Genomic DNA, 71,663 nt, shown 5'->3' with positions numbered 1-71,663 from the left:
TGCTTTAAAGAGATGCATACTAACTTAACCATTATTAAACAAACAAAATAGGTTTTTCGTTAACGTGTGTCATACAAGAATGCCGGAATTAATAAACTTAATATGAACAGATGAACTTCGACAAACATCACACCCGTTGCCATGCCCTCAACAACTGATTAGTTGGTTGCCGGTCACAATTAACGATAAACTTATGTTGGGTCGCGAACCTGTGAAAATCAGTCCACACAAGTTGGCGTTTAACAATACAGTCATCAGTTTATCCGTCCGCCATACGTAGACAATGCGTGTTATTTTCAAGGTGGCGGTCGGTATGTAAACAAAAACAGTTGCTATGATCTAAATGGAATGCTACCATGGAGGTTCGTCGAAAGCGGTGTTTTCTTCGATAGACTAAAATCCGCATAAATTTATCTCTGTGAATTTAGAGAGGTGGGATGTATTTAATTTGATCATCAACCCGTAAATTCTGGATTTGGCGTTCAAACATGTGACATGGTCTCAAATAAAACTGATGAGAGTCACTTCGGCCGGCACAGAGGCTAATAAATATAATAAAATGTAACATGTACATGTACTTGGTTTAAAACAAAATAATTCCCGGACCCTCACCTGCCCTGCCTTATGGGATGTGCGTCTGGAAAAAAACATTTTTTCACGTTTTTTTCTTTTCTTTGTTCTGCTGTGCAGTGTGCCATATTTATACAGCCTACATTTTCTGCTGGATCTATCCTGCAATGTACTCGTCAGGAATGCCTGTACATTCGTTAGCCAGCAGGGTACTGCCGCAGCCTGGGTGCTAAGGCCGTGTCCGAAGTGCCGACTTCGGCTACAGCTACGGCTAGGGCGCGCGCGTCTGCTATTCCTCAACACTGACAGACGCGCTGATTTAGCCGTAGCTGTAGCCAAAGTCGCCAATTCGGACACGGCCTTATAATACAAATTTATCTTCAAGTACGCGGTAATACTCCAATCAGATTCGCAGAATGGAGTGGTGATAAAAACCTATATTGGACGGCTAATATCACTACCATGCGTCTTGTGTGTTCTATGTCACGCGTCAAGTTTGCTTGAAGATAAAATACGTTATCACACGCGCGCTCGTAGAAAAAAGAAAAATATAGCGCGTCTGCGTCCCATATATCCAACTCGGCATGTACATGTACCATGACATGCTGGCCGATATATTGCACAGGGTACCCCCCCCCCCCCCCCCCCAAAAAAGGGGGAAATATTCCCATAGTTCAATAGTACATGTACAATTGAAGGAAATACATGTACATGTAGTTCGTTCCCACACTAACTCTTATCATCTTGAACAGAAGTCTCCCCCCCCCCCCACAAAAATAATAATCACAATCCCCACAATTGATATTACCAGAATAGACATTGAGGGGGGGGGGTGCACAGAGCCAAAGACAATTGGCAGGTCTGCTCCATTGTCGCAAGCTTGATTATCCCAATGTTTATAATGTATATACATGTACAAGTATGTTTAAACTAAACGAGTATTACAAAAAGCATCAACAAGACTTTCTGAAGTTATCCGTCAGTTTCATGCATTATTTTCCAAATAGAAATGCTGAAACCTTGTATAAATTTACATACATAAGGAAACAAAATGACAAAATAAAATTCAAAATATGCGTATTTCAATTTGTTGGATTGTTATTTATTTTTCCAATTTGTAATACAAAATAGACATCTTTAATAGACTTGTCTTTCGTTAAGATTAATTACAATGAAGTTTTATGTTCACTTTCCGGATCATCATGCAAATCGTTTATTTCATAACTAAAGAAGCTTCAACATGAGAAAATGTTTTCAAAAGTGTACCAGTAAACTGGTAAAAAAGTCACCAACTGCTGTTGGAACAAATATTTAAACTTGAATAATTTTGATGTTGTAACAAACGGCTTATTGCAGGGTTAAAATAACAAATTGGCCGGTTTCCTTTTCGGAACCATGCCAAATAACTTTGTTAAAACTTCAACGTTTAACTTCCAAAGTATTAAGAAATACATGATGATGAAAATGAGTGCTGCATTTATTTAGTTGTGGAATGCAATTGCTGCACATAGATCTGTTGAAAATTCCTCTGAAAGATTTGCTAGTTTGGCAAAACCCGGTTGTAAAATATTTCTATGAGACATTAATTTGATGAATGTTCAGTGACTGAGTGTTTGTTTAAGCCTCCTCTTGCTCATCCTCCTCCTCATCGAACTCTCCCTCCTCCTCAGCGGTGGCATCCTGGTACTGCTGGTACTCAGACACCAAGTCGTTCATGTTGCTCTCAGCCTCAGTGAACTCCATCTCGTCCATACCCTCACCAGTGTACCAATGCAAGAAAGCCTTACGCCTGAACATAGCAGTGAATTGCTCAGAGATGCGCTTGAACAGCTCCTGGATGGCAGTGCTGTTACCGATGAAGGTACCAGACATCTTAAGACCACGTGGTGGGATGTCACAGACGGCGGTCTTCACGTTGTTTGGGATCCATTCAACAAAGTAGCTGCTGTTCTTGTTCTGGACATTCAGCATCTGCTCATCAACCTCCTTCATGGACATGCGGCCACGGAAGATGGCAGCTACTGTGAGGTAGCGACCATGACGAGGATCGCATGCAGCCATCATGTTCTTGGCATCAAACATCTGCTGGGTCAGCTCTGGGACGGTCAAGGCACGGTACTGCTGGCTGCCTCTGCTGGTCAAGGGAGCAAAGCCAGGCATAAAGAAGTGGAGACGGGGGAAGGGGACCATGTTGACAGCCAACTTGCGGAGATCAGCATTGAGCTGGCCAGGGAACCTGAGGCAAGTGGTTACACCACTCATGGTAGCAGACACGAGATGGTTGAGATCACCGTATGTTGGGGTGGTCAGCTTCAGGGTACGGAAGCAAATGTCATAAAGGGCCTCGTTGTCGATGCAGTATGTCTCATCTGTGTTTTCTACGAGCTGATGGACAGAGAGTGTGGCATTGTACGGCTCTACAACAGTGTCAGATACTTTGGGTGATGGTACAACACTGAATGTGTTCATGATGCGGTCTGGGTACTCTTCACGGATCTTGCTGATGAGGAGTGTTCCCATGCCGGAGCCGGTGCCGCCACCAAGGGAATGTGTAAGTTGGAAACCCTGAAAATATAAAAAAAATGCATTCATTAATACTAGTACTCTTATTTGATGCAAAATTTAAGTCTTGAGGCTTAAGTGAACACTTTAAATTGCACTCTTTTTTGTATAAATAATTGATAGATGTACATGGTACGCAATTATTGTACCAAGGAAAATAATAAAAAATATTATTTACCTGCAGACAATCACAGCCCTCAGCCTCCTTGCGTACTACATCAAGAACGGAGTCGACAAGCTCAGCTCCCTCTGTGTAGTGACCCTTTGCCCAGTTGTTTCCAGCTCCGCTCTGTCCGAAAACGAAGTTGTCTGGTCTGAAGATCTGTCCGAATGGTCCAGATCGGACAGAGTCCATGGTGCCTGGCTCCAAGTCAACGAGTACTGCTCTTGGTACATATTTGCCACCTGTGGCCTCATTGTAGTACACGTTGATTCTCTCCAACTGCAAGTCAGAGTCTCCATGGTATGTGCCGGTGGGGTCAATGCCGTGTTCATCAGAGATTACCTCCCAGAACTGGTGGTGAAAAAAACGAGTACAATGTAAGACAACTTGATTTTATTTGGAGAAAAGTAAAAACATTAAAAATATATATACACAATATGCTGTATATGAATATAACTTTCAAAACTAAAATGATTAAATTTGCTCAAATGCAAAATCACTAAAAACACTAATCGGTAAAAATATCCAACTGTCAGTCATAATCTATTTAACCTCGAGTCCACAGTTAATGTAAATGCCACAACAATAGGGTCATCCTACATTATACATAACTGTACTGAACAGCTGCAAGCTAAGTAGAGGTTTGCCTTGAAAAGAACCATTGTCTACTCATGACAGTTATTCAAATTACCCGCACTGACTGCTTGACATAGCCATAAAGAGCTTATCAAATTACCAGAGTGACCTTTGGTTGGTTGGGCAGCTTGTGTAGTCGTTGTGTATTGTCCATGCACTAGGTTACGGTATTTAAGGTACATACACCACTACCTCCATATGCATACACTACACACACAGGGGAGTGGTGTCAGTCCAGCAAAATGGCTTTTCAACTTAATTTCTATTCTAGGATTTTTCTTATTCTACTACTATCTAGCTAGCTCATTCAACTTGCTTTTAAATTTAAGTTGACATGGTTGAACATAATTGAACCAACAATCAAGTAAGCTGCTAAAGGCTTCACAGAACAGATTCGAGAACAACCAAACAAATTCTTAAACTCATAAAGCATTCCTGAATAAATAGCAACTTTTCAATTTTGAATCGGCAACAAATGACAATACAAATTTGAAGGCCATTAATTAACAGTACAGAGTGGATCGAAACCGTATCTGTATCTGTATCCGTTAGCTACTGTGCAAACTCCAATATTAAGACTGGATATCTCGCACACCGTGGTGTACATCATAAATAAAAACAAGCAATGACGCGAAAATGACTAAGATTATTATGAGAACAATTTACACTACAATATAAATGCAATACATATGGTATTTTGGAGTTAAAATCAATCTAGCAATCCACTTTTGACATGACACGTATGTTGCTTTCCGCGCCTTTTTTCGAAGCGCCTGATGATCACAATCTCTTTCTTTTTAAAATTTTAGCTTTCTGCAGTAGCCAGAAAATTATGCTCGCTGATTTACTCAAATAATAAAAGCTTACCTTGGCACCGATCTGGTTGCCGCACTGACCAGCTTGGAGATGGACGATTTCACGCATATTGTTTTAGGAAGATTTTCGGTTAAATTAAAATAAATAAAGTTGATCAACCACGGTTTCGTCGTCTTGTGGAGTCAGGATTCGATTGCCGAAATCCGGCCGTTGGAGCTTCTTTTAAAGAATTTTTAGGTCAGTCGTCCGCGTGGAATAAAGTAGGACGGAATGGAATTTTACGTTTATGTCATTCTAAAACTTGTTTTCAGATAGTATAAAACCTGAAAATTATTTAAAAATTATTAATAACAAACTATTTGCATTCAACTTTGAATTTTTTTAACGAAAAACACTGAAATCTCATAAAAAATTGCTTAAAAAACAAGAATATTCTTCCGCATTGTCATAACGACTGAATCAGTGGTTCCCGAACTGTCATATCAATGCGTGGAGTTTAGTCGCGTACCAATGATGCCGCGCCACTGGCAACGTGGCGGTAAACAGGTACCAGGCCGGCTAGTTACCGTATTGCATACATTTAAAAACACCTTATCATCACCAGAGAGACGGTTGTTCGGGATTAATTTTGTACAAACAAAATGAGCAGGTTATTGACACGTCTTGAGCTTAGCAACATGACGTATGCAACCTGAAATAGCTTACATTATAAGTGTATACTTATATCTTTCCTTCACAACGATAAACTTATAAATTATTGAGAATGATCATAATGAATTATTTTTCAAGATTCGAGCCTGATATAAATGATTTTGTTGCTGATTGTTAGCAGGCAATTTTCTCCAGTGTCGCTGCTAAAAAAATTTAAAAAGAAACTTTTAAAAAGAAACCTTGAGATATGAAATGATTTTTAAAAACCTTATAAAAAATATATGTCATTCCTTGAATTAATATGTTTGTCTCTGCTATTCATTTGATTAATATTAACAGGTAATAGGTTATAGTTCCTTGGAAAAATAGCGTAGTTTTTTACACCACGGTTCGCCTGTGTGCGTCGGACCAAGAGGAAGGAGAGGGTGGTCGGACTATTTTTGCGTGCCCTGCTATCATTGCGATTCGTATAGTATATAAAATTTCATTTGGTTTTCTTTTTGGTTATATTCGGCTTGTCTGCGATGTGGTAGTTGTTGTTGTTGACCTCGTCAGCAATTGTTTTATTGTTGGTGTGAGGAGGGTGCTATGCTAGGCATGTGTGGGCCCGATATCTCGAGCTTTTTGCTTCACAAGTTGCACAGTGAACATTTCATCTTTACATTCTGCGAAATTCAACTCGCTTAATGCAAGTGCAAACCAGTGTAAAAATCATTGGCACTTTTTATTGGATTATATGGGGGGGGGGGGGGTTAGCCTTTAAAATTTTTGTTTTGCATCATATAGGGCCTTAGGTTGGTAAGAAGTTTGCAACCTAGGCCTAGTTATATTATTTTTTTGCTCATCAATTTTGAGAAGCAGAATTAGTACTGTGTCGGTTGCTGCAGATCAGAAGTGACAATGGTTTTAAATAGAGTTTAAATATTACAAACCTATATAAATTTCTCAATAAATAACAACGTAATGTGACCATGTTTACAAAACAATATAATAGGCCTATGCTTCAATATTTTTATTTTTTGGGGGTGGAATATATTTTCAACACGCAACCTATTATCTTTACAGAAAATTCCTCGAAGCTATTAAATGACTAAGCAGCATTGTTGATGTGGTTTTTTAAATGCCATACACCTGTGCATTGACAACATTCCAGGCAAGTGGAACCTCTTTGGCAGCAATCAATATTATTGATCTCTCGACGACCCAGCTGATCACGTGGCTTGTTGCTAGGCTAGCCATAAACAAAATGGGGGCTGCCATTACGCGAGCAAGAGCTCATGGACGCCGCGTACTAGACCTAATTACACCTATACATGTAAATAGTAACCGGAGAGAACCATAACAAAAAATACTGTTCATGTACATGTAGTAACAAAGCGAACCGTGATCTGATGAACTTAACTGCATGAAGATATGCAGAATTTTAACTTTAAATTTAAGTTGTTGCCATCGTAGGTTTTCCTGTGAGGCTCAGAAGACCAATTTGTGACAATACTGAAGTGCTCGAGTCGTCCGTTTCCACGTCAGTCCATATGACTGGTATTACTAGTGGGATTTGTTTAAAGCTGAGACTGTGTATGAAAATGCTTTTAGGAGGGGGTCAGAGAAGGAGTGGGCCCTATAGGCCTAATCCAAGCTGGAATGTGTACAAAAAATAAAATCAGGCGCGCGGATGTTATGTTTGAGTGTGCTGTGTAATAATTATTTTTGCCATTTTAATCTGTTGTAAACTATATAATTGTTTTATTCTATGTGCCAATGGAAACTAAATTTCCTCTATATGAAGCGGACAATAAAATGTATAATTTTTATTCTAGGTCTAATTCTACTAAAGCTGCATGGGTGAACTTCTTCCGCTGCTGAAATCATAAACGTTGTGATTTGTCATACCCGCAAACTCAGTCAACTCATCTCCATAAAATAAAAAAGTGTGCATGATAGTAACACTGACTGCTTTTCGGAACACATGGAAATATTTCTCAAGTTCCATATTATTCACATCATAGATGGCAGTATAGAAATTGAAGGCCTATCCATATTGGTCGATTTCTCCCGATCTGGATACGGTGTGGATGGGGGTGGGGGAGGGGGGTGGGTGTGTATAACTGTTGACTGGTTACACTAATAACAAGCATCAAAGCTTGTTGCCATTGCATGCCACCTGTAACACGATGGTCGATGTTTACATGCACCGGTGTTGCTATGCAGCTAATTAGAGGCAGAGTATGCTGCTAGGTTCTCTGGTACCCGTGTCGTTCAAGCGTTTGTACACTTGGACTACTCAGAGGACCAGTGTCAACTACACACTGTGGGTTTTCTCGTGGATGATTTTCCCATTCGGCAAACCCCCTCAACGGTACATAAACATCAAGTTGGCATCATGAGAGGATTGGCTGTTGGCATCAGCCAATCCTCTCATTACAAACGTTGTGTTCTTCAGCTAACTGACATGGATTTTAGGCCTACTCTCTAAATGTAAAGAGTGAAAATTTCACGTCCGAGTGGTGGCATTTTCGCTCTTTTAAATGTTAAAGTCAATCTGTATCACTCTTTCTGTGAAATTGGCACAAACTCTAAATCAAGTTGAAAATACCCGTCTATTCGCTCTTAAAAGAGTTGTCCGCAATGGCTCTTTGAAAGAGCGGTGTAGCGGACAAAGTGTGTAGTTTCACTATTTTACATTTAGAGAGTACGCCCACCAATAATGTATATTTAAAAAGAAATTAACACTCTTTGACTTGTCAGCAGAATATTCAGGAGAGATTAATTTATTGTTAAGGCTAGGGTTCATTAGTTATGTTTTCACACAATTTTACAAGGAAGAAATTGACCAAGTAAGTGAAATGCCGAACTTTTATTGACCAAGAAAATAATGAGCGCAGTTTAAGAAGAAGTTTGAATTTATGCTTTCGTTAAAATGTCATTCGTTTGCACAACAAAAACGTTGTTATTCCCTCGATGCTTTCCATTGTTTTCTGGCTCGTATATACAGAACAAAAAATACAGAAAATTCATGTAGAGTCATAGAAGAGGAAAGGGGCACTTGTCCTCGGATTTGGTGCTTTGAGCAATAACGGCGATGAAATGTGGCAGTGGAAAGGCTGCTTGAAAAGTATAATGATTCACACAAAATAACGTTGAATGTGTATGTTTTGAATTATATGAATATGGTTGGAAAGGTGTTTGAAAAGTAGAATTATATAATGTTTCACACAAAATACTCGAATGTGTTTTGTTTTCCATTTACTTCGTGACCTAACAAGTTCCGTAATTTTGCGGGAGTCAAACAACTTTTTGGCAGACCGTGTATAGTTCACTTAGTGCAAGGAAAACCAAAACAATTCGAGGAATATTTTTTATGAATCATGTTAGGCTTTATTCAACTTTTAAAAAATCTTCTCAATAATCTTCATTTTATGACAATAGCGCAAAGCACCCATCCCAAAGGCAACGTTGCGAGTTTATACACAAAGAAGAGCTTTTCTTCGATAGTTAATTAAGCACAACACAAGTTTAACATGGAACACACTTTAAAATAAGATTAGATTGCTATTCACAATGCCATCCGGTTTTCTTTATCAACACTTATAAATTTCGCCACAATAATTTAGAAGATCAGAATATTAATTTCTCTCTTAATTATTCTCCGTTTGAGAAGGGATCAGTGTATAGGCCTACGTTTGGTAATCGGAACACACTGTTCGTTACAATCATTATTTCTGTATATAAAAAATAATACCATAACACTAACCTGTGAAAAATACATTTTAGAAATGTGGTATCGTTTTTAAGATCATTGCCGAAATTCTGAAGTGGCTATGTTGGAATACACACTCTGGGAAACGTTATTGTCAGTAACGCTATTCAGATTCTAAAGTAATATATTTTTCTATAACTGCTACCTCGAAGTGAACAGTGTTTATCAGAACACTATCCAAGTTTTTATTGCCATTCTTTTGCAGAGTCATTACCAAACGTTTAAATACAGGCCCTTTAAATGGGAAGGTACAATTGAGTTTTATGGTGGTTTTGTGTTGACAATACTAGCTTTTTGCACCTCCCTCGTTAATATTAGTATTTTGAGAAAAACGACTGCACAAACATTGTATATTACATTGAGTACTGACGGACATCAATCGACCGAGCACAAATAAATAATATACATTTGTAAAAAATAAAAATAAAAATATGGGTGGGGTAGGTGTCGAATTGTCTTTCTGGCATGCAATTACATGGATGCCACGGTGGTCAGTGCCTCCGTTTGGTCTGGCCTTGGTGCCCCTTCGAACGATTCCCATTCGGACTTGAATATTTTCAGTGTGTGGGGTGGTGGTCGAACTGTATTCCAGGCATGCAATTACATGGATGCCACAGTGGTCAGTGCCTCCGTTTGGTCTGGCCTTGGTGCCAATTCGAACGATTCCCATTCGGACTTGAATATTTTCGAAACCGAAAATGGCCTTGGTCCCTCAAAGATGAAATTCTAAAGGCCTACTGTCAATTTCACCTAACTTTTTCTAGCTTGGATTTATCTTAGGACTAGGACTTAAGACGAGTTAAGTTTCGTATTCATAGACGTTTATCCAAGTAAGGACGACTTACTCGTCCTAACTCGAGAAAGGATTTCGTGAAATCGGCTGTTGGCCTCTCCCGCCGAAATTCTCCACACACCTTGTCGTTAAACACATATCTGAATCAGATTTTTATTCAGTGCGATCTTGAAACACTCCTCTCAGGCGAGTTCGATATTTGGCGAGGATCTATACGGATGATGACATTTTCGTAGTGATTCGATTTCTCAACCTTTGGTCCAAAGTCTTTGTGTGGTATAGGAACTAACTCTTAAAGGCAATGAACAGCAATAGCAACATGTTAGGACACTTTGTGAAACAGTCTTCGATCTTAATATGCAAATAATATAATAACCCATCTGAATTTGCAAACTAAAAACCAGTCTTGTGCCATGAAAGAGTTCACTCAATACTTTATTTAGTCCATTCGGGCCTAACAATCCAACTTGAGTGCAGACTTTAAAACCCTACGATGCGAGGGGAGCAGCCACGCCCCATAAGAGGAATATCATACAAGACGAGCAATTATTAACGCAAATGTTTGAAGGTGAACATCTGGCAAAATTTGCTTAACATGTTCGTTATAGTCACAAGGGGCAATTTACAGGCAACCAGTTCCAGGAAATCTCCAAGAAGAGAATCCATTCTCATTTTTGAAGGTTCACTAAAAATTCTTTGGAAACGCAAGATTTTGTAAAGAAGTGAAACATGTGCTACCAAAGTGGTCCTGTATATATGCATGCACTGCAGTTGGTTGCCTCCAAGTTGCCTGTAAAAGTTGCCTCGTGTGACCAAAGCCATAATATTTCCATCATTTGAGAATTAAGACTTTCTAAGCATCAGCGTCTCCTTCTTCCTCCTCCTCGTCGAACTCTCCCTCCTCCTCAGCGGTGGCATCCTGGTACTGCTGGTACTCAGACACCAAGTCGTTCATGTTGCTCTCAGCCTCAGTGAACTCCATCTCGTCCATACCCTCACCAGTGTACCAATGCAGAAAAGCCTTACGCCTGAACATAGCGGTGAACTGCTCAGAGATGCGCTTGAACAGCTCCTGGATGGCAGTGCTGTTGCCGATAAAGGTGACGGACATCTTAAGACCACGTGGTGGGATGTCACAGACAGCAGTCTTCACATTGTTTGGGATCCATTCAACGAAGTAGCTGCTGTTCTTGTTCTGGACATTCAGCATCTGCTCATCAACCTCCTTCATGGACATGCGACCACGGAAAATGGCAGCTACTGTGAGGTAGCGACCATGACGAGGATCGCAGGCGGCCATCATATTCTTGGAATCGAACATCTGTTGGGTCAGCTCTGGAACGGTCAAGGCACGGTATTGTTGGCTGCCTCTGCTGGTCAAAGGAGCAAAGCCAGGCATGAAGAAATGAAGACGAGGAAAGGGGACCATGTTGACAGCCAACTTGCGGAGATCGGCATTGAGTTGGCCAGGGAACCTGAGACAAGTGGTAACACCACTCATGGTAGCAGACACAAGATGGTTGAGATCACCGTATGTTGGGGTGGTCAGCTTCAGGGTACGGAAGCAAATGTCATACAGTGCCTCATTGTCGATGCAGTATGTCTCATCTGTGTTTTCTACAAGCTGATGGACAGAGAGAGTGGCATTGTACGGCTCTACAACAGTATCAGATACTTTGGGTGATGGCACAACACTGAAGGTGTTCATGATGCGGTCTGGGTACTCTTCACGGATCTTGCTGATGAGGAGTGTTCCCATGCCGGAGCCGGTGCCGCCACCAAGGGAATGTGTTAGTTGGAAACCCTGTTGAGCAATAACAAAGGAGAGAGGGAAAACATTACGATACAACTTAAACTTAAAGAGGTGGTATTCAAAGTGCAACATCGTGCCCTTGTGAGAAGGTACGAAGTGAGAAGGTACGTGAGTGAGAAGGTACGAAGGGTCCAAGGTACGAGGGTCCAAGGTACGAGGTGTCCTAGTTACGAAGTGTCCAGGGTACGAAGGGTCCAGGCTACCAAGTGTCCAGGGTACGAAGTGTCCAATGTACGAAGTGTCCAAGGTACGAAGGGTCAAAGGTACGAGGTGTCCTTGTTACGAAGTGTTCAGGGTACGAAGTATTGTGAGAAGGTACGAAGTGTCCAAAGTCACTTCGTACCCTGCAAAAGTTACAAATTCTCAAGGGTGACACCTGGTACTCTAGGAATATTGTTCAAAACAAGAAAAAGCCCACGAAGGGCGAAACAAAAGACTTGTATACGGTGAAGTGGAATAGACAAGTCTGAAAGAATATTGTTGTGTTTTACCTGTAGGCAATCGCAGCTCTCTGCCTCCTTGCGTACTACATCAAGGACAGCGTCAACAAGCTCAGCGCCCTCTGTGTAGTGACCCTTTGCCCAGTTGTTTCCAGCTCCACTCTGTCCGAAAACGAAGTTGTCTGGTCTGAAGATCTGTCCAAATGGTCCAGATCGGACAGAGTCCATGGTGCCTGGCTCCAAGTCAACGAGTACTGCTCTTGGTACATATTTGCCACCTGTGGCCTCATTGTAGTACACGTTGATTCTCTCCAACTGCAAGTCGGAGTCTCCATGGTATGTGCCGGTGGGGTCAATGCCATGTTCATCAGAGATCACTTCCCAAAACTGTTAAAAAAGCAAAATAAAGATGGTCCAGTTAAAATCACAATATTTTGTATGGGTTTTGGGCATTCAAAATTTTCAAATTTCGGGCATAGCAAATAAAAGTCTTTTGGTTAGGAGTTTAACAAAATTCACCGGTATCAGAAATTGGTGTGCCGCCACAATTATTCGTCGTACATTTTCTTTTAATTTACTTAAATAAAACATCAATTATTCACTTGGATATAAACTTCCATCGCTAATTTATATATCTTTGCTACAAAACAATTTGCAACTTTTTCTGTATATTTTTGTTCTATGTAATACTATAGCTCAGGTACTTGTTGAATTCCAATTAATTTCTTTTTCAATATAGTAGAGAAATGTTTTCAAAATGACTGAACACCTCATCCTCACCATTATCCCCTCTCATCAGTTTAAAACAAAATAAGCACTCTCCATATTTTGCACTAAAGCGATGACACAAATCTGTCATACTGGTAACTCATTGCCGAAATCCGACACTTTTAATAAACCCGATCATACGTCCATTCGCCTTGCACTTTACCGCACTATAAATCTCAGGTTTCTAAACGCCGATACGAGGTTCACATTGGAGCGATATTTTCATTATGTGTGAGTAGAAGCCCTTTGTGCGTGCGCGTCACAATCCGTCATGATCAACAACGGGCCGGGTCTGCCAGTGAAAGGTCCGGCAGACATTAAATCCATGTTTGCATAATGCTAGACGGTGCTGTAAATGGTTATGTTAATGAGCTCTTACTCCAACTGTTGACATTATTAACATCCTGTTAAGTATTAAATTGGAGAGTCAAGAAGTGAGAACAAAGAAATATATCGTTGCTTGAAAAATATTGTAGATTTCAAGAGTTATTTGAGTGTTTGTTTTCGTCACAACAACGGCACAAAAGAAGGTCACATAATGTCTTTGGAGTTGAGAAATTGCTCTCAATGTTGACATACAAATATTATTTGGAGAGTCAATAGATGAGAACAGTTGTTCAAAATCGCTTTCTTAAATAAGGTATATGGGCCGGGTCTGCCAGTGAAAGGTCCGACAGACACTATCCATGTTGGCATAATGCTAGACGGTGCAGTAAATGGTTATTATGTTAATAAGCTCTCACTCTAACTGTTGAATTGGAGAGTCAAGAAGTGAGAACATAGAAATATATCGTTGGGTCGTCTCTTAATAAGAGATTCGTTGCTTGAAAAATATTGTAGATTTGAAGAGATTTGAGGGGTTTTCTCGTCACAACAACGGCACAAAAATAATTTCTTTGACATTATTAACATTCTGTCAAGTATTAACTGGAGAGTCAATAGATGAAAACAAAGGGAAATATCTGCCTCTGAAAGATCGTTGGTCGTCTCTTAATAAGAGATTTGTTGTATATTTCAAGAGACTTTAATTGGTTTTCGTCACAGAAACGGCACATAGGAAAAGTCACATAATTTATTTGGAATTGAGAAATATCTCTCACTGTTGAATTTTTTTACATTCTGTCAAATATAAATTGAAGAGTCAAGAGGTGGAAACAAAGGGAAATATCTACCGTTGGAAGATTTTCCAGTGATTCTTCAATGAATCCATTAAGAATGATCAACAAATATTTTTGAAAATAAACCAAAAACAGTGCTAGCAATTTTTTTTACAAATTTTCATAAAAATCATAAATAAACTATAAACTTGTTTTATGAACGCATATTCACCAAACAAAGACAAATGTACAAGTAACAGTGAGTCACATTGAATCGACTATGATAACAAAATCTATTACCAATGTGGAATTATAATCATTTTCTTTTTGTAAATCCCTTGTTTTTTCATTCCTGAAACTACTTCAGTAAAGTCATCCAAGCCAGAGTTTGTATGCTTGAAGAGAAATGCAAGAAATAACTCGGAAATAAATTCCCCTATAGCATGAATTAAAGGGCAATTTTGTGTCAAACCAAATTAAATTCGTAATCATCAGGCACGTTGGGTGCGGTATCCAGCCGAATAAATAATGCCGAATTGTTCCTCCGTCTAAGCTGTACATAACAAAATGTATCACCTTCACAAATATTTATTACCTAAAAACTACTTTTAATTGCAATAATGAGAGAAACTACGTACCTTGGCACCGATTTGGTTGCCGCACTGCCCAGCTTGAATGTGTACAATTTCACGCATGTTGACTGGAAAAAAATATGGAGTTTTAAAAAGTACTCAGGGTTAGACAAATTTGTCGTGATGTTCTCTCCTCCTTCGCGGCTGGTGAGCTTTGACAGAATGCACCCCCTTATTCGTTGACAGCTCTCGGCATGACTTGGCTGTCACTCGGCTCGAAGACTTGGCGGTGTATACCTACGCGCATATGCTTATTATAACAACGAGAACTATTTTGTCTTGGCGGGAAAGTAGTAATTAACGGCATGCAGATTTCTTTGCTTGTCTTATTTATTGATCGTGAATATCCTACAACGTGTTCTGTGATTTAAGGAAGACCTCCAGTTGCTTGATCATGCTTGACTGAAGTCGCCACAGGAGGAAACAATTTTTTGGATTGGGTTCAATATCTCACATTGGACTCAGTTGATTAATAATATGTGAATTTTTTATGTTAAACAAAATCCCAACGCGTTAAAATGTCCACTGCGCCGGCACTGCACATTGTTGCCCGTCCCACACGAGTCATCATCAAAATGAACGTCTCAAAACATCAGTGATGTAAACACATAAACGTTCCCGAAATTCACATCAGGGGCCTGTATGTCTCATAGTTGATGTTTCAAGCAAGTATTCGTTGAAATATTCCCTTATTTCTGTCTTATACCTGCTTTAACGAGACATTTAAATCGGGCCAGGGAGGGGGGGGGGGGTGGCGAGCGGGCGGGCGGTAATGAGCAAAGCGAGGGGGATTCGAAATATCGAAACAGGATTTTATTTCATGGATTTTGGGGATCGCATTTGTGCTGGCGGGGATGGTGGGGCAAGAGTTATGAGCGAGGGGTTCGTCCCTCCCCTGCAAGCCCCCCCCCCCCCACCGCTTGTGTCATATGTGATCTGATCATGTTGGGACGTGATTACCTGCCATACTAAATTAATTTTATTGTAGCTTAGTCTTTCACTTTACGTGGTGACTGGTGGGAGTGGTAAATTTAAAGAGCTGTTCACAGGCATGACAACTTTACTTAGCATTGCTGATGAAAAATTGGTACAACATTCCATATTAATGAAGTTCAGTTTGGGACTGGTTCCCCGCTAGAAGCAGCTCTCTGAAATGAGCCCGTGTGCAAAAATCATGTTTTTCCAAGAGTTTACTTTATCAGACCAGTGATCAGACCAATCGTTGATGAACAATTTCCTTCCAAGAAACGCCGTTCACTTCAAGGTCAGGCAATTCCATAAGTATTGCCCACAAGACTTTGGAAGCATGGACCAATGATGTAAAAAAAAATAACCACAATCTCTTTCCATGCGTTCAGATGAAAGGAAAAACGCATTAGATGGTTTTTATTATTTTAACTTGAACCGAAGCACAGATAGCACAACTTTAATATCCATGTTCGCTTGTTACCTTTTTAACGATCAAATAGTTTTCACGATCTTTGTATATCCAAATTGTTAACATTATAAACACAATTTAGTTTCACTGTGATGGTAAGGGGAATGGCAATCTAAGAGCCTGGATTGGCTCAGTCGAGTTTTCAACTGCACTTAAAACTTGAAATTCACAGCAATATGGGGGCGTGTGTATTTGATACTTTTATATCCCCCCCCCCCCACAAAATGAACCGAAGCGCAGATATCAACAAATTTCCACGAATTTAGGCCTAGAACTACACTTAAGTCTCATTGTGGCGAGGGGTAAGGCAATATATGAGCCTATGTTGGCTCAATCGTTTTATTTATTTATAACTTTACTTGAAACTTGGAATTCGCCGCATAAATGAGCTGGGCTGCTATTTGTTATTGTTGGGTTTTTTTTTACAAAAAAAGGCAACCGATGCACATCAATACTTAATACCAGGCGCGCTCACCCTTGCAACAGTCAAAAGCTTTTCACGAACTTTTCCCCACTCTTTCATGTTAATAACAAAGATTAATCCAAACATGCAACAGTCCAAAGCTTTTCACGGACTTTTCCCCACTCTGTTATGTTAATAACAAAGATTAATCCAAACCTGTTTGATTATTATTTAAAAACAAGTTGTCACCGTTTAAGTACATTGGTTGTGTTGGAAGTTAGAACCCACAATCAAGTATCCTGTGCATACAAGAAAACCTCAGGTGACTCATGCTGGTATTGTACACGTGGATTCGAACACGTTTTCGTGTCGACACTTTGTCACCACACTGATGAGATCATTTGGGGCAGCAGATAAAAGGCCATCAAGTTCGTTCAACATAGATCTTTTGATTTTCATTTTCTTGGCACCCAGAGGTGTTGCATGAACTTCCAAAGGCTATTATCACTTATGGAGGCTAGGAAGAAAAGCCCTTACACTGTTCACATTGAACCCAACCTAAAGTCTAGGCTAAAAAAACCTTTTGAGAAAACTACAAAAGATCTCAGTTCCTGCCGCGGCCTAAATCAACGCTTCCCCGACCCCCGACCCAGAGGTGACATTTAACTCTTAAAAAAAACCTTACTGAGCAGAGTGATCGAAGGCTATTGAATGATCTTACTGGTTTTTAAAGGCAAACCAGTTGGAAATAAACGAAGAACGTTTTCTCAGTTTGATTGTGAATAATGTTCTTTTTAATACAGTATTTGTATTGGGCGCTTGGAGTTAACTACATAGTCTAGCAGGTCCTTGGGAAAAGTAGGAAAACCTTTCTGAGTAGGCCTACAAGGGCCATCCTACTTGTACAAAATGGTAGAGGCTTTGATATAAAGTTCTGGCTACTTAACAACAATTTTGTTGATTTTTCTGACGGTAAAACAAAAAATCGGAAATCTGACTAAAGCAGAAAGAATATCATGACTGGTTTACCCTCAATAAAGAAGACACAATTACCAGCGCCTTTAATTTTTTTACAGGAAGATGCACCCTTTTTCAAATTACATCTGTGATATGGTGCATTCGTTGGAAGCAGCAAGCCGGCCGATGCATTTGAAGAAGACGTTATTTGCAGAAAGTACACAATACATTTCATCTTATCTTCCTCTCTTCATATTACACAAAAGGGTGGTAATTACCTTTTCAAATTGAGAGCATTATTCTAAACAAGACCAGAAACTCATTGGAATGGCTTTGACGAAATAAAATGTTGCTTCATCAACTCAGTACAACAACCAAGATTCAAATAAAGTGAACAGAACAGAAACTGTACACATAACTTTACTTCTTATGAACTGTTTTATTTTTGCTTTGGAATGATCAAGTACAAGCATCAGTAAAAGTTGTCTTTGGAAAAGAAAATCCAGTAGAGGAAGCCTCAGTTAAAGGAACACGTTGCCTTGGATCGGTCGAGTTGGTCTTTGTAGAGCGTTTGTAACTGTTTGTTATAAAATGCATATGGGTAGAAATATGTTGTAAAAGTAGAATACAATGATCCACACAAACATGCCTCGAAATTGCACGGTTTTCCTTTTACCTCGTCGACTAACACGGTTGGCCATTTATGGGAGTCAAATTATTGACTCCCATAAATGGCCGACCGTGTTAGTTCGCACAGTTAAAGGAAAACCACGCAATTTCGAGGCAAACTTGTGTGGATCATTGTATTCTACTTTTAAAACATCTTTCCAACCATATGCATTTTATAAAAAAGGGTTACAAACGCTTTTTATAGACCAACTCGTCCGATCCAAGGCAACGTGTTCCTTTAAGGAAGCTCCAGTAAAGGAAGCTCCAGTTGAGAAATCTCAAGAAAAGGAAGCTCAAGTAAAGGAAGTTTTAGTTATGACGCTTCAGTAAAGGAAGTCCCTGTAAAGGGAGCTCCAATTAAGGAAACTCCAGTAAAGAAAGTCGAAGTTAATTAAGCGCAAGTTAATTAAGCTCCAGTAAAGTAAGCTCCAGTTGAGGAAGCTCCAGTTAAGGAAGCTCCAGTAAAGGAAGCTCCAGTTAAGGAAGCTCCAGTAAAGGGAAGCTCCAGCAAAGGAAGCTCCAGTAAAGGAAGTTTCAGTAAAGGAAGTTTCAGTAAAGGAAGCTCCAGTTCAGTTCATGAAGCTACAGTAAAGGATCAAACTCCAGGAAAAGCTCCAGCAAAGGAAGCTCCAGTAAAGGAAGTTTCAGTAAAGGAAGTTTCAGTAAAGGAGGCTCCAGTTCAGTTCATGAAGCTACAGTAAAGGATCAAACTCCAGGAAAAGCTCCAGTAAAGGGAGCTCCAGTAAAGGAAGTTCCCTAAGGAAGCGATAGTAAATGAAGCCCCTGTTGAGGAAGCTCAAATAAAGGGAGCCACAGAAGGAAACTTCAGCAAAGGAGGCCACTGTAAAAGAGCCCTTCACGATTAAAAATAATCTGGAAAATGGATTTGAAGTCATGTAAAACTTTAAACAAATTGCTTACATTTAAGTTTAATTGTGGCAAGGGGGACTGCAATATATGAGCCTGGGCTGGCTCAGTCAGGTTTTTTACTTTACTTGAAACTTGGAGTTCGCAGCATTTTTTTGAGCTGGGCCCAGTTTCACAAAGCTGCATAAGCCAATAATTATACTAAGCACCTTTCTGCTAAGCAAAACTAAGGAGGATACCAGCCAGATTGTAAAGGCTGATACAAAAGGCTGGTAATAAAAATTTGGTTTTGTGCTTAAGTAGCTCTTTGAATTAGGGTTCAGGTTTCTTAGGGCTATTTAGTATTAATTGTTACTTCTTTCATAGAGCTGTTTAAGCGGAAAAATTGCTCTCAAGAAGTTCCTGCCTAGCAGAAATGAGCAAGATACCAGTCACAAATTGTACAGGTGACGTGTCATTTTGGCTGGTAACCATAATCTGGTAAGCATAATTTGGTTGTGCTAATGAAATTTGGCTAAGCGGAGATTGGAATGCTTAAGCCAAATCTTCATTTTCATCCTCTTCTTCCTCCTCCTCATCATAATCTCCTTCGTCATCTGCGGTTGCATCCTGGTACTGCTGGTACTCAGACACCAAGTCGTTCATGTTGCTCTCAGCCTCAGTGAACTCCATCTCGTCCATACCCTCACCAGTGTACCAATGCAAGAAAGCCTTACGCCTGAACATAGCGGTGAACTGCTCAGAGATGCGCTTGAACAGCTCCTGGATGGCGGTGCTGTTGCCGATAAAGGTGGCAGACATCTTCAGACCACGTGGTGGGATGTCACAGACAGCTGTCTTCACGTTGTTGGGGATCCATTCCACGAAGTAGCTGCTGTTCTTGTTCTGGACATTCAGCATCTGCTCATCAACCTCCTTCATGGACATGCGACCACGGAAGATGGCAGCTACTGTGAGGTAGCGACCATGACGAGGATCGCAGGCGGCCATCATGTTCTTGGAATCAAACATCTGCTGGGTCAGCTCTGGGACAGTCAAGGCACGGTACTGTGCACTACCTCTGCTGGTCAGGGGTGCAAAGCCAGGCATGAAGAAGTGGAGACGGGGAAAGGGGACCATGTTGACAGCCAACTTGCGGAGATCAGCATTGAGCTGGCCAGGGAACCTGAGACAAGTGGTTACACCACTCATGGTAGCAGACACGAGATGGTTGAGATCACCGTATGTTGGGGTGGTCAGCTTCAGGGTACGGAAGCAAATGTCATAAAGTGCCTCGTTGTCGATGCAGTAGGTCTCATCTGTGTTTTCTACAAGCTGATGGACAGAGAGAGTGGCATTGTACGGCTCTACAACAGTATCAGATACTTTGGGTGATGGTACAACACTGAAGGTGTTCATGATGCGGTCTGGGTACTCTTCACGGATCTTGCTGATGAGGAGTGTTCCCATCCCAGAGCCAGTGCCGCCACCAAGGGAATGTGTAAGTTGGAAACCCTAGTAGAAATGACAAAAAAACACAAGTTTCTGAAAAGGTATCAAAAAATGATCTCTTTTTTAGAAGAAACATAGGAACGAAGGCCATTCCAGTCAACATAACTGTTTACTCTTACTTATAAGTTTCATCAAAGAGATGGTGGAGTTGTTAATACTCAAAACAATACACATTTACAGTTACAGAATATATACATAAATGTCCCGGATGAACAGACATCGCGCTACAAAATGGCCGCGCGCATAACGATAGGAACTTTTTCTTAAAATCGTATTTTTTTTATGATTGCAATAACCGATATTGAAAAAATAAAAACCAAATCGCCATTCAATAATATTCACTCAACCAATGTCACATGTACAAACTGTTACTGGTTAACCAGCTCATTTTTGCTAAGCAGAAAATAGTTAACCATGAGTTTTTCCTGCTTAATAGAGCTACTTAAAAGTAGCTATAAGAAAGTGGACCCTGGGCTGTGTCTTAACAGACATCTTTACTCATTCAACACATTTTACATAAATGCACTTTACAGTGTAATAAATCAAGGCATAAGTGGCTCTGGGCTCTGGAATTTGGAATGCACCAACAAAATTAATATTTTATTTTCAACTGTCAAATAAAGACTGTCCATATTTAGTAGGGGTCATCAAAGGTGTATAATAGTCACATGCAAGAATGAAGAACGTTTCAGATGAGACATCGTCCCCTCACAAGACAAATATTTTGTTTTGAGGGGAATTTTGACAGATTTTCTTAAAGGGTTTACAGAGCAATGTATCAGCAAAATGTTGGGAGTGAGGAGCTTGTGTTTTTGAAAGACCTTTTCACACCGCAAACCCAGGATTTCTTTTCTTTAGAAACCAGGGTAGCTAATTCCTGGGAGTTTGCAAGGGTTAGTAACTACAGTGTGAATAGGTCAACAAATTTGCCTTGGAATGTCCATCGAAATTTGGGAATGTCCCAGGAAATTTCTCTTGTGTAAAAGAGACTAAGCTTTTGAGGAAACAGAGGAAGAAGTTTTCAACAGATGAGCAAAATACCGTGTCGAAAATTGTACATGTGACATGGTAGTTTGGCTGGTAACCTTATTTAGGTAACCATAATTTGTTTGTGCTTAAAAGGCAGTGGACACTATTGGTAATTACTCAAAATAATTACTATCATAAAACCTTTCTTGATTACGAGTAATTGGGAGAGGTTGATAGTATACAAAATTGTGAGAATCAGCTTCATCTGAAGTAACATAGTTTTCGAGAAAGAAATAATTTTTCACGAATTTGATTTCAAGACCTCAGATTTAGAATTTGAGATCACAAAATCAACCATCTGAAAGCACATAACTTCGTGTGACCATGGTGTTTTTTTCTTTCATTGATATCTCGCAACTTCGGCGACCGATTGAGCTCAAAGGTTTGTTATTTAATGAATATGTTGAGATACACCAACTGTGAAGACTAGTCTTTGACAAAATTCCCAAAAGTGTCCGATGTCTTTAAAGCAGCTCTATGAAATTTGGCTCAGGTTAGTCATAACTGCACTTTACACTGAGATTGTTTCTAAGTCCTCCTTTAAAGCCATTATACACTTTCGGTACAGAAAACAAAATAAAAGTTCACAGATTTACAAATAATTTACAGGTTTTACAGAAGGTGATGGTGAAAGACTTCTCTTGAAATATTGTTCCATGAAATGCTTTACTTTTTGAGAAAACATTAAAACAATATCAATTCTCGATAGCGAGAATTACGGATTTATTTTAAACACATGCCATGAAACGGCGAAATGCGCAGAAACAAGCGTGGGTTTTCCCGTTATTTTCTCCCGACTCCGATGACCGATTGAGCCTAAATTTTCACAGGTTTGTTATTTTATGTATAAGTTGTGATACACGAAGTGTGGGACTTGAACAATACTGTTTACCGAAAGTGTGTAATGGCTTTAAAGAAGAATTTCAACAATTTCCTGCAGTAGTTCTTATCCCTGATGAGTGGGGAGTGGAAACATCTGATTCATGTCAGGGAATGAATGATCAACTGCATGTGACTATATTCTGTCTCCTGGTGGGATACTACCAGACCCATTCTCACCAGCAGTGAGAAATATGACAAGCCAGGAAGTGAATGTATTCAGTGTAAGTTGATCTTATCTACATATAATAATATTACAGACTGGAAAAATAGTCTGGGTCCCAAAACACACAAGGACAGAAATTTATCGTTACAAAAAGATCCCAGACTAAATGTTCTCTTTGGTCAAGTTTAAATATGAAAAGAGAAAAAGAAAGTGAACAAAAACACCCCAAAACATCAAGACTCTATGTGTTTGTTCTTCTCATTTTGTAAATTGGTTGTCATTTCCCATGACGACTTTAGTTGAAGAACTGAAGGCCACATGTTTTTATTTGTAACCGTATCACATCGATTTTTTTATTTCTATTCCAAGATAAAAAGAGACAACGATTTTGGGATAAAGAAATTGCTATTGCAAACTCATAACCAACCAAAAGGACCTATGGTAATGCAGAAAATACTTCATGGAATGACATTTGACCGTAGCAGAGTGTAGACTCTCTTCGAGAGGGTCGAAACGTCAAATTAACATTTTGAGAAAACACAACCAACCTAACCAGGACAAAAAATTAAACTGTAAATGACTTTGAAAATAGAAGCTTTCCTTATATATAGAAAATAACAAGGTCAACAGATTTCACAGGCACTTGTTCATATAGAACTCATAGTGACAATGTCTCTTATTGTTAAAACAGGAAACAAAGGGAAGTCTATTACGAGGGACAGACACGTATAGAAATCAATTCATCATTTAGGTCATCGATTATCTCCTAAACACAGCAGATGCAGCTCCCAGGATTTTACCAATCAAGATCAATAAAACAAGGTCGCACTAAAAGGTTTTATTTTTCACAATAATGCATGAACAATGAGAGCGAGAAGAAAAACCTTGTTATTACCAATTAATAATAGCGTCTGGTATTGCTATGAATTGGGAATCTGACAGATTGCTGGTTGGATTCGCTGACCGCAAACAGCTTTTGGTGTTGTCCATTGTTTGATAAATGTCTAGTCTTCGATTCTATTGTGTCTATCCCCACCCAGGGTCCTACATCATAAAGCTGTTAAAAATTAAATTAAATAAATTGCAGAAACGGGTTACCAGCCAAAATATTGTTGAATATACCCCGTGACTGGTTCCCTGATAATTGTTGCTTAGCAAACAATATTGCTAAATTATTATTTTTTTGCTAAGCAACATTTCAATACAAAGAAAGTGTAATTAATGTTAAAAAAAACAAAACCAAAAACCCAGTGAGCACCAACCTGCAAACAATCGCATCCTTCAGCCTCCTTGCGTACAACGTCCAAGACAGTATCCACAAGCTCAGCGCCCTCTGTGTAGTGACCCTTTGCCCAGTTGTTTCCAGCTCCACTCTGTCCGAAAACGAAGTTGTCTGGTCTGAAGATCTGTCCGAATGGTCCAGATCGGACAGAGTCCATGGTGCCTGGCTCCAAGTCGACGAGTACTGCACGAGGTACATATTTGCCACCTGAAATGGAAAATAACAGTTTTTAGTACGCTATGCAAGTGATCTTTGCCTAAACTCATTTAAAATATTTTCAATCAATAAGGAGATTGGGTTAAAAAATGATTTAACAAATTTGAATTGTGTCACAGAATACTCAAGTATCAGGGCCTGGAAAATTCCTCATGGGCAAGATAATACCAACAAAACTCTATACAGAACAAAAAAAAAACTCTAGCCGGGAATGGAGCAAGGGCGAAGTGGTAAAAGGCGAGCACTTTAAGCACTAGCTGCCCCTTTGGTTGGGAGGGGGAGGAAAGATCAAAATATTTCATGGACCTCAGGCCTGGAATTCCTAGGAGGCTATGGCCTCTGTTGCCCCTGGTCTTGTACTCGGTGCCCCTTTTAAAGTCCCACAGACTTTATAACATATTCCAATGGAAGTGCCCTTTGCAAAATGAAAATTTTCGTGCCTTTTCAAGATGGAATTCCAGGCCTTAGACCCAACCGGTGAGATTCAACAGACCCCCTTCTAAAGTAATAACTATCCTCACATCATAAACAGGGATCGTCCACAACAACGCAGGGCGAGTGGCTCAACATTTTTTCCTGGACCTTAAAACTCAAGCCCTGACAATCCAAACCTCATCTGCCAGAAGCACAAAATCTTGCTCAGCACAGAAAACTCCTTCTTAGCAAAAATAAGTTACCAGCCAAAATACCATACATTTAACATTGCTGTGACTGGTACATGTATGCCACAAATTTCTTGATTTGCTAACCAGAAATTTCTGCTAATTATCTTGACGAGTTTGTTGGCCCTATGGTCATCCGTTATTACAGGCACATTTAATCAACTGAGTCATCTCATTCTCTGCATTGTTTATTTTACCATTTTCTTTTTACACTTTCCTCTTATGCCAAGCGTCCCTATATCATTACTCATTGTTGTTTTAAGTTATGAGTGAACACAACTGTACAATTGATTTCAAAGTTTGGGTAGAAAACTGCTCTACCAAACCAGTTTTTCCCCAAATGTTTTATCCCATTTATCAAGTTTATCAGATATCTTCTCTGGGTATTTTTCTTTTCACAGACTCGGAACACCTTGGGTATACCATACTTTTTATTGAAATATTTTAGTATTTAAAAAAAAAAAATCTTCAAATTTTATTTTAAAGAAAAACCTCTTCGAGTGTTCCCCTTGAACGTCTGTTCATGTGTACACATTGTTAACAATTATTGAACAGAAACAGGGTTATCAAACAATGTGAAGTAGGAACTCGGCATATAATGTATGACTAATTGGTGACTCTCTTTTCAGAATACACCCGTGTGTATAAAATGTCTATATTTTGATGTTGGTATCTATGTATACATTACCCAAGTAATATGCCTGTGATTTTTTTTTTCCCACAGAGCTCGGGAAAGTACCGAGTGTAATGTGCTTAAAAATACGTATCATGTATAATGGGTAAAACCCATTCTTTATCCCTGATATCTATTAAATGTATAGGTCTACTGTACTGTGTAAATGTAATTTAATATCTTGTCCAACATCCATTACATTGAATTGATCTGAACGAAATCTTTGAAAAAAAAACCAGTCTTGCTGACCCCTCGAGCCCAAAATCAATCTTGCCACTACTAGACGTTGCACACACACCTCCCTGATATGGTGACCATGCAAACACCTCAGCCCTGATACGGTGACCATTCAAACACCTCAGCCCTGCTTAACATTTTCCTTCCTATTCAAATTAGGCGGCAAATGAGAGAACGCCAGGGAGAGGACAATTTGGACTGTCATTGATGCCCAGGCGGAGTAATTCTCTCCATCTTTAGTGATGGGGCAAACTTATTATCATCGATGAGTCATTCCGTGTCTGAGCTTGGTACACTTGCGGGGCTAATTATGTTTCTCACCCTGTGCATATGGGACCCTTGTTGATGCTTTTTGCTTAAAGGCACCTAACACCTTTGGTAATTGTCAAAGATCAGTCTTCTCACTTGGTGTATCCCAACATACGCATACAATAACAAATCTGTTAAAAATTTGACTCAATTTGTCAAAGAAAAAACACCATTGTTGCACAATTTTGTGTCAGATGCCTAATCATACCCAGGCCGGAAGTCTCTTAATATTAATTTTGAGTGAAAAATTACCTCTTTCACAAATAAGTTACTTCAAGGGAGTCGTTTCTCACAAGTTTTAACTTTCAACACCCCTCCATTGCATGTCTGATTTTATAACTCCAACAATTATATTGAGTAGTGTTCAGTGCCTTTAAATAAAGAAAAACTCATTATCATACATGAGTCATTCATGTTTCATTAATGTAAAGTGAAACAGCATCAGGCTTCTTATCCATACTTTGATAGGTGCATGTGGTGTACACAATATTTTGGGTACATGTTTATGTACGAAGCCACAGTGCCACACCACTGTTGCTCTTGCTATACATGTGGGGGGTATTTCTAGGGGACAATTTCATAATTAAAGCTGATATTTTTATAAGCAGAAAATTCTAAATTCTACCGAGCAAATTTCTTTGCGAAGAAAGAATTAAGTGGGGGTATCAGTCGTAGCAATGGTTAACTATATGTTATTCTGGGTGGTAACCTATTTTTGCTAAGCAAGATTTGTTTGTGCTTACAGCTATATGAAATTGGGCCCTGGAGTCCTCTTGCTTATACTGCACTCAGAAATCATCCAAAAACCATTGTTCAAAGTTTAAAATAATTTATACCTTTTTTCTTGGGTGTTTGTTTAAACATTATTCCATCATGTGTTTTTAACTGGAAAACTGAAAAGACCAATCAAAAACAACAAAAGGCCATCTGCCTCAAAAATAATCTTGAAAATTGTCTAGTCTACAAAAAGGTAATGATTGACAACACTCCAATGCACACTCATTACGAGTCTTTATTTGTTTTCTTAATTCAAGCAGAAAATATGGTTAATTAAATTTTTAGTGATTGATATTTGTTGGCTCGGCTTTCATTACAATTTTGATTACTTGGCAGATGTTTTCTGATCATCCTCCAATTCGCAGTATTTTTGACGGCTTGAGGACATTTATGGTATGAACTTATATGGGGGAGATTTGTATTGGCCGAGCATTTGACCAGACCTAGCTAAGCTCTTGTGTTGTCAGCAGCAGCGTGTGGGTTTGCTACCAGGGCCCAATTTCATAGAGCCGCTAAGCACCAAAATTTGCTTAGCATGAAATTTCTTCCTTCATAAAAACAGGATTATCGACTATTTGTTGCATATTGCTTGTTACTGGGATTCAGCTGTAGTGCTTGCTTATCCTGAAAATCATGTGGAAAATTGGTTGGTTATCCTGTTTTTATCAAGGCAAACATTTCATGCTAAGCAAACTTTTTTGGCCCCTGGTCTTTATTTCTTCTGTTTTTCACTGTCAAATACAGTTAGATGTAGTAAATAATGTGTACATGTGACTGAATCGTACGATTTGAACATTGCAGACATCCTGTGTGTGATCTGCAATATTTTGCATCTAGTTGTAGTATGCACTTTGTTCTATGAGTCAAGGGGCTGATCACTGTTTGCACAAGATTCATGTCAACCAATACAGTCAGTATACAGGACATGGATCTGGACAAAGCAAGTCTGCCCAATGTTGGATTCAAATTTTTAGTCATGAATCTTTCAGTACAAAGGTATAAATTGTCAAAGCTAGCTCAATTTTCTATACTTCGACCCAACTCACTGTGTGGCAAAATTAAGATCACTTTACATTATTATTATGTTTTTTTTTTTAAGTGCTTCAGGAAAACCGATTGTTATGAACCAGTGTACATTACATAGCAAATTGGCTTGTAAACCTGATGCTTAAAGGCAAAGTATACCTTTGCTATTTTTTTATTGTTTATAATCATCATGTGGTACTTTAAAAACATGGTTGCCTTTTTGAGATATCACCATAGAGTTATATATAAGAAGTAGAGGGCGCACAGGCGGCCTATTTCTAAGTTGACAAAACAGCCATATCACAGTGTGTGTTTGTGCGGCCATTTTGTAATTTGAACAAACAGCATCGCAGAGCGTTCAATAAAAAAAACTCAAACGTGTATTTCATATTCAACGCGCGTACTGAATGGCGCGCTTGTCATCTTGCGGTCCCGCCGCGTTTGTGCAAGCAGTATCATCAGTGCGCCCTCCGCAGGAAGAATAGGAAAATACACAATCTGAGAAGCGTTACTGCTCAGTTACTGATAAAATCTAATATAATTTTCCATAACCACATTTACTTTAAAGTGGCGAATGATTCTCGAAATTAATTTACTATCGAAAGCTGCTGTACTTCTATTACAAGTAATCTTTACCGCATTTCGAGTGGTTGCCAAACATATGCCTTCCCTTTAAATCATTCTTTGTTCATCAAACTAAGAAGAAGTATATGAAAAAAGGCTATGTCATTACAATAAGTGAACAGCAAATGCAACAATAAAATTCACACTTTAAAATCAAATTAGTGGCACCCGGCAGTAAGCCATGATTTACAATAGACTTCAGTTGTTAAAATTGATGACTTGAATTAAAAGTACACCTGACCCGACGGCTGCAATAAATTATGCCATTATCCTCTGATGAAATTGAAAGCAAACTCGAAGGTCACTGCCATTAATAGCTCATTGCCAAACTCCTCATCAATTTTTTTAATGCGATTAATATTTTATACTCCACATACTTATGAAACACTGTAAATATTTCTCAATTTATAACAACTAAAGTATCAACAGATCTTGTGCACACAACACTTTGATTTTAAAGGTAACTGAACAATACAGGATTTTTAAAATTTGCTTCAGGCATGCAATTACACTGAGGCCACTGAAGCCGTGGCATCGGTTGACCCTGGTCTTGGCCTTGTTGCCCCTTCAAAAGTTACCTTTAATTCAAATTTTGAGTGCCCTTTGCAAACTGAAAATGTCCTTACCCTCTCATTCAAAGATGAAATTCCAGGAATGATACATGTATGTCCCAGTATAGTTATATTGTGGAGCTTTTCATACTTTTTTTTTTAACAAGTTGTTTTCTATTGCTTTTCCCCCTCTTATTTTTTCTTCTCATAATGTATTATTGTCAAAAAGAAAATGCTGTCAGATATGAGAGGTTTTATACCCCCCCCCCCTCCCCCTCAAAAAAGGGACGCCATATTTCCAGTCAACAGTACAAACACATGCAAGGAATCCAGTGGATTGTATATGTACATGTACACCTGCATGTCAACTGTGTTAAAATACACCTGTAATGCATCTTGTTTCTGACCACCCCAAGCAAGATGACTCATTCTGTGACCTGTACATTAACTGTTATGATAATTTGAACATGTACATATAATGTACATGTACCCTAGGTAGCCCAGGTAGCGTCTAGAAAGCCCAGACATGTCAACCATGGAGGAAGGAAATACTGGAGTCGCTGTGTGCTGAACATGTGTGCTGTTCCAATTATTCACTGAATGAAGGCCTGTCTGACAATAGCTGAACATTTTTTGCATAGGTCCAAAGTACATACATTTTGTTAAATACAATTTTGAACACACACAAGCAGTAGTTTTTTGAGTTCTCAGTTCTCAGGAAATACTGATCAGTATTGTGTAAATTCAGTACAGTGGGAAACCATTAAACAACCAGCTGTCCACCATTATTCAATCGCTGCTAAACAGTATATAAAGCTGCTGTTCTCTGAGTTCGCAACCTCTACTGTCTAATCTCCACTCAAATTTCTTTCATGGATCTTACATGCATGCATGTAGTTTGATCCTTTTTTGAAGAAAGAAACCAACAAAGCTGTTTTGAGTGCATGTCTATAGAAGACAAAACATTTGAACCCAAAATTGTCTCTCTTTTTGAATGTTATTTCTATTAGTTGGCAATAAAAAGCTCATCCCTCAAATTTATGAAAAATATCTTCCTGAATTTGTTGAGGGTAGTGTTGAACAACAACAGGATTTACTCTGTTACTTAACTTCTTGATCTCCCTGCTAGCAGTGGCTGTATAGATAGTAAAGTGTTGGCTGTATTAGAGTGTTTGAATGGCCAAACTACCACTGTACACTGGTATGGGATTAGCATACGTTGAATAAGACTCCCTACTGATACTAACACAACCAGGCAGTGGCTGTGTTTAGTCATGCAATAACAACTGACATGACATGAATGAAACCATGGAGGTAGACCAGCCTCCATGATGAAACTGACCATAAGCAACAATGAACAGAATACCAGTCATAGGTTGTGACATGGTATTTTGCCTGGTGGCCTTATTCTGGTAAGCACAATTTTGTCGTACACAAATAATACGAGGGTAAGGGGGAAGATTGGAGGAGGACTTTCGCTTGTGCACATGCATTTCTCGTTATTAGACATTCTTCTTGGTTACACAGCTAGCGCTGAAATTAGGCACAAACAGAGTAAGTCGAGAATGGTGATCCTAAGCGAGAATTTGGCGGTTAGCAGAGCCATGACATTTTGCCCTGATTTCAATTCACTCATTTAAAAAAAAAAAAAAAAAAACATCATTTTCCCATACCCCCCTATATGTGTGTATTTGTTACAAATATTGCCTCTGCTCAAAATCTTGTATATATATACACTGCGAAGAAAGGTAACCCGAAATGTTAGTTACTAACTGAACCATACTACAAAAAACCTAGTACATGTAACAGCATCCGCAATCCACACAGCTCACATACCCAATTTTACTTTTTCTTTTCTTTTCTCCTTTTATTTGCACATGCATTCTCTACTTAAGCTGAACATTTCACAAGTTTACGGTGTCAATAGGAATGCATTTAAAGGTCCAAATGGTGTCAAAATTGTATCACAAATCCTTTGCAGACAGTGAAAAAAAAAAAAAAAAAAAAATCACCCCCAGGTAACCTGTGGCTGGGCCTGCTGGAAACCATTGAGACACGTCATCAATGCAGTAATACATGTATTGTATAGTTTAAAATTTCTATTCAGACGTAGTCTTTGGTGTAAAGAATGAATGAGAGCTGTGGGAATATGAATTTCTGATTCACACAATGGTTTACTCATATTCAAACTAAGCCCTGTGTATGGGTGTGGAATACATCATGGAACTAGACACATTTCAAGGTCGAATTCCTGAGGGGTGAACTCGGGTATGAATATACTAGATATAAATTCAGGTCTTACTTTTTTGTGACTAAAAACCAGCAGGATTAGTGATGTTGACATTTTAATGGTCATCAAGTTTTGACTGGTCCTTACTTTTATTTTTCATAAGGGGTTATTTTCTCTACTTATATTTGCATGAACCAATCAGTGTAGTCAGTGGTCTACATGTACACCCATGTACATGTACAGAGTTTTGAAGCGATGGAAGTTTTCCACTTGGACAGAATACTGGACTGGTTTAAATTCAGAATATTTTTAGTGACTAAAGCCAGAAGGACTTAGTTAGCTTATAAATATAGTCCTCCAGCTTTTTCACTGGTTCTTACCTGATTTAAAAAAAGGTTTTCTTTCAACTTATTTTTGTATACAACAATCAGTGCAGGTAGTGGTTTACATTATGTGGAATTTTGAAGCAATGAACTAGTTTTAATAGCCAGAAACCAACAGGACCACTTAGACTATATAGCTGCGATAACGTAACCCTCCTGCACCATATCATTTAACCAGTGAGTATGGCCATGAATAAAGGAAATAAATTTCCTTTCTCCGTGGTACAATGTATGGCCAATTGTGTTACGTGGTATAGCCTACTTCTATATAAAATCTCATGTCCCAACATCAGTTTTGTGGCTGTGCATTTCATTAGCAGGGGCTCAATTTTTATTATTTTTTAAATGTAAAAACAAAAATAATGGGGGGATACATGTTTTTAAAATAACCTATACACAATAATCGATCGTCCAACAAATGCATAAAGACATTCTCTTCACCTGCTTTGAGCATGGGACCTAATTTCATAGTTGCTTCATAAGCAAATAATATTACGTCACAGATGTCTGTAGTCACTTTAGGAAATGTCATATAAACGATTCTGGTTGACATACGTTTGTTTTGTTAAACTAATTTTTAAGCTAAAAGCAGCTATGACATTGGGCCCCTTCAGATAAATTCACTTTTCTATCATAAAACCTTTCCAGCTGATATAGACTCTTCCACATTATTCCCATATAGACTATGCCAGTTCCAACAGGTTTCTATCTCAAGGGGTAAACAAATTTTCCCACCACAGACCTGACCCTTTTATTGTACCCCATTCCAATACCATTTCAGAGTTATCAAGTTTCATCTCATGACTCATTCCAGACAAAAAAACATTCCAGATAAATCTACTCCATGCCTTTATTGATAAACTGATAACATGATGACATCATCAGCAGCACCTGTGTTTCAAAATGGAGCAAGGTCAACAAACTTTCACCAACAGAGGGCGCTATGCCACTTAGCAGGTCAACAGACCTCCACCAACAGAGGGCGCTATGCCACTTTTCCCAACATACACTTGTTGTGTTGCTGGCTCACTTTTTGTGAAGTTGCAATGTCCATGGAGTTATTGCAGGGCAACATTACAGGTCCAAATTGTGAAGCCCAGACAGTCCACAAGAAAGTTAAAAATTATATCCTAATCTCTTCAGTGTGACGGGAGTCAGATGCAATTGTGTCCGCCATGCAATACTGTCCGCTCCAGACACTTTTGCATATGCAATCGTGTCCGGAGCTATGCAAAAACCGTCTATCTGTACAAGTATGTGCTTGTAAGCGAGCGTGCATGCACTGAACCTACGTATGCAGCATGAATATTCACCTCTTTTATGATTGCAGGGAATACCCAACGGCCGAACATTTCCCATGTCATACATGACATGCACTTACCTTGTATAAAAATGGCGAACGTGTTCCGCCGACCAAGGGCGTTTAATCGCCGACCAAGGGCGTTTTATTTACTGCAAGGACGGTTTTGCACGGGGGCGAACACAACTGCATATGCAAATGTGTCCGGGCAGACACAATTGCATGATGCAGCAGCGTCCGGGCGGACACGATTGCATATGCAAAACCGTCCGGCAAACAATGCAATTATGTTCTCCGGATAGTATTGCTTAGAGGACATAATTGCATGCGACACGGGCATTGGGGATCTCATGTTAAGTCTAAACTAATCACGACACCTACAATGTATAATTTATTTGATTTTACACTGCTCTTTTAGCCATTTCAACATTGTGTGACAGGTGAAAAGCACTTTTTCATTGACACTCAGGTTTTCTCCAAATCCTCAGAAAAACTTTAACATCCATGGAGAAGCGGACCTGGAATTTTGTCTTTGAGAGGGCTAGGCCATTCCCACTCTCCTTAAAGGCAGTGGACACTATTGGTAATTGTCAAAGACTAGCCTTCACAGTTGGTGTATCTCAACATATGCATAAAATAACTAACCTGTGAAAATTTGAGCTCAATCGGTCATCAAAGTTGCGAGATAATAATCATAGAAGAAAACACCCTAGTCACACGAAGTTGTGTGCGTTTAGATGGTTGATTTCGAGACCTTAAGTTCTAAACTTGAGGTCTCGAAATCAAATTCGTGGAAAATTACTTCTATCTCGAAAACTACTCCACTTCAGAGGGAGCCGTTTCTCACAATGTTTTATACTGCCAACCTATCCCCATTACTCTTTACCAAGTGAGGTTTAATGCTAATAATTATTTTGAGTAATTACCAATAGTGTCCACTGCCTTTAAGGGGCTACAAGAAAACATTTAAGATGAAAACAACTCGGGGAGCTTAAGGTAGAAATTGACATTCCTGTTCAAACAATCTACAATCCCGGCCAAAATGCTTGGGCCACCCATTCCCAATGTTACATAAAACCATTTCCTGTACACTTCCCCCTGACAAGAAACATTCTCTACCCCGAACCCCCACTCAATGTTGACTGGGACGCAGAAGACCATGCAATCTGAATCAACATTGAAAGGGGGCATGGTGGCCCAACGAGATATGGCCGGGATTGTAGATTATAGGATGGAGGGAAACATGCACCAAGGCAAGGAGTTCCAAACACCACTTTGACCTACCTGAAGCCTGGTTGTAATACACATTGATTCGTTCAAGCTGCAGCTCAGAGTCTCCATTATAAGAACCAGTTGGGTCAATCCCATGCTCATCAGATATCACCTCCCAGAACTGCAAAAATACATTAGATACAAACATTTATTTCAAACACTGTTCATTCTTAAATCTTGGTACTTGGTACCTTTCATAAATACCCAACGGTAACTGTTGAATGACTAGGTGCACGCACACGTACCGGGTATTTTGTGATAAGGTCAATGGAAGCTCTGTTTTTGGCAAGGGATAACTATGTGCAGATGAGTGCAAATAGTTTTCTGCCCCTCAAAATATTGATCTCTGATACCTGACACCCCCCTTTTAGACTTCATAATATTAATGAATATTACTCCCCAAAGGTCATTTCACTTCAGAGAAATGGCCTACACCCGTTTCAGACAGGCGCGCCAGAGTCGCACCGAACAAAATAGATTAGGAGCGACCCTCCATCGACCCAAATAATTTTTTGTTTCAGACAGGCGAACTTAACATTACATTTACATTTGCTCGGCTCATGGCAAGTTTGGCGATCCAGAGTCGTTTCGATCTTTTGACTTATTGTGCTTCCAGCTGCTCCTAACTATTTCAGACGTCAAACTTTTCATGTACTTAATTCAGAATTTGGTTCGGCGTGACTTTGGAATGCCTGTCTGAACCGGGTGTTAATAAGTTATTGGAAGATTGATTGTTGGTACTGTATCTCCGGGGTCCCAACCAACCCACTCTTATAGCAGGTACATGTAGGTGGTGGGGATGTTCCTTTGGTGACACAAGCAAGGAGTTTGGCACAGTCAGAGTATTGTATGTAGTGAGAAAGAAGTTTGGCTTTCCTGTTTGCAGCAAAGGGAAAATTATCCATTCACTCTTGAAATTGTATCCTCTGCTCAATTTGATATATTGGGATTCTCAATGCCCATCGAGTTGTTCTCCCTCCAAATAAAAACACCCCCTAATTTTCCGAGCATCAATCTTGAAAAATACGAGCATCAATCTTGAAAGATGTCCTCAAACAGACCTCCCGGCAACCATTTTTTTCAGGACCCATGTCATCCAAAACACCTCAAGTTGGAAGTCAACAGACTCCGGGCCCAGTTTCATAAAGTCTGAAAGCACAAAAACTTGCTTAGCAAAAATAGGTTACCAGCCAGAACACCATACAGTTTAAGCATTGCTGTGACTGGTAACTCGAGTCATTTCTTGCTTAGCCAAGAAACTTGCATGGCAGAATTTTCCACTGAACAGCTTTATAAACTGGGCCCTGGTCACAAGCAGACTTTTTTTACTCTGCACCCTTCTTATTGGGCTCTCAAATCTGTCTAATATAGAATATTTTATAGGCCTACAAAACATTAATGAGGCCGACCATCTGTTTTCTCACTATTTAGTGGGATGCACCCGTAACTACACCTCACTCTAATGATTTACTTGTACTCTGAGAGAAACTAATCTCATTTTCAGCCGCAGCGAACTTTAAGCTATCGGTGATGAGAAGAAACAAATTCTACGTTAAATTATAATCCTTCCCTTCGGGAAGAAGATAAGACATAATTCAGACGACTGATGTGAGATGTTCTACCGAGGATTATAGGTAAATACTCTCAAACAAATGACCATAAAACTTAATTAGTAAGAAGCACTGCAGCTGTTGATAGTATTCACAACTATTTTGAGAAAGGATTCCCTTTGAAGTAAAATGGTTTGGATAATTTTTTAACCCAAAACATTTGAATAGATTCAAATGTTTCTCAGATCTGAGAAACATTTCATGCATGAATCAGTTCTCAGATTTCTGAGAGTTGACTGAAAATTCGAATGATTCGGCCTCAGATGCGGTTGGTTCCTCGCTAACGAGAATGGATTCAAAGTTCTGAAAATACTGTGACAGTTTTTTACTCCTGCTGCAAATTTCACATAGCTGTTAATACATTTAAACATGGCAAAGGTTTTCATTTTTTTAAATAGATTTTCATAACAATTTGACAAAACTGTGTGTAATATTCTTAATTTGGTATTACTGTTTCAGGTCTGATGCTCACTCTATGGGGGCAAGGCTGTTTTTCAGTGATAGTGGGCAGTTCTACAAGGGAAAACAAAGTGTCTACTGGAACATTTCAAGGGGCACCAGAGGCATTGAGTCAATTTGCCTGATGGAGTACCCAGGCCTGGACCATACGCCTTATTTAGTGCCTTAACCATACCAAACCAAGGCAAGATCATACGCATACAAGGATGATATATTTTGGGCAAGGTTTTAGCCATGATTTTGTTAAGGGGTGTCCAAAATTGCAGGAAACTTAAGAACTGGGTGTCCAAATTGTTAGCACAATGTACATGTTAATGACAGATAAAACAGGGTGTCCAATTTTAAACAGGGTGTCCACAAACCGAAATCTGAGACAACCCCTCTGGCTTTATGATTTTGGGGAAGTCGAAAAGTCTCATTCTTAAAGAAACTCACCTTGGCTCCAATCTGGTTTCCACACTGTCCAGCCTGAATGTGTACAATTTCTCGCATCTTGACAAATCAGTGTCGCAAACGAGCCGCGATAAGAACGTCTCAAGAAAAGATCTCGACACAAGTACAGGTAGTGACTCTCCGTCTGACCTGAGTGCAGGGAAGTGAAAGAAGGGGGAAGAGTCTCTCAGGCTGGGTTTTATATGTCTAGGGCTGTGTTAAAGAGGTTGCACACTGCTGACAAACTAGGTACAAATTATGGTGTTTAATTCACACACAAAAACCTTCAGATATAAACCATAACATCAGAAGGCTTATATTATTAGGCTTCTTTATGGTAAATTTTATAAAATAAAAATATATATCGACAAAAATGTAATCAACATAGGAGGCCACTGGTACATGAAAAATGTACTCTTGTTAAAACCACTTCATTGCAACTTTAATTGTAAATATGAAAGTAAACAAATCCTTATGATGTCCACATCATTTATGTAACATTCACAAAAACATGAAATTTAACAAGTTGCTTGATACTTATTTGTAACCTTGCCAACTCTAAACAGCACCCAAGAAAACCACTTAGTTTGAGGCAGTCTAAACAGAGACTTTTACTGAGGGGCCACACTGCCTTTACAGGAAGTCGTGTAATAATCGCAGTGTGTCAACAGGAAGAACACGTTATCCTCTGATTGGCTGAGAGGGTTGTGGCTGATGACTCCGCGGCTTTTATAGGCAGGAAAAGGCTGACCCGACTTCTTAACTTCATATTTCGTACTTCATGGGGTTTTTGTGTGCAGTTAAATTTTGAGTAGTCCTAGTATTTCCTCAGAGTTTAAAGTTTCAGGATTTTATTTCTCGGAAGGCAAGTAAAGAGGAAATGTTTGTACAGACAGATTTGACCACATATTAAAAGTGATACTATTCAGAACATGACATTTTGTTTCAAGTGCAATGTCAGTCAGTGATGTGATAAAGCTAAATGAGTCATTTGTGCGAATTATTATTATATAGCGGAACAAGCCAAAACAGGCCTACAGGGGTGAAATTTTCAAAAACAATGTGTTTTGTAAATTATGCTAAAATATATCAACTTCCTCCCTGTTAGAAAAACATCACAAAGGTGTTTAAATTAAGCTTAAGTTCAATAAGCATGGCTTTGTTGTTCAGAAAACTTGGGGAAAGTACTGATAATATAGTGCTTGATACACATTGGTGTAAGGGTAAAAGGAAGTTATAAGATTTAAGACGTTGCTTCATAGTTTTCTGGTAAAATATAGCAGTAAAACAGAGCTGTTTCTTTGAGTCTGTAAAATACTGAGAATAATTTCATTATAAAACTGGCAGGGAAAGAGAGTTAAAAAATGTATTCAACATTCCTAGAACAATTATGTACCAGTAGTTTTATTGAAATTGTGAGGAACAACTTTTTCACAAGTTACAAGTTTACTATTCCTTCAAACCTAGACATGGAACGAATAGCCCTTCCAAAAAACATAAATTTCATACCCTAATTGATGTCCCTTGTAATACATTGGATTATCATGATATGCAACCTTGTGCTGAATTTCCAGGTTTCTGAAGCCAGATTTCATTTATCGACAGCGACAGCGAGAGTCATCTGTCACGGCGCAGGCTTGATGACATCAAATCAATAAGTCACCGATCTTTTGGGTAGCGGACCGTCTGGCAAAATTAATTTGGTATTGATTAGGAGTCATGGAATGATAGCCCTGCGCTCGGTGAAAATGTTCGCAAGTTGTTTAAAGGGACAATTTGTACGGTTAAAGTTTCTTTTAAAAGTGAGCTCACTATGTCACTTATTCCACTTAAACGAGCTCACTATGTCACTCATTCCACTTAAACAACTTAGATTTAGACTCATAAAAAGACTGTGCAAAATGTAGTGTCTTTGCTAGCGGATCCCTTAAAGTGTGCAATTTTGTTTCTACACATGCTAAAGTATAATGTTTCAAACTCTAGTATAACTGTCAAAGACCAGTACTCACACTTCAAGTGACCTAACAAACCAGTGAACGTTTTTAAGCTTAATCGGTCATCTGAGTCACAAGAAAATAGTGAAGACACAACAACGGGTTTTGGAAGCCCGAACACCAAGTGTTCATTTGTGGCGTTGCTAAGTGGTCTAGTTCACTGGACTCAACAGCAGCAGAGTGTCGGTTCGAATCCGGGTCTTTAGCATCCTTGAGCAAGGCACTTCACCGTAATAGCAACCATAGGGTGCGACTGCTCTATTAGAACTACAAATTATGATTATTGTACATCTACTCTGGAAAGATGATCTTGCCCTAGTAGGGCATAATTCTAGATCTAAATAACGATACATCGTTTTGTCTGTGGAAATTTAGCCCTGCTAATATGACATTCAAACGAAACATCCCTTTAAAAAAGCCATGTAAGATTCATGCTGATGGGCATGATTATAGTCTAGTTTGTTTATTTGTTTAATTCAATTAAGTTCCACTTAGTTTAAAAAAAAATGTTATCGACCTCCTAAACAACTACATAACATCTATTACCCGCTCAGCCAGCGTTATTAGGTTCACTCAAGAAAAATATTGACGCCGATTTATCAGCACTATTCTGACGGATGCTCAGTGGATTTCCACTGCCGGAACTCCATTAATATGGAGCTTCGAATCTTCTCTGAAGCCCGATCAGATCATCAGAATCAATAACTACCGTAGGCATCTTCATCATCATGTGCCGTGCTGTGAAGCGTAAATGGTCGAGGCTATTTATTGGTTCAAAGCAAGGGTTGTTCTATACAGGTAGGGCACAAATTTAGGGTAAAATTATACATGACCACAGGGCTTGTCGCTCAAAATTTTGACAGGGGCTACCTGAATTTAAATAAAAAGTTAAATTTGAATTTTTTCCTTAAATTTTGAACGAGCATTAGCCTACAAAAGAGAACAGTGATCTCACAAGTCTTGGTAAGCTAGCCTATACTCTTATTTCCAAGTTACAAGCATTTCGTTATTCACTTCAAGAACCAAACTTCAGGACTTTCTCTCTACACCATTTTACTTTCTGACGATCCAAGTTTTGCAACCAATCATGGGCAGTTCTGGATTGCAGTTAAAACACAATGCCTCCAACAAGTTTGTTGAATTTTGGTCTTTTTTAGGGGAAGAAGGGGCCGGGTGGGCAACAAAACAGTTTATGTTTGGGCTTTTTATGTGCACTCACAGACAAATGTTTAATTTCAGTGCTGCAGCTGTCATTTAGGAACAGTGAAACAGGGAGAGGGGGGGGCTTCATCAAATCCTACAATCTCCACATACTTTAGAAGGAAATATTTCTCTTGAGAATGTGGTTATTTATAATTATTGAGAACTCAAAATGAAACTAATCAACACAACCCTGCAGTTTTTTCTGTTAAAATACCAAAGATGTTGTTGCTCATTGTAAATTTTGACTCAGAAAAAAACTTTTTCGTTTTAACTTTTATTTTTCAAGACAAAGTACAGGGCTTGATTTTCACAAAACGCTAAAATTCACCTTAAAGGCAGTGAACACTATTGGTAATTACCAGTACTCATTATAATTATTAGCACAAAACCTTACTTGGTAACAAGTAATGGGGAGAGGTTGGTAGTATAAAACATTGTGAGAAATGGCTCCCTCTGAAGTGGAGTAGTTTTCGAGAAAGAAGTAACTTTTCACGATTTGATTTCGAGACCTCAGAGTTAAAATTTGAGGTTTCGAAATCAAACATCTGAAAGCACACAACTTCGTGTGACAAGGGTTTTTTTTCTTTCATTATTATCTCGCAACTTTGATGACCGATTGAGCTCAAATTTTCACAGGCTTGTTATTTTATGCATATATGTTGAGATACACCAAGAGACAAAACTGGTCTTTGACAATTACCAATAGTGTCCAGTGTCTTTAAGATGACCTGTCCAGATCGTCCCAGAAATTTATATTGTGACAACACACTTTGCCTAGCAATAAGAATGGTACACAAAATGAGATCAATCTGAGCTCTTTGTTAAATCGATGCAAGGGCTCATATTCACAGAGTACCCAGATTCATCTAAAGATGAGCTGTGAATATTGCCATAGTGATCTGTATTGTGACATCACACTTTAATTTGCAATTAAGATTGATCTAACATTAAAAAATTAATGTAAAATTGGCCCCTTGGTTCCATTGTGGTTGCATTTAATGAGCCCTTTCACTAGTTTGTGCATTGAGACAAATTTCCTATTTCAAAAACTAACAATGTTATATACATGTCATGCAGATAAAAAATCAGCAATTGCAGGAACAAAATTTATTAATTATTTCCTGACAAAAAGGAAACTGATGGACACAGGGGTTCACAGTGACCTGACAGAGTTATAGATTTTAAACAAGTTATTTCCTCTTTTGAGGACAAAATGACCTCCTTTATCCTAAGAACACTACATGGACATGAAGGATTCTTAATTCAAATATTTCTTACAAATAGTTCATCCATGAGAAAATAATCAGTTGTGCCAATGAAATTTAAAAGATGAATTTAGTTTAAAACAAAATGTTACTGGTCAGTAAGTTACCTGCATACAATAAAAGCCTTTATAGCACAAAACCTTACTTGGTAACGAGTAATGGAGAGAGGTTGATAGTATAAAACATTGTGAGAAATGGCTCCCTCTAAAGTGACTTAGTTTTTGAGAAAGAAGTAATTTTCGACGCATTTGATTTCGAGACCTCAGGTTTAGAATTTGAGGTCTCGAAATCAAGCATCTGAAAGCGCACCTATCCGTGTGACAAGGGTGTTTTTTCTTTCATAGTAATCTCTCAACTTTGATGACTGATTGAGATCAAATTTGCACAGGTTTGTTATTTTATGCATGTTGAGATACACCAGTTGAGAAGACTGGTCTTTGACAATTACCAATAGTGTCCAGTGTCTTTAAAGCCATTATACACTTTCGGTACAGAAAAAAAAAAAAAAAGTTCACAGATTTACAAATAATTTACAGGGTTTACAGAAGGTAATGGTGAAAGACTTCTCTTGAAATATTATTCCATGAAATGCTTTACTTGCTATGACTCGGCGAAACGCGCGAAAACAGGAGTGGGTTTTCCCGTTATTTTCTCCAGGCTCCGATGACCGATTGAGCCTAATTTTTCAGTTGTGATACACGAAGTGTGGGACTTGGACAGTACTGTTAACCAAAAGTGTCTAACGTACAACATATATTTTTGTGAGGTACAGTGTATACATTTAAGGTATTCAATCATTGGCAGTTCTGGATTGCAGTTAAAACACAATGCCTCCAACAAATTTATTGCATTTTTGTCTTTTTTAGGGGACGAAGGGGCAGCATGGGCATCAAACAATTTATGTTAGGGCTTTTTATGTGTGCTCACGAACACATGTTTAATTTCATTGCCGCAGCTGAAATTTAGGAACAGTGAAACAGGGAGGGGGCTTCAAATTCTACAATCTCCACTTATTTCAGAAGGAAATACTTCTCTTGAGAATTTGGTTATTTATAATTAGTGAGCACTCAAAATGAAACTTATTTCAGAAGGAAATTTCTCTGACCTCCTCATCAGATTATCTTTTAAAATAACAAATAATAAATGAAAAGAGAGCACTGAAGCGGAGCAAATGGAAACTAGTTTTATGGGCCCCTAAAAAAAATGTGCAGTCCTTCCCAATCCCCCCTTAAATGTTACCCTAGTTTTGTCGCCATTGCTGAAATCGAGAACTGCAAGAGATTCTCCTGAATCTTGAAGAAAATTTGTGTTTCCCAACAACTTGAACTTTCTGTGGATCTCTACACTACTACATTGTACAGACGTCATGTGAAAGTCAAATCTTACTTCAAACATACCTTTCTATTAAACTGGAACGCCTAAATCCTCCAAGCAGCTATGATGTTGATAGGCCCAATGACACTTCAGACTGAGACTGTGCTGTTAGTGATCTACTACACATCACAACTACGACTCTTGGTCACGGTCTTGCTACCCTGGACAATTCAATTCTAGTACTTCTTTCCCCTCTAATCCTGTATGCAGTTGACTTAGTACAAGTATGATGTATACAAACAAAATCACTAGATGTTTCCTTAATTTGCTTATTGAGAGACAATGCCTGGAGGGGCTGATGGTTGAATTCGTTGGAGTGATAGAATTATTATTATTATTATTATTTTTCTTTTTTTTCTGCAGGAAGCCTGCATGTAAATTTGAAGTGTAATGAAATTAAAAAGTGACAAGTGATCGCTTTTACTCGTGAGGTGATTCTTGATCTTCTGAATGAGGGAGACTGTCAGTGTCATGTTTTGTTTACGCTGGTTAGTGGATAACAAAGAAAATAGTCTCCAGTTATCCTTTGTGAAAGCAAGAATTTTGTTTGGGTCTAGGGTTTTTTAATAAAAAATTCTGGGTATTTACATTGTAATAAAATAGAATACGATTTTTCCAAGGGCGCACAAATCTTCAATCAAGGAAGACTTAAGGAAGTGGAGCATGAAATAATTTATAATTATCTGTAAATTTGAGAGAGGATTTTTTTTAGGCAGGCAAATAAGATTTGTCTCTTCCCCTACATTTTGTTTAATACTCTTGATAATATAGGATTTGAGGCATTGCGTGGTGAGGTATCAATATATTTGGTTTGCGGTAACACCATGTGTGTATCTACTTGCCAGATAGAGTTTAGAGTTTGTTCTTGAAATGTCTTGCTTTATTGTACTTCCGCGGAGTAGATGTTCAGGGGTTCCGAAGACTTCTCAGTTCTGAAAAGAACTGTCTGCTTTTTCAACTATTGATAATGCTGGAGATAGGTAAAGTTTGGGGGTCGTCATAACTTTTTTCTTGTACTTTTTGTTTACAATACAAAGACTTTTTCTAAATTGTAATTTTTGTTGTTGTAGATTCACACTTCCCTTCATCCAAGTTGCGGAATGCCCAACCATCTTCACTAAGACACCTAGTACCCTCGACAAGTTCAAATCTGACCTCAAATCCCTCCTTCATGTATATTGCTTTGCCTTCCTCCTCAATATTTGTGAAAAGTGAATCGAGATTTCTCCCAGACATGTTCTGCGCTAAGATTGACTTATTCTTACGACTTCCTTATTTTGTGGCAGTCGTGGCTGAGCGGTTATGAGCACCGGACTCAAGCTCTGATGTTTCTGCTCAGCAGAGTGTGGGTTCGAGTCCCGGTCGCGACATCTAGATCCTTGAGCAAGATACTTTACTAAAATTGCTTTGTCCTCAAGATGGGACATTAAGCCAAAGGTCCCATGTACTAGTATTGATAGTGCACATAGAAGGACCCAGCACACTTATCCTGGAAAAGTAGGGGTTAACCCTTGTGTAGCAAGCACCATTATTTATTGACCCCTTGCACAAGCGTCACACGCAGCGACTGATGCCACCACGCTCACCATGCTGGTGGGCAAGTTAAGTTTAGGTGTATTAACGCCGCAACAACTTCACTACCTATTGCACAGCATAGAGTTATATATATTAAAACGCACAGTAAAATTGCCCACCAGTATGGCGCATTCAAGATTTTTCTGATGATGACGTCAATATGGCCCAATTTCATAGAGCTGCTTTTTAAAAGCAGAAAATATTGCTTGACACATTTCTGCTAAGCAGAAATGAGCAGGATACAACTTACAAATTATGACATGGCAGCTTGGCTGGTCAACTTGTTCTGGTAGGTACAATTTTGCTGTGCTTAGCTGCTTTTTGTGCTTAAGCAGGCTTGTGAGCTACAGTGATTAAGTTCACTTTGAGGCATCCTTGGTTTCATTACCAGAAAACATAATATTTATTACCTTGCCATGGTTGAAGATGGCATCTTCCACTGAACAAGTTTCCAAGTCATCTAACAGTCTTTCATCGTTTGTCCCCCATTGCTGGTTCTTTCAGAGCCGTTTGAGTCTGCAAAGGGCACCAAGATGTTGGACTCTAACTAAGACAAACAATAGGAAAAAGATATTGTTACTTATAAATTGAAACTACACGGTATGTTTGATTGCAGTCACGGACACCCAAAACTACTTCGGACAACCCATGTCCCGCCGGGGCTGGTTGGATGAAAAAGTTGGATAACGAAAAATGTGTAAAAAGTCAAGACAAATTTTAAGAATTCAAGGTACACAAACAAACCTATGAAATTGAGCCTTGATATGACTATGAGACAAAAAGTCACATTTGGGATGCTAGGTGGCAGTATACTACTTGCCAGGGTAATCCACCTAATATCCATGGTTATTATTTTCGGTGCGCATGCTCAGAACTATATGTAAACAATGGAAAGTCTGCTGACACCTTAGCTTTCCAAAGTCTCCCATTGAAGTTATTTGTAATGATTTAACTAATAAACAACAGTCTTAAATATTACATTCGTTAAAGTCCAAGTCATATACTAGTTATGCCATTACTACCCAGAACTGCATTGTGGTGAGGTCACCATGGGCCTCATATGGCTCTACTTGCTGTGGGATTCTGGCTCTAGCCTGCTGTTTAATTAAACAAAGAATGAGCTGGACATCAGCCACAAGTTGTAGCCCCATAAATACATGACATAGATTAGGGAGGAGGTTGCGTTATGGAGGAGGGGTAAGTTATCGCAACAAATAGATTAGTAGTACTGTATTAGGGGAACAGCTAGTCTTGGCCCAAGACTATGGTGCTTGATATTGGATAGTGTGTTGCGCGCAGTTGTAAATGGCCAAAGCGCGCATGCCACGGTATGATTTAGTTTACTGGACGGCTTGTAATCTAGACTATCTTGCCAGTATAGTCTAGATTACAAGCCGTCCAGTAAACTAAATCATACCGTGGCGGGCGCGCTTTGGCCATTTAAAACTGCGCACAACACACTATCCAATATCAAGCACCATAGTTTTTGGCCAAGACTATATTATAGGGAACAGCATGAGTAATACAATCATGGAGGTAGAACCTCCATGGTACAATACATGTACATTGTTTTCTTTCTAAAATCTGGCCTGCTTTGGCATGTCTGGTACTATATATTTATAAGACCATGGAGGTAGACTACCTCCATGATAAGACTAAGAGCAATTTGGGGAAATTGGTTAATGTGTATTTAGCTACTTTTTGTGCTTAAAAATAAGCAGCTATATGAAATTGAGATTATTAAAGGAACACGTTGCCTTGGATCGGTCAAGCTGGTCTTTGAAAAGCGTTTGTACCGTTTGTTATAAAAGATGATTAGAAAGATATTTTAAAAGTAGAATAATGATCCGCACAAGTATCACTCGCAATTGTTTGGTTTTCTTTTTACCTCTTCGACAACCACGGTCGGCCACTTATGACAAATTATTTACTCCCATAACTGGCCGACCGTGTTAGTTTGCACCTAAAAGTTTAAAAACAAGCATTTTCAAGTGACACTTGTGCGGATCATTAAGTGTATTCTACTTTTATAATATCTTTCTAATCGTATGCATTTTATAACAAACGATCACAAATGCTTTTCAAAGACCTAGATCGATCCAAGGCAACGTGCTCCTTTAAGATGGTGACACACTACAGGCTATATATTAGTTGCGATAATCGTAACCCTCCATCCTCCCGACGGTCGGTCTCCGACCGTCGGGAGGATGGAGGGTTACGATTATCGCAACTAGCTATATATAGCCCCATAGACTGGTGGTCCAATCCATTTCCAAATAGTAATTATTACTATAAATAGTATAGTGGCAGAAGTGGTAACTAAATATTATATGATATAATAAATATTAAATTAAATATTTAAAACCATGTAAAAATTGTAAAGAAAATCAAATTACATGGACTGGAGTCACTCATGGGAGTGGAGGAACTGGCTTTCTGCAATCTGCAATTAATGGTGCATAGGATAGTGCACACATACAATTTTATAAATTATACAAGGTTGCCGCCTCAGTTGCAATCGTCCGCTTCTTCTGTCATGCCCTTTTGTAGTAGTATTATTAAAATTATTCGTCTGAATTTACAAAATTCACGAATGCCGTTGGTCGTCGACGTCTACTTACTAAATACTAATTTACCCCATTCACCGATGTGCCGAGAGACCGCCCTCTCTTGTCCATACATTACTGAATAAAACATGTAGTTGATGTCGATAGCTGCGTTGTTGAGTGTGAGCAAAAAGAGATTTTCACGATCTATTCTATGAAATACATAAATTTAAAGATGGCTGCGCCCACGAACCAATTTGAAGCATGAGGTTAAACAAGTTGACGGCATTTCGCTGAGTGAAGAAAGGTATGAATGATGAGAGGTCATTTATTATATTAACACTGTAAAACTAAAGAACATTCAGTCCAGTCATGGAGGAAGAACGGTCCAATCTTCTAGATTTCATTCACCAAGTCCAAACAACCAACCTGTCAATAATAATAATGGTTTATCGATCGTGATTCAGAAACGCACTGTATTGCATTGTGGGAAGGAATATGGGGCGGTTACTATGCAGTTTGTACGACTCGCGCATGCAACGCCCATACCTTTTTGTGGGTTCAACAGCGCCCTCTCTTGATATTTTGCTATTCGCGATAAACCTTATGTCATTTTCAGTGTTGTTGGGCACGATCGGTTGGGCACGATCGGTCAATAGTCAATCTGCGCGATCAACCGATAGCGCTGCGCTATCGACCAATCTCGCTGCGCTATGCTACAATCGGTTGATCGCGCAACAATGGGTCGATCGCGCAACAATGGGTCGATCGCGCATCGTTTGGCAACGAACATGCGCGATAAATTGAACGTGCGGGAATAGCTCGGTGCGTTCGGCCAATTGTGCAGGAATGGTTTTGCGCGATAGGTCAATTGTGTAGGAATTGTTTGGCGCGATTGGCGTGTTACCAATCACGATCTTGCACGATCGATCGATCGCGCAAAACCATTCCTGCACGATCAATCGAACACGCGAAACCATTCCTGCACGCTCGGTCGATCGTGCAAGCCCATTCCTGCATGATCAGTTGATCGCGCAAACCCATTTCTGCCCGATCGATCGATTGCGCAAAACTTTTCCGGCACGATCGATCAAACGCTCAAACCCATTCCTGATCGCGCTAACAATACTCGTAGCGCAATAGATCGATCGCCAAAAGATGTTGATTGCGCGATCTACCGATTGATATGCAATCGACCGATTGCTGCGCGACCAATAGATCTTTCAATAGCGCAGTGCGATGGACCCACTGCAGATTGACCGATCAGGCCCAACATCACTATGGTGTCAGTGTCAAGTGGGTAGTCCGTCTACTCCTAGGACCTAGAACTATGCAGTTTCATTCCGCTATTGTCTCCGATAGTAGACGATAGCGTCTCCGATAGTAGACGATAGCGAAACGAAACCGCTTAGTTCTAGGAGTAGGTACCGTCTAGCCCCCCTTAAGGCTGTTGTGAAAATGTAACCCTCCTCCCGGTGATGTCAATTTTTTTAATGCTTAATAAATAAATAAAGGTTTTAGATAAATAATTAATAATAAGTATTTTTAAATATTAAAACAAAAAATAGACTGATTTATTACTCAGCAACCAACATTTGATTTTGAAGCTAAATAAACCAGGCCCTCCCTTTATTTTGTTTTACATGTCAAGAAGTACTTGAATGATTATTGATCAAACTCCTTTTTGTTTATACCTATCACAAAATCCAGGACCTACATAGAGCTTCAATCAAAGGTAGATTTTTTTTTATTCACACTCCTTCCATATTCTTGTGCGAGGAGTCATGTCTACAGCAGAGAGTACTGTGCCCGAGACTGTCCAGTCCAGACTATCGGTTCATGACTTCACTGCCAGCATCTGCGAACAGTCGGTTCATTTTCATGTTCTCCGACTGCAGGATAGCTTTATGATCTGGATAGGGAGACAGCCTGCCAGTTTGTCTAACCTAGCCGTTGCAATGGCAACAAATTTAGTAAGTATTTGATCTTTTTGAAAAAATTGAATTTTATTTTGAGGCTCTCAGTCAATGTCAGAGCTTTGCTGTCACAACTGTTATCAGTTAAGTGTTAATTAAAATCTGTATGAGTTTATCTTCCTACTTCATTCTGTCTGATATCAGATTTGTTTGCCCTTGGCTATTAAAAAAGACACTATTGGTAATTACTTTAAATAATTGTTAGCATAAAAACTTACTTGGCAATGAGCAATGGAGAGCCGTTGGTAGTATAAAGCATTGTGGGAAACGGCTCCCTCTGAAGTAACATAGTTAAAGAATTAAAATAATTCTCACTAAAATATTTTAATTGAATTTGAGACCTCGGCTGAGGTGTCCAGTGCCTTTGCAGCCGGTACTGTACACTAGCCAATAAAGAACTGCTCAGGTTAAAACAATTTAGAGGAAGGATAAAAATGTCAGCCATTTTTCCTGTTCCTTTCCTTTATAATAATAATAAAAAGATATTTATAAAGCGCCAAATTGCCAAAAAGGCCTCAAAGGTAAAAAGCACCGTCGAGCCGAGCCCAACTAGTAGTTAATCTCCTAGGCAGTATTAAGAAGCATCTAGCAACAGAGTCCAGCAAACTGATCGAAACGTTGAGTTGTCTTTAGAGGGCAAGGTTAATTAATTAGCCAACTAATTATACATGTAGTTACTCCCTCCCTAGCTCTGTTCGACAAAGCTGCCTAATGTTCTTATGGCTTATATTGTTTGACTTTGTTGTTTTTTCTTAACAGGACAGTATCCCAAGTGCATCCATGTTACTGGGCGACATGTCAGATCCTGTCTCCACATCATTAGCTCAGAAATTGGGTAAGTCCGTCCTTTATATAAAAGTTTCTTAATCCTCTCAAGTAACACAAATTTTTTTTTTCCACAGGATTTGAGAAAGTACCGAGTATACAGTGCTTTACACACTGGTGCATGGATGAAACACAAGCTTCATGTACATGGAATACTGTTTATCCCAGATGCAAATGTAACATCTTACATTGTTATACCTCGGTAACAAACTGTATAGTTTGATTGGTCGAGAACCAATCATGTGACGCGCAACAAAACGGATGTTACATGGCTCGACGGACCGGGTAACATGAAAATTGATGTTACTGGTGTACATCACCTTGATCGTTCCCAGCGTTGGCGATTTCCACTGTGTACAAAACAACCGTGGGTTCGAGGGAATTGTTTCCTGTTCGTCTGCTTATTAAACAATGAATAGTTCGTCTTAATAATGTTTAAAGATGACAACAGAACTTCGAGGAATAACAATTATACCAAGTCATAACAAAACAATTGTTGCACGCTGTGACTGAGGTCCATGGCGTTTTGTACACTCGAGGGGGAAAATGGAACCCAAGGCGAATGTATACAGGGTTCGAACCTGGGGGAAATCTACAACACCTTTTAAATACACTCAACTTTTGTGATGTAAGTTTGTGAATTGATAAAAAAAAGATGCACCCTTGCAACAACAAATAGTTATAGATTTGTTCAAATAATCTCGAACAAAAAAATGTTATCCAAAAAATGTAATCATTAAACAATACCATAAAACAGCTTTCCTTCTATAGACTTGGTATTTCTTTAATTTTGACAGTACAAAACAAAGTAATCTTAAAGTTTGTCTCTTAATCTTTTTGCCTATTCCTTCATAAAGACAAACATAAGCAGTGTGTTTTCGTACTAACATCATAATAATATTGTTAAATTACAATATTGATAATGGCTTCTTAGAGTCAGATTCACTAAACAGCTTGCCCACAATACACCACGTTATTCCAGTTAGTTTAAAAAAAAAAACTTCTCATCAAAAGTGATTTCATTTTTTCTTTTCCAGCTAAAATGACCGGGAAACAGGTGTTTGTGAGCTGTGACCTTCCCCAGGACCGAATGCTTCAGCCGTTAGTGGAAGAGAGAATCACCAGCGAACTCAAGGCCTTCCCTGAGAAGTTCTACTTCTGACATTGCTTTGCTTAGATCTGCGTTGCGTTTCACTGTAAGAAACATTGCTGGTTCCCTGGATAAAAAAAGGTGCACATGTTTAAGGAGGATAGATGCTGAAGTATCACCTCCACCTCCACTCTCTGTTTTTCGTGTCCAGGGCTCGAAATTAACACTGAACTCAAGGCCTAAGGCCAGTGATTGTAGGGTCGAGTCAGTAAACAAAGCCTTTTAAGGTCGGTGGTCTTGTTTGGGTTTTTTAAGAAACAGAAAGCCACAGTTTGTAACAATGTTACACAAATATTCAAACATTGTCTTGAATTTGTTGGAAACAAAAAAACCAATCATTGGAGGTGTTTTATTTAATTGAACCTTTGCAGAGAAAGTTGAATTTGGTTTAAACATTTGTTAACACGATTGAGCGATTTACTAACATTCAGCGGCCATTCCAACCAGCTCGGTTTGTTTATAAACAATGGAAATATCTAAAGTTAGTCACCTACTACGCCTCCATCTGCTAAACATGTCCAGGGCTGAAATTAACACCGGACTTCAGGCCCAAGGCCAGTGACTGTATGATAATAATAAAAAATAATAATAATAATAGTATCGAAGTCTTATATAGCGCACGTATCTACCAAACAAGGTACTCAAGGCACTGAGTATATATACAAACTTTCAGAAAGAGATGTTGTTGCAGTGATAAATTCTGAGACCCAATTATTTAGCATCTTCTAAGGGTTCACAAGGTGCTACGGTGCATACAGCCAGGAACACCGGGGCGAACCCCTTCTCTTTTCGATAAGTGCACTGGGTTCTTTTACATGTGTTACACAACACATGGGACCAATGGCTTTACGTCCCATCCGAAGGATGAAGCAAATGGTTAAGTGTCTTGCTAAAGGACACAAGTGTCACGGCTGGGGATTTGAACCTACACTCTGCTGATCAGAAACACCAGAGTTTGAATTTGGTGCTCTTCACGGCTCGGCCAGGACACTTCCATCTGGCCAGTTAACTCACAGGTGGACAATTGCTGTGGTTTTGTGTTTTTCATTTGGATAACAATAGGCTACTTCGTTGGGTCACATTTGTAGAAATTTGTTTTTGACTATGAATCTGTTAATATCAAAGTATTCTTAAACAATGACAATCTGCTGGTTCAACTCATTTTGGTCTTGTAAAAAAAGTCCGACAAAACTTTGAGTTTCAGCCCGGCAGTCTTGTTGATATTCTTTTATTTTTGGCTAAATAAGCAATAATAAAAAAATTGTTTGATAAATAAAAGAGAAAACAGTTGCAATCCATCGACTTTGTTTAAGATACCATTTTTGAGCAGACTGTAAACAACCAAGGTGGAGACGGACTGTCCATGTGTATACTCAGTGATAACATTAAAATTATCAGAACCACTGCTACTGTTATCAGGGCCCAGTTTCATAAAGCTGTTAAGCAGAAAATATTGCTTAGCAATATGATTTACGGAGTGGGGCACCAGTTGCAACAATATATACAATTTTGGCTGGTAACAAGTTTCTGTCGAGTAAGATTTGTCTGTGCTTGGCAATTTTTCATGCATACTGGCTTTATGAAATCGGACCCTGATCATTTAGTACAATACTCTTGAGTCAATCAGATTAAACATTCATAAACATAGTTTGTTACCCATGGCTTCTGGAATGTTTACTCATTCAATTAAAAGTTTGTGTGTTCCAGGTTTATCTGGCTCTGTCCCACATCAAAAAGTATGGCGAGTTAAACCCAGTATGCATCCCTGTGCAACAAGGTTTTGTGTTACATTTTCGGGGAAATTTGATTAGAATATACAAAAGGTGCTATATTTTTGTCTGAAGAACTTTTAAAAGTTTCAAGTTTAAAGTAAAAAAAAAAAAGAAACAGGTCGTTATAACTTGAATGAACTAACCTGTTACAAGAGTTGGGGTTCACATAGCAGTCTATATACAGGCAACCTGTAAATTTAACATATTCAGCCTCTAGTTTCTCAAACAATATGCAAAGATTGGAGCAATATAGACAACATTTCGGAGAGCCATTTGGTTGCACTGATTTGATTAATACATCTACATCCGCATATCAATTTTGGTTTTACCCTTACACCAATGTGTGTAAGCACTTAGGCTCGGTCACTTCCTGAGTTCTGCGGGAAAAAATCACAGGCATTTAATATTCGGATGGAATTTTAACCCACGACCATCCTAATTCCAGAGCGGTGTCTTACCAAGTAGACCACCGACAGAGATTGATGCCCAGCAGTAGCCGGGTTTGAATCCTATGTTAAAGGGTCTGTGTACTTTTTGAAGGACAAAAAAACACAATGTCCACAGATTTACATTAAACTTACACAGTTTGAAGATAATGATAGTAGAAAGCTTCCCTGAAAATATTACTTGCTGTAGTTTTTGAGAAATGAGTAAAAAAATGTCATGAAAGTAATTTTCATCTCACTGATCATGAGACAACAGTTATTTTAGCATCTATAAAATTTATTTTCATGACATTGTTTTACTCATTTCTCAAAAAGTACAGCAACTCAGCAACTAATGTTTTAGGGTACGCTTTCTGCTATCATCATTATCTTCAAACGGTGGAAGTTTTATGCAAACTGTGGACACTGTGTTTTGTGTACCCACATCCTTTAAGGTTCAAACCAAAATTAATATTCTATATATCCTGCAAATTTCACATCTATTTACATCTACATGTTCATACCAGTCAAAACAACTGTACTTCATGCCATTTATGATTTGGTTTAGAGAGATCCTTAAAGATTGATTGGCTGTAGACCGCGCAATGCCAGTGATACTCAAATTTTTGGGGAAAATTCAGTTTCCCTTTACTTTGCCTCAAAAAGTAAAGGAAACTTACAGAGTCCAACATACAAATACTTGCAGGAAATGCAGTTTATTGCACCACTGTTAAGTGAGTTTTCATGTATTTATATTTACATATTTCAAAGTTGGATATGGTTCACTTCTGGGCCATGTTTACCTGCCCCATTGTTTTGTTTCTTCACTGTAAACCCATAAGGTGCAACGTCAAGGCTACTCTTCTCGTGCAAGAGTTTCATCTGAATATTAGAGTTGTAGATATCGTTCGAATTCGTCCCTTGTGACTGAAGCAAGCATCTGATTTCAACCTCGGGTGTGAGTGGGTTATCATGTATCGTAATATCTGTGTTCACAGGAAATTGGTTCTCCATGGTGTCTTTGAGATCGCTTCCGTGGCTTCTTGGGGTGTGTAGTACCTCGTCAACATTAGGAAATTGGTTCCCCGTGGTGTCTTTGAGATCGCTTCTGTGGCTTCCGGGGGTGTCTAGGACCTCCTCAACATGAGGAACTTGGTTCTCCATAGTGTCTTTGAGATCGCTTCCGTGGCTTCTTGGGGCGTCTAGGACCTCCTCAACATTAAGAACTTGGTCCTCCGTGGTGTCTTTGAGACCGCTGTAGTGGCGTCTTGGGGTGTCTAGGAACTCCTCAACATTAAGGACTTGGTCCTGCGTGGTGAGATCGCTGTCCTGGCGTCTTGGGGTGTCTAGAAACTCCTCAACATCTCTCAGTCGTTCATCTATACTTTCATCACTGTAATCACTGATAAAGACATCCTCATCAGATGAGTCGTCCGTGCTTCCAAAATAGCTGCTGTTGAGCTTGGATTCGTAGTTTTGATAGTCAGGATACTTTGGGTTCTTCTTTAGGATCGAGCGTTTTGAGGACGTAGACGAACTCGGACTGGGTGGCACAGGGTCGCTGTGGAAGACAAATTTGACTTTCGATTCGCGTCGAGTGATCTCAGCCACTCCGGGTTTGAGAACAAAACCAACTTTCCGTCTGGGTATTCTCTTCATCGAGTCGGTCAGGTTGATCATCGAGACTGGAACTACGTCTATGCCAGCATTGTCTACTCGCTGTACGTTAAATCGTCCGATGCTCATATTTCTTGGAGTTTCATCTGTCATTCCACCATCTTTAGAAGGCTCTGCATCCCCTCTGTTGTTTACATGGTTACATTTATCTGCATCTTCGGTGTGCTGAACTTTGTGAATGGTGAATCTTCCAAAAGTCTGTCCATTTTTTTCGTTCTCTAACGGCTTTTGAGACGTCTCCTTCTCCATCCTGTTCAAATTCGCATCCACGTTTTTCTCGTCGTGCTCGTTAACCTCCAGCTGTGTTATATCCAAAAGTCTCGCCATTGATTCACGTGGTTGGCATTCTGTCCATGCAGCATCCCCCCTCTGGAAAGTTTCAGGCCTGCGACATTTCTTACATATGTTGTTTATGTGAATGAAGCACTGTGAGATTATCCCCACGAAGAAGCAGGCGGTAATCAGAAGAGCGATAGAGCCAAAGAGTATCGTGGTGAGCGTGAGTTCAGGAGTGGCAGTCGGAGTTGATTCGTCATCTGGAGACCAAAGTTTAACTCGGATTAGTTTTGAGTCAACCTTTTACAACTTGCTTGTAAGCTACTGCAGAATGATGACATAATAAACAGGAGATGATGACATTTTGAGATAATTTATCTTAGGTTGACAACATCTTGATGTTGCTTCCCATTGTCTTTGGTTCGTGACATTTTAAGGCTGTTGTCACCCCAAGAAGCCAACAATGAACATCTTAATTTTATGTTGTTGAAATCTTAAAATAAAGTGTAGCGTGTTGTCATCTAACATTTATGATGTCATCTCTCTGCTGTTGGTATTATGAATAGATTGAAATATTTTCTACCGCAAAAGATTTTGTTAACTTTATACAATGCATTCATTCTTTCATATTTAAATTACGCAATATTATCCTGGGGTCACGGAAAGGCACTATGTAACAAACTTTTACTACTGCAAAAGAAAGCCGTTAGAATTATTACAAAAGCCAATTATCTTTCTCATTCAGCTCCTATATTTGCCAAACTTAAAGTGCTCAAATTTAATGACCTGTATCGTCTGAACTTGGGTAAATTCATGTTCAAGAACAAATACCGCCTGTTACCTAATAGCTTCAATGAAATGTTTACTTTAGCTTCATCAATACATTCCTATGGTACTCGTAAAGCATTGAAGGGGGATCTGTATGTCAATCACAATAGAACTTCAATTCATAAAAATAGCGTTGTGCAACGAGGAGTAGAATATTGGAATAGTCTTCCCATACATTTTAAGCAACCTTCTACAATCAGTACATTTTCAAGAAAACTTAAACACTACTTGCTAGATACTTATCTGTAATGCCATCAAACTCTAATGGTGTTCTTTTTAATCGTTTGCTTTTTTTGGTCTCAGCTGTCAGCTTGTGTATACCTGTGTGTCTGTGTCTCTCAAATAGGGAATACTTTGGTACACTAGTAGTAATCGGCGTCTTACTTCACGAAAGCATATTCTTTATAACCCTATAATTCATGACTTTAATAGTACGAGTCCATTTAATGATGACTCGCCTTTGTGTTGTTTGTAGGCCTACACCTATCGTCTGACCATGTTGTCCCTTGTCTTTGTCTTTGTTTGTGTTCCTTAGTATCATGTTTGTCTGTCAATAGGTTAGGGCACAAAAGCATTTTGCTTAACCTTACACCTAAATGTTGTCTTTAAATTACTACTTGTTTATTTATTTATTTTTTTGAAGTATTGTGTACCTAATCATACCTCATACTATATTGCTTGTTTTAATTTTGACATAAATGTACGCTATTGTATTATTGTTTTGTATGACAGCATTGAAATAAATGTACTGAATAATAGTAAATTACCTCAGGGTATCAACATAATCCAGATGGCACTACAAGAGCTCTGTTTATTGCTGATATTACAAAACTTTAATATCCGACATCCCCCCCCCCCCCAATTGTAGTGTACCTCAAGCTCTCTAGGTTTAACACTCACAAAATACATTTAAAAACATTACAAAGAAAACACAAAAATATAAATATACAAATATAATATAGACTACAAAAAGCAGAAAACAAACTAGTTATCTTAAAAAGAACAACAGCATGAGGATAAAAACTATCTATTAACCGCTTACTACCTTTAAAATGCTTAAGACGACGATTAGAAGGGAGGAATTGGAAATAATCAGCTGCTGGGTGAAATTCGTACACTCACAATGGATGGTTATAATGACATTACTACATTATCTTACCTTCACAAGTTCCATGTTGAGCTTCGTCTGACCCATCCCCACAGTGATCCACAGTGTCGCATCTCAGAGTTGAAGAAATACAGTCACCGTTGCCACAGTGAAACAGGTGGTGGCCCGCACATCTCAAGTCTTTGAGTAAAAAAACAAAGAAGAAAAAAAGAGATTTGAAATATTATTATCTGGGTCTGTTTTGTTTTGAACGTAGTTCACAAAGTTTATTTATTTGCTTAGCAGATCAGCCACAAGCAATGTGTCACTCTCTTAGCACTCTTGGTTGATAATCATCTGCTAATCAGACTATTTCTGTACTTAGCATTTTGTTGTGTGCTGAACAATGAAGTGGATAAAGACTGGACGAGCATTGCCATTTTTTATCCAAACGTAGCGCAACTCAATATGCAGACACAACCATTTGCCCTTATGGTGCTCATCATGCAGAGTTTTTCTATTCTTGAAAAAAAGCTCAAAATCGTAAGTTGTTGGAACTATCTCAATACACAACTCTGATTGGAGCCCAATTGTATAAAGCTGCTAGGCACAGACTATTACCTAGTATACAAATCTTGTTTGGCAGAAACCTGTATATATTGTTCGTGACTGGGTTCACTGCTAATCTTTTCTAGTTAGACAAATTTACTAAGCACTTCTGTTTAGACCCCCATAATGTGGGTACCAATGATACACTGTGTTTATATACAAACCTTGGTATATCAAAGTGAAGACCATCTGAAAGCCCCTCCCACTTCTACTCTGCACACCATCAGATTTGAAATTGAGTTGAAGCCACTCCCCTGATGAGATTACATCCACTGGAGGTTGCTGGCCGCAGAATACTTGAGAAACCGATTCTCCATCGCCGACTGTAAGATGGTTGGACTGGCACGATTCGTCTGATTTTATGTCAATGTCCACAAACTAAAACATTTATAGAGAGAAATATGTGGGCTTAAAAATTTTTTGTTTTGAGGGCAGTACTCTCTCGTGTGATTGCAACTTCTTATTCTTCTTTCCGACATTTTAGAATTTGATAACATTGTAAAGTCTGTGTTTGGGAAGTACCCATTCATCGATGTATAATGTATAGTTTTAAATCTTGTTCTGCATTTACACCCCAAATGAACAAACTGTAACTGATGATATCCTGCCTATTTGTGCTTAGCAGAAAAATATTAACCAATATATTTGCTTTAAGCGTCTCTACAAAATTGGGCCCTGGTAATGTGCTTATTTGTCTTGCTTATCACGTCCAGAGAACAACATCTGATTTCAAATCAAAAACGAATAAAAAGTTTTGCAAACTTGATATAAATCAAGTGTGCATTTAAAGTACAAAGTTCTTATAACCAAAATCTTTAGCATGAGATATCAGTAACGAATGTCATTTATTATTTAGCAAAACAAACAATCGCATTTTAACAAATACCTGTAGACGGATTTTCTGTCCTGGGTGTGGAGCTAGCAGTGTCAATGTGCAGTTGGCTCTAGGCTGGTAGTAAAGTGATGCCTGGGAGTAGATAATGTCACCGTGTGACGTCACAGTGTGCCCACACTCTGACTGCATGTACACTGAAGTGGGAAACATCAGTAAAAAATTAATTAGTTTATATGTTTCATTTATTGGTATTTACAGACGAGACTTGAATCCATTGTAATCCTAGTCAGAAGTCACAGTTTTTATTTGAATCTTTGAAGGCTCAACATTTTGATTCAGTGTATACTGGAAACTAGGTTGGGAGCATGGAGGGTTGTCCCACCTTGTATAGCTAAGGCACTCTTTACATCTGTTTTTTGATATAAGACTGATGTTAAAGGCAGTGGACACTATTGGTAATTACTCAAACAACTATTAGCATAAAACCTTACTTAGTAATTGGGAGAGGTTGATAGTATAAAACATTGTGAGAAATGGCTCCCTCTGATGAAATAATGTATTTTTCGAGAAAGAAGTAATTTTTAAAGAATTTGATTTAGAGACCTCAGAGTTAGAATTTGAGGTTTCGAAATCAAACATCTGAAAGCACACAACTTCGTGTGACAAGGTTTTTTTTCTATTTTCTTTCATTATTATCTCGCAACTTTGATGACTGATTGAGCTCAAATTTTCACAGGTTTGTTATTTTATACACCAAGTGAGCAGACTGGATTTTGACAATTACGAATAGTGTCCAGTGTCTTTAAAATAGAGCCATAACAGGCAAAAAAGGTGGGCTTTGGTTTCGGTTATCCCAACTAGAGTATACGGAGTGCACCCACTTTAAAGAAAAATCTTGTTTTGTTTGGATTTAAAAAAAAATCTTTGGTATAAAGGTTAACGTTACCATATATTATACCATCTCGCATTGATGTAACTGGTTGGTGTCTGGTCCACTGATTGTATTTTGCTTCACTAATACTATACAGTTTTTGACAAAGTGGTATACTTACACCACTACAGCCTAACACTTCATGTAGCCCAACTTATCATAGGTGACTTTGATAAGACCGAAAGAGATCCATAACAGTCCAACAGATACTAGAACAACTTACCAATTGAATTTCCCCCGTGGAAGAGGAACACCATCGACATCAGCTGTAGTGGAGCGAGTCTGACACTGCCGCATGGGGGACGTGCTGTCATGTTGTCAACCCAGAGCCAAGACCGCCCTGCCCCACTCAGTCGGCTCAAAGTTTGAACATTTTGTAAGAATTTCTAGACTATTTCAACTGTTGCCTTAAGCTGAGTAGGATTTGTCATTAAAAATTACGTGTCGTTCAAAGGGTTGCCCATTTTTTAAATGTAATTAAAATCTTATCAATCTGGACTTTGACACAAAAACATGATAACAATGGCCCGATTAAATAAGAATTTTGTTTCTCCCCTGCATTCCTTTGCTGTATCCTATCTCCACTAGTTAGCTTTTAAGTCACTTTCTTTTTGAAAAGAAAAACAAAGTTTGTGCGTTGTTGACAATTGGGTTTAACTTAACTACAAGCATTTTATATCCTTCATTTTCAATTATGGTATAATGTTTTCTTTTTGTATATTATAGGTGCCTTGATTTCTGGAGAAGTGCGCTTTATAAATCCATATTATTATTGAAGGTATGACTTGGTACTATAACTCCATGTGATTTTTAGTGCAAACATAACAAACACAAACAGAAGCAGTTGGGTCTGTCCTTTGTATTATTATGTGGATGTTTATTTGTTTTAGTAGTTAGTATTGTTTATCTTTTTTTGTTCATGGAACCTTTGGACGAGTTAAAGGGACATTAGTCAAAGCATGGTGGTAGAAATAGGTCACAGAGAGAAAGGTCATTGGTGTGTGTCAGATCTAGGGTATGAGGCAATTTTCCCCCTTTTTTAATTGCTTGTTTTTACGGCAGTGGACACTACTGGTAACTGTCAAAGATAGCCTTCACAGTTGGTGTATCTCAACATATGCATAAAATAAAAAACCTGTGAAAATTTGAGCTCAATCGGTCATCGAACTTGCGAGATAATAATCAAAGAAAAAAACACCCTTGTCACACGAAGTTGTGTACGTTGAGATGGTTGATTTCGAGACCTCAAGTTCTAAATCTGAGGTCCCAAAATCAAATTCGTGGAAAATTACTTCTTTATCGAAAACTATGGCACTTCAGAGGGAGCCATTTCGCACAATGTTTTATACCATCAACCTCTCCCCATTACTCATTACCAAGAAAGGTTTTATGCTAATAATTATTTTGAGTAATTACCAATAGTGTCCACTTCCTTTAAGGGATTGCTCACCCTTTGGATAGTGATTTGGTTCACTTTTGGGCAATCCCTATAGGCTTCTACGTGTGTTTTTGTTGTTTTTTAAAGCCTGAACTAAAAAATAAATTAATGATCAGAATTCATTTACATTCGAATGTTCACTTTTTTGGGGATCATAAGACATTGCTTTAAAAGTAACGCATGTGCTACCAAAGTGGTCCTGTAGCATGCACTACAGTTGGTTGCCTCCAAGTTGCCTGTAAAGTTGCCTCGTGTGACCATTGGTCTTCAATTAATTAGCAGAAACTTAACGTTGACAATAGTGCCAATAAGTTCGAATTTGTGAGATAAATCTCTTCCCCTCAGATCCAGGAATAATCAACCACAAACATTTTTTTTCTAGTGACTGTCACAGCCATAATGTATTTAATTAAAAAAAAAGAAGCAATAAACACTGCAAACCAATTTATATTCAGGCAATATTCAATATCAACACACACACATACACTGGTTATTATAAACCACACCAGGCAAACGTTGAGCACAAAAAGCGTCTTGGCACAGAACAGACCAATACAGACACCAACCTGTTCTGCAGTCCCAGGTATACCACATGCAAATTCATGCAGTTATCTTTTGGCAGTATTCGTCTCCATGAAAGAAAAGCTTGTTGCACACACAACCCCCAATGTTTAAGAAGTTGCGACTAAGGTTTTTCATTTTTTCCAAGTCCATGCATTTCAGAACTCAAATGCAGTCTTTCAAAACCTTTGTTCAAAGAAATCAGTTGGAAGTGGCCTACAGGAATCCACTTCAGAGATATCACTAGTATCATGTGAACATTTAATCTGAGACCATACAGGTGAGCCCCGGACCCCCTGCCAAAATATAACCTTCTTGGCAAACTTAATTTTTAAGGTTGGAGAACACTGGGTCCTTGATCCATTTGACATCATAACCCAATTAAAATATATGCCATGAGGGCCCAATCTCATATAGCTGCTCTTGCAAAAAAAAATCAATAAGTTTTTTTGTTGCTAAGCTGAACTAAGCAGGATACCAGTCACAAATTTTACTCAAGACAAAAATAGTCTTATTCTGATAAGTATAATTTTGTTGTGCTTCGCTACTTTTGTGTGCTTTAAGGAATGTTACAGAATTGGTAAGAAACAAAAATCGTTAAGATCACAGATTAACATAAAACTTACACGGTCTAATGATGATGATAGAAGAACACTGTCTGAAATGTCATTGTTTCTCATTGTTGAGAAATAAATAATCTTATTTCGTGTTTGGAGTTTATCGCGCTCATCATTGAGCGTTTTATTCATGTTTTTTTTTTTCAAGTTTGTGCATTTTAGACTTCAAATTCAATAAAAAAAATGTCCAGGCCATAGACAGTCCCTGGCTGGACCCCCATGTAAACCTTTAATTATCAAAGTTGGGAAACACTCACTGGGTACCATGACCTGTGCCTGCCAATTAGACATCCCATATTGCAATTATGCCTTGAAGTTCTTTTGTTAAGAAAATAGAATATTTAAACAATAAATTAAACAATATTGATGGCCCAGGTGACATACAGGTGTGGATATGAGACTCAAAACCCCCAATAAATTGTGACAAATTACTGTGCACCTCCATTGTTGTGATTGAAAGGCTATGACAACTTGTCACAAACATATAAAACAAGGAACAAAGGTAGCTGCCACCAAAACTGTGCTTTATTGTTTCTGGTTCTGATGTATAACAACACAGTCTCCACATATTTGGATATAAACTTTCCAAGATTCTGACCCAAAACATTTGACTCTCCTCTTTTACTTTTTGTGTGAAATTGTTCGCATGGTTTCAAGCCAGAAACAAGGATTAAGTCATTGAATTAATTTAAATGCTGCATTGAATGTCATAAAATGTATTGACTCACCAATGACCACTGACATCCTGACAGCGACCATGAAGTTGTCTCTGTAGTTCTCTACTGGCACTATATAAGTGTCTCACCCTAGGACTTCTTCAGATAAGTTCAAATATCTTCCATCTTAGCTCCTTTAGCAACACTGATGTAGCTTCAACTATCTATGGGTCCTCCATGCAGTGACTCTGTTAAGAATTGTCCACCCCCCCCCCTTCTGTGATTGAGGGATACTCAAAAGCAAGTGAGATTGATGTGACGAATTCATCTATGGTAGTCGTGGCTCAACTTCTCGAGTCCTCTGAACTACCAAAAACACCATCTTCTACTCTGCCCTCTCTGATCTACTGGACCATAAAGTAAACTCAGTCCCCACATCATCATTCCGCTGTTAGGATCATAATGTCCAAAGTGTGGCAGAATAAGCTCATCTCCATCAATTTCAATGGACAGCCAAGTTATTTAGTTCCCATGCATTTGTGCGGGTATAGACTCAACCAGGGAAAACCTAGACTTGATGACAAGTCATTAAGCGCTGCCTATTTGTCTGCTGTTCATGCAACAGTCACAGTGCAATTATGCACATGCAAAAATCGTAGATAGTGCGTGGGATCGAGGGTGTGTGTCTTGTCCCCGTAGCTTCAACGCGCTGTATCAGTACACACCGCACTTAACATTTAAAGTCTTGACTTCAAGACTACCCCTCCCCCGCTTTTAAGGAAATGTAACATGACATTAGGCAGAAGTGCAACCCCCCCCCTTTTAAGGAAATGTCACATGACATACTTAATCAGGCAGAAGTGAACCCCCCCCCCCCGCTATTAAGAAATTTCACATGACCCATATACAACTAGGCAAAAGTGCACCTCCAATGCAGCCACCCACCCCCCTAGCACATGACATACCTAAAGGCAGAAGTGCTACCCCCCCCTCCGTTATTAAGAAAATCACATGACATACGTACCTAATAAGGCAGAAGTACAACGCCCCCCCCATTAAGGAAAGTTCCCATGGAATACCGAATTAGGCAGAAGTGCACCCCCACCCCCCCTGCTATATTAAGGAAATGTCACATGACACATACCTATAATTATAGGCAAAAGTGCAGCCCCTGCCGCAATCCTCCGCCCCCTTATTAAAGAAATGCCACATATGGAATACCGAATTAGGCAGAGGTGCACCCCCCTCCCCCCCCCCCCCCCCCCCCGCTATTAAGGAAATGTCACATAATTAGCCAAAAGTACACCCCCAGCCGCAACCCCCCGCCCCCTTATTTAAGAAATGTCATATGACATACCTAATAGCACAGAAGTGCACCCCGACCCCCCCCACTATTTAGAGAAAAGTCACATGACATACCTAATTAGGCAGAAGTGCCCCCCCCGATATTAACGTAGTGTCACATGACATACCCATTTAGCCAGAGGTGTACCCCCCTGCTATTAAGGTAAATGTCACATGACATACCTAATTGGCCAGAAGTGCATGCACCCCCCCCCCCACTATAGTTAATGACATAACTATAGTATAGGCAGAAGTGCAACCCCCCCTCCCCCCCGCCATATACCTAATTAGGCAAAAGTGCACCCCCTAGCCACACCCCCGCCCGCCTTATAAAGAAATGTCATATAACATACCTAATAAGGCAGAAGTGCGCCCTTCCCCCGCTTTTAAGGAAATGTACGCCACTATATGACATACCTAATTAGGCAAAAGTGCACCCCAAGCAACACCCCTATTAAAGGACATACCTAATTATAGGCAGAAGTCCACCCCCCCTGCAATTAACGAAATGTCACATGACATACCCAATTAGCCAGAAGTGCAACCCCCCCCCCTTATAAGGAAATGTCACATGACATACCTAATTAGGCAGAAGTGCCCCCCCCCCCCATGTATCACGCACTGGGTACAATTAATGGTAGTTAACAATATCAACCCATCCAGGACCCGAACCGGGGACCACCAATCCAGAAGTTTGTATCCTTATGTTGATTCTTTACCCCCTCCCCCCCGAAGGAAGAAGTTTGTTTAAGCATCATATTCCATAAACAAACGGACGCATGATTGTTACCATCCATCCTAGACTCAGGCAATAAAGCAAAGGTTCACAAATTAAACAGTTTGTATTTTCATTGAGTTTTATTTTTCATACAAAATCAAGGCAAACTTAAAGCAATATTTAAGAGTAATCAAACAAACTGTAACTAGACTGAAAATAGACACTAAAACAACTCACAGAAACTCCAACACACTCCAACAAATGAACGAACGAACGAACGAACGAACGAACGAACGAACGAACGAACGAACGAACGAACGAACGAACGAACGAACGAACGAACAAACAAACAAACAATAACTCTGACAAGTAAAATAAAATACACAGAAACTCCAACAACAAATATACAAACAAAAACCAGGGGGGGGGGGGGCGGGTCAACAACAATGCGTCAAAAGTAAAATAGTTTGTGACAACAGGCGTTACACTCTCAAGATTGAGGATGTAATAAGCAAGTTTAAAATTTACAAAAATAAATTATTCAACAGGCATATGCTCTAAGTAGACTGCAAAGGTACATTATCCAACATACAGCATACAAACAGAAGTTTACAATGCAAAAGTATACTATAAATAACAAGCTTATTAAAAATGCACCAATGACGATAAGTATTAAAAACTTGACAAAATTACACTGGATTGCAAGCAGAAAGCCATGAGTAACCAGAGAGCCATTAGTAGGCAGAGAGCCATGAGTAAGCAGAGAGCCATTAGGAACCAGAGAGCCATGAATAAGCAGAGAGCCATCAGTAAGCAGAGAGCCATGATGAGTAAGCAGAGCCATGATCAGTTAGCAGATCCATGGGTAAGCAGAGCCATGAGTAAGCAGAGAGCCATAAGTAAGCAGAGTACCATGAGTAAGCAGTAGAGAGCCACGAGTAAGCAACACCATGAGTAAGAAGAGCCATGACTAAGCAGAGAGCCATGAGTAAGCAGAGAGCCATGAGTAAGCAGAGAGCCATGAGTAAGTAGAGAGCCATGAGTAAGCAGAGAGCCATGAGTAAGCAGAGAGCCATGAGTAAGCAGAGAGCCATGAGTAAGCAGAGAGCCATGAGTAAACAGAGAGCCATGAGTAAGCAGAGAGCCATGAGTAAGCGGAGCCATGAGTGAACAGAGAGCCATGAGTAAGCAGAGAGCCATGAGTAAGCACAGAGCCATGAGTAAGCAGAGAGCCATGAGTAAGCAGACCCATGAGTTAGCAGAGATCCATGAGTAAGCAGAGAGCCATGAGTAAGCAGAGAGCCATGAGTAAGCAGAACCATGAGTAAGCAGAGAGCCATGAGTAAGCAGAGAGCCATGAGTAAGCAGAGAGCCATGAATAAGCAGAGAGCCATGAGTAAGCAGAGAGCCATGAATAAGCAGAGAGCCATGAGTAAGCAGAGAGCCATGAGTAAGCAGAGAGCCATGAATAAGCAGAGAGCCATGAGTAAGCAGAGAGCCATGAGTAAGCAGAGAGCCATGAGTAAGCAGAGCCATGAGTAAGCAGAGCCATGAATAAGCAGAGAGCCATGAGTAAGCAGAGATCCATGAGTAAGCAGAGCCATGAGTAAGCAGAGAGCCATGAGTAAGCAGAGAGCCATGAGTAAGCAGAGAGCCATGAGTAAGCAGGAGAGCCATGAGTAAGCAGAGCCATGAGTAAGCAGAGCCATGAGTAAGCAGAGCCATGAATAATCAGAGAGCCATAGTAAGCAGAGAGCCATGAGTAAGCACAGCCATGAGTAAGCACAGCCACGAGTAAGCAGAGCCATGGGTAAGCACAGCCATGAGTAAGCAGAGCCATGGGTAAGCAGAGCCATGGGTAAGCAGAGAGTCATGAGTAAGCAGAAAGCCATGAGTAAGCAGAGAGCCATTAGTAAGCAGAGAGCCATCAGTAAGCACAGCCATGAGTAAGCAGAGCCATGGGTAAGCACAGCCATGAGTAAGCAGAGCCATGGGTAAGCAGAGCCAGTGGTAAGCAGAGAGCCATGAGTAACCAGAGAGCCATTAGTAGGCAGAGAGCCATGAGTAAGCAGAGAGCCATTAGGAACCAGAGAGCCATGAATAAGCAGAGAGCCATCAGTAAGCAGAGAGCCATGATGAGTAAGCAGAGCCATGATCAGTTAGCAGATCCATGGGTAAGCAGAGCCATGAGTAAGCAGAGAGCCATAAGTAAGCAGAGTACCATGAGTAAGCAGTAGAGAGCCACGAGTAAGCAACACCATGAGTAAGAAGAGCCATGACTAAGCAGAGAGCCATGAGTAAGCAGAGAGCCATGAGTAAGCAGAGAGCCATGAGTAAGTAGAGAGCCATGAGTAAGCAGAGAGCCATGAGTAAGCAGAGAGCCATGAGTAAGTAGAGAGCCATGAGTAAGCAGAGAGCCATGAGTAAGCAGAGCCATGAGTAAGCAGAGCCATGAATAATCAGAGAGCCATAGTAAGCAGAGAGCCATGAGTAAGCAGAGAGCCATGAGTAAACAGAGAGCCATGAGTAAGCAGAGAGCCATGAGTAAGCGGAGCCATGAGTGAACAGAGAGCCATGAGTAAGCAGAGAGCCATGAGTAAGCACAGAGCCATGAGTAAGCAGAGAGCCATGAGTAAGCAGACCCATGAGTTAGCAGAGATCCATGAGTAAGCAGAGAGCCATGAGTAAGCAGAGAGCCATGAGTAAGCAGAACCATGAGTAAGCAGAGAGCCATGAGTAAGCAGAGCCATGGGTAAGCAGAGCCATGGGTAAGCAGAGAGTCATGAGTAAGCAGAAAGCCATGAGTAAGCAGAGAGCCATTAGTAAGCAGAGAGCCATCAGTAAGCACAGCCATGAATAAGCAGAGCCATGGGTAAGCACAGCCATGAGTAAGCAGAGTCATGGGTAAGCAGAGCCAGTGGTAAGCAGAGAGCCATGAGTAACCAGAGAGCCATTAGTAGGCAGAGAGCCATGAGTAAGCAGAGAGCCATTAGGAACCAGAGAGCCATGAATAAGCAGAGAGCCATCAGTAAGCAGAGAGCCATGATGAGTAAGCAGAGCCATGATCAGTTAGCAGATCCATGGGTAAGCAGAGCCATGAGTAAGCAGAGAGCCATAAGTAAGCAGAGTACCATGAGTAAGCAGTAGAGAGCCACGAGTAAGCAACACCATGAGTAAGAAGAGCCATGACTAAGCAGAGAGCCATGAGTAAGCAGAGAGCCATGAGTAAGCAGAGAGCCATGAGTAAGCAGAGAGCCATGAATAAGCAGAGAGCCATGAGTAAGCAGAGAGCCATGAATAAGCAGAGAGCCATGAGTAAGCAGAGAGCCATGAGTAAGCAGAGAGCCATGAATAAGCAGAGAGCCATGAGTAAGCAGAGAGCCATGAGTAAGCAGAGAGCCATGAGTAAGCAGAGCCATGAGTAAGCAGAGCCATGAATAAGCAGAGAGCCATGAGTAAGCAGAGATCCATGAGTAAGCAGAGCCATGAGTAAGCAGAGAGCCATGAGTAAGCAGAGAGCCATGAGTAAGCAGAGAGCCATGAGTAAGCAGGAGAGCCATGAGTAAGCAGAGCCATGAGTAAGCAGAGCCATGAGTAAGCAGAGCCATGAATAATCAGAGAGCCATAGTAAGCAGAGAGCCATGAGTAAGCACAGCCATGAGTAAGCACAGCCATGAGTAAGCAGAGCCATGGGTAAGCACAGCCATGAGTAAGCAGAGCCATGGGTAAGCAGAGCCATGGGTAAGCAGAGAGCCATGAGTAAGCAGAAAGCCATGAGTAAGCAGAGAGCCATTAGTAAGCAGAGAGCCATCAGTAAGCACAGCCATGAATAAGCAGAGCCATGGGTAAGCACAGCCATGAGTAAGCAGAGTCATGGGTAAGCAGAGCCAGTGGTAAGCAGAGAGCCATGAGTAACCAGAGAGCCATTAGTAGGCAGAGAGCCATGAGTAAGCAGAGAGCCATTAGGAACCAGAGAGCCATGAATAAGCAGAGAGCCATCAGTAAGCAGAGAGCCATGATGAGTAAGCAGAGCCATGATCAGTTAGCAGATCCATGGGTAAGCAGAGCCATGAGTAAGCAGAGAGCCATAAGTAAGCAGAGTACCATGAGTAAGCAGTAGAGAGCCACGAGTAAGCAACACCATGAGTAAGAAGAGCCATGACTAAGCAGAGAGCCATGAGTAAGCAGAGAGCCATGAGTAAGCAGAGAGCCATGAGTAAGTAGAGAGCCATGAGTAAGCAGAGAGCCATGAGTAAGCAGAGAGCCATGAGTAAGCAGAGAGCCATGAGTAAGCAGAGAGCCATGAGTAAACAGAGAGCCATGAGTAAGCAGAGCCATGGGTAAGCACAGCCATGAGTAAGCAGAGCCATGGGTAAGCAGAGCCATGGGTAAGCAGAGAGTCATGAGTAAGCAGAAAGCCATGAGTAAGCAGAGAGCCATTAGTAAGCAGAGAGCCATCAGTAAGCACAGCCATGAATAAGCAGAGCCATGGGTAAGCACAGCCATGAGTAAGCAGAGTCATGGGTAAGCAGAGCCAGTGGTAAGCAGAGAGCCATGAGTAACCAGAGAGCCATTAGTAGGCAGAGAGCCATGAGTAAGCAGAGAGCCATTAGGAACCAGAGAGCCATGAATAAGCAGAGAGCCATCAGTAAGCAGAGAGCCATGATGAGTAAGCAGAGCCATGATCAGTTAGCAGATCCATGGGTAAGCAGAGCCATGAGTAAGCAGAGAGCCATAAGTAAGCAGAGTACCATGAGTAAGCAGTAGAGAGCCACGAGTAAGCAACACCATGAGTAAGAAGAGCCATGACTAAGCAGAGAGCCATGAGTAAGCAGAGAGCCATGAGTAAGCAGAGAGCCATGAGTAAGTAGAGAGCCATGAGTAAGCAGAGAGCCATGAGTAAGCAGAGAGCCATGAGTAAGTAGAGAGCCATGAGTAAGCAGAGAGCCATGAGTAAGCAGAGCCATGAGTAAGCAGAGCCATGAATAATCAGAGAGCCATAGTAAGCAGAGAGCCATGAGTAAGCAGAGAGCCATGAGTAAACAGAGAGCCATGAGTAAGCAGAGAGCCATGAGTAAGCGGAGCCATGAGTGAACAGAGAGCCATGAGTAAGCAGAGAGCCATGAGTAAGCACAGAGCCATGAGTAAGCAGAGAGCCATGAGTAAGCAGACCCATGAGTTAGCAGAGATCCATGAGTAAGCAGAGAGCCATGAGTAAGCAGAGAGCCATGAGTAAGCAGAACCATGAGTAAGCAGAGAGCCATGAGTAAGCAGAGCCATGGGTAAGCAGAGCCATGGGTAAGCAGAGAGTCATGAGTAAGCAGAAAGCCATGAGTAAGCAGAGAGCCATTAGTAAGCAGAGAGCCATCAGTAAGCACAGCCATGAATAAGCAGAGCCATGGGTAAGCACAGCCATGAGTAAGCAGAGTCATGGGTAAGCAGAGCCAGTGGTAAGCAGAGAGCCATGAGTAACCAGAGAGCCATTAGTAGGCAGAGAGCCATGAGTAAGCAGAGAGCCATTAGGAACCAGAGAGCCATGAATAAGCAGAGAGCCATCAGTAAGCAGAGAGCCATGATGAGTAAGCAGAGCCATGATCAGTTAGCAGATCCATGGGTAAGCAGAGCCATGAGTAAGCAGAGAGCCATAAGTAAGCAGAGTACCATGAGTAAGCAGTAGAGAGCCACGAGTAAGCAACACCATGAGTAAGAAGAGCCATGACTAAGCAGAGAGCCATGAGTAAGCAGAGAGCCATGAGTAAGCAGAGAGCCATGAGTAAGCAGAGAGCCATGAATAAGCAGAGAGCCATGAGTAGGCAGAGAGCCATGAATAAGCAGAGAGCCATGAGTAAGCAGAGAGCCATGAGTAAGCAGAGAGCCATGAATAAGCAGAGAGCCATGAGTAAGCAGAGAGCCATGAGTAAGCAGAGAGCCATGAGTAAGCAGAGCCATGAGTAAGCAGAGCCATGAATAAGCAGAGAGCCATGAGTAAGCAGAGATCCATGAGTAAGCAGAGCCATGAGTAAGCAGAGAGCCATGAGTAAGCAGAGAGCCATGAGTAAGCAGAGAGCCATGAGTAAGCAGGAGAGCCATGAGTAAGCAGAGCCATGAGTAAGCAGAGCCATGAGTAAGCAGAGCCATGAATAATCAGAGAGCCATAGTAAGCAGAGAGCCATGAGTAAGCACAGCCATGAGTAAGCACAGCCACGAGTAAGCAGAGCCATGGGTAAGCACAGCCATGAGTAAGCAGAGCCATGGGTAAGCAGAGCCATGGGTAAGCAGAGAGTCATGAGTAAGCAGAAAGCCATGAGTAAGCAGAGAGCCATTAGTAAGCAGAGAGCCATCAGTAAGCACAGCCATGAATAAGCAGAGCCATGGGTAAGCACAGCCATGAGTAAGCAGAGTCATGGGTAAGCCGAGCCAGTGGTAAGCAGAGAGCCATGAGTAACCAGAGAGCCATTAGTAGGCAGAGAGCCATGAGTAAGCAGAGAGCCATTAGGAACCAGAGAGCCATGAATAAGCAGAGAGCCATCAGTAAGCAGAGAGCCATGATGAGTAAGCAGAGCCATGATCAGTTAGCAGATCCATGGGTAAGCAGAGCCATGAGTAAGCAGAGAGCCATAAGTAAGCAGAGTACCATGAGTAAGCAGTAGAGAGCCACGAGTAAGCAACACCATGAGTAAGAAGAGCCATGACTAAGCAGAGAGCCATGAGTAAGCAGAGAGCCATGAGTAAGCAGAGAGCCATGAGTAAGTAGAGAGCCATGAGTAAGCAGAGAGCCATGAGTAAGCAGAGAGCCATGAGTAAGCAGAGAGCCATGAGTAAGCAGAGAGCCATGAGTAAACAGAGAGCCATGAGTAAGCAGAGAGCCATGAGTAAGCGGAGCCATGAGTGAACAGAGAGCCATGAGTAAGCAGAGAGCCATGAGTAAGCACAGAGCCATGAGTAAGCAGAGAGCCATGAGTAAGCAGACCCATGAGTTAGCAGAGATCCATGAGTAAGCAGAGAGCCATGAGTAAGCAGAGAGCCATGAGTAAGCAGAACCATGAGTAAGCAGAGAGCCATGAGTAAGCAGAGAGCCATGAGTAAGCAGAGAGCCATGAATAAGCAGAGAGCCATGAGTAAGCAGAGAGCCATGAATAAGCAGAGAGCCATGAGTAAGCAGAGAGCCATGAGTAAGCAGAGAGCCATGAATAAGCAGAGAGCCATGAGTAAGCAGAGAGCCATGAGTAAGCAGAGAGCCATGAGTAAGCAGAGCCATGAGTAAGCAGAGCCATGAATAAGCAGAGAGCCATGAGTAAGCAGAGATCCATGAGTAAGCAGAGCCATGAGTAAGCAGAGAGC

General features: G+C 39.9%; 4 protein-coding genes across 6 annotated transcripts; 1 reads left to right on the top strand and 3 right to left on the bottom strand.

Annotated features, from left to right (window-relative positions):
• Nucleotides 1-1,650: 1,650 nt before the first annotated feature.
• Nucleotides 1,651-14,883, bottom strand: LOC117289675 (tubulin beta chain-like). Of its 2 annotated transcripts, none has more exons than XM_033770905.1 (3): nucleotides 4,799-4,944; nucleotides 3,311-3,646; nucleotides 1,651-3,135 (listed from the first exon to the last, which is right to left on the bottom strand). In XM_033770905.1, the coding sequence occupies exons 1-3, from the start codon at nucleotides 4,853-4,855 to the stop codon at nucleotides 2,188-2,190; spliced, it is 1,341 nt and encodes a 446-aa protein (XP_033626796.1). In that variant the 5' UTR covers nucleotides 4,856-4,944; the 3' UTR covers nucleotides 1,651-2,187. The 2 variants fall into 2 exon arrangements, with proteins under 2 accessions (XP_033626796.1, XP_033626795.1); XM_033770904.1 differs by lacking the exons at nucleotides 1,651-3,135; nucleotides 3,311-3,646; nucleotides 4,799-4,944 and adding exons at nucleotides 8,151-11,752; nucleotides 12,253-12,588; nucleotides 14,705-14,883.
• Nucleotides 14,884-18,337: 3,454 nt separating this feature from the next.
• On the bottom strand, nucleotides 18,338-42,520 carry LOC117289480 (tubulin beta chain-like). Of its 2 annotated transcripts, none has more exons than XM_033770620.1 (5): nucleotides 42,500-42,520; nucleotides 36,644-36,790; nucleotides 34,152-34,260; nucleotides 23,860-24,086; nucleotides 18,338-20,526 (listed from the first exon to the last, which is right to left on the bottom strand). In XM_033770620.1, exons 2-5 carry the CDS (start codon nucleotides 36,698-36,700, stop codon nucleotides 19,567-19,569), a joined length of 1,353 nt encoding a protein of 450 aa, XP_033626511.1. In that variant the 5' UTR covers nucleotides 36,701-36,790; nucleotides 42,500-42,520; the 3' UTR covers nucleotides 18,338-19,566. The 2 variants fall into 2 exon arrangements, with proteins under 2 accessions (XP_033626511.1, XP_033626510.1); XM_033770619.1 differs by lacking the exon at nucleotides 42,500-42,520 and adding an exon at nucleotides 37,189-37,208.
• Nucleotides 42,521-46,819: 4,299 nt separating this feature from the next.
• LOC117289481 (proteasome assembly chaperone 4-like) lies at nucleotides 46,820-51,189 on the top strand. Its single transcript, XM_033770621.1, has 4 exons — nucleotides 46,820-46,904; nucleotides 48,308-48,570; nucleotides 49,333-49,408; nucleotides 50,436-51,189. Exons 2-4 carry the CDS (start codon nucleotides 48,382-48,384, stop codon nucleotides 50,558-50,560), a joined length of 390 nt encoding a protein of 129 aa, XP_033626512.1. The 5' UTR covers nucleotides 46,820-46,904; nucleotides 48,308-48,381; the 3' UTR covers nucleotides 50,561-51,189.
• A 1,891-nt stretch (nucleotides 51,190-53,080) lies between these two features.
• On the bottom strand, nucleotides 53,081-58,268 carry LOC117289479. The gene is made up of 4 exons (XM_033770617.1): nucleotides 58,109-58,268; nucleotides 57,387-57,600; nucleotides 56,686-56,814; nucleotides 53,081-54,958 (listed from the first exon to the last, which is right to left on the bottom strand). Exons 1-4 carry the CDS (start codon nucleotides 58,265-58,267, stop codon nucleotides 53,511-53,513), a joined length of 1,950 nt encoding a protein of 649 aa, XP_033626508.1. The 5' UTR covers nucleotide 58,268; the 3' UTR covers nucleotides 53,081-53,510.
• Between the last annotated feature and the right edge of the window lie 13,395 nt (nucleotides 58,269-71,663).

This window comes from Asterias rubens, chromosome 4, assembly GCF_902459465.1.
Source record: "Asterias rubens chromosome 4, eAstRub1.3, whole genome shotgun sequence".
Lineage (NCBI taxonomy): Eukaryota > Metazoa > Echinodermata > Asteroidea > Forcipulatida > Asteriidae > Asterias > Asterias rubens.
The sequence above is the reverse complement of the archived record's forward strand: the minus strand, read 5'-3'. Positions and strand labels throughout refer to the sequence as shown.

Bases quoted from the DNA above. Each gene is read 5' to 3' on its own strand.
- LOC117289480 (XM_033770620.1), bottom strand. From the start codon at position 36,700: ATGCGAGAAATTGTACACATTCAGGCTGGACAGTGTGGAAACCAGATT. The intron at 34,261-36,643 runs GTGAGTTTCTTT...GTATTTTTGCAG, and splicing joins GAAACCAGATTGGAGCCAAG to TTCTGGGAGGTGATATCTGA. The intron at 20,527-23,859 runs GTTGGTGCTCAC...CATTTCTACTAG, and splicing joins AAGGATGCGATTGTTTGCAG to GGTTTCCAACTTACACATTC.
- LOC117289479 (XM_033770617.1), bottom strand. From the start codon at position 58,267: ATGTTTCCCACTTCAGTGTACATGCAGTCAGAGTGTGGGCACACTGTG. The intron at 57,601-58,108 runs GTATTTGTTAAA...TAAATGTTTTAG, and splicing joins GACAGAAAATCCGTCTACAG to TTTGTGGACATTGACATAAA. The intron at 56,815-57,386 runs GTTTGTATATAA...TTTTACTCAAAG, and splicing joins CTTCACTTTGATATACCAAG to ACTTGAGATGTGCGGGCCAC.
- LOC117289481 (XM_033770621.1), top strand. From the start codon at position 48,382: ATGTCTACAGCAGAGAGTACTGTGCCCGAGACTGTCCAGTCCAGACTA. The intron at 48,571-49,332 runs GTAAGTATTTGA...TTTTCTTAACAG, and splicing joins TTGCAATGGCAACAAATTTA to GACAGTATCCCAAGTGCATC. The intron at 49,409-50,435 runs GTAAGTCCGTCC...TTTCTTTTCCAG, and splicing joins ATCATTAGCTCAGAAATTGG to CTAAAATGACCGGGAAACAG.
- LOC117289675 (XM_033770904.1), bottom strand. From the start codon at position 14,761: ATGCGTGAAATTGTACACATTCAAGCTGGGCAGTGCGGCAACCAAATC. The intron at 12,589-14,704 runs GTACGTAGTTTC...CTTTTTTAACAG, and splicing joins GCAACCAAATCGGTGCCAAG to TTTTGGGAAGTGATCTCTGA. The intron at 11,753-12,252 runs GTAAAACACAAC...ATTGCTCAACAG, and splicing joins AGAGCTGCGATTGCCTACAG to GGTTTCCAACTAACACATTC.